Consider the following 72,089-nt stretch of genomic DNA (forward strand, 5'->3'; position numbering starts at 1 on the left):
TAAGCTGATTTTTTTTTGGAATTGAGTATGACTTGTCTTCCCAATGAGATTATGAACTCATGCAGGGCAGGGATCTTGTATTACTGATCTCTCTATCCCCTAAAGCAGCAACCACATTGTCTTGAATGAGGCAATGACTGTGTGTGGTTAATTGATTTCTCAAAACGTATATTCTCTTTCTGCTCCTAATACTGGACACCGTTGGTCTGTAACATTTAAGTGTCTGTGTTTATTTCAATAAGCCTTTGCTGAGTATGACGATATGTTTTCAGCACACAGTGCTAGGCCCTGATATGTAAATTAAAGTTATAAGTAAGATAGGGTCTCTGTACTCAGGGAGCTTAAGGTTTTGTTAGAGATTTCTAAAAGCAAGAGAAATAGTGGTTAAGGGGAAGGCCCTAGGACCCCGTCCTCTCTTTCTTACTTCAAGCATCAGGTTGGATTCATTTCTGCAAGTTACTATGATAACAGGACAAGTTTTAAATTTCTATTAAAATCATTTTATTTTTAGGAATGAACTGCTTTAAAGCTAGGCTTTGTCCTTCCTAATGGATGGAGTAGGGGTAAGATCAAGAGAAGACGTGGTCCAAACTCTGCAGTCTAGTTTCATTAGGACAACTTGGTCAAATTTACTATGGAAATAGGTTTATTCTTCTGAGGGAAAAATTCAACCCTGTTGTGGCTTTTCTATCCAAAAGAGCTACCTAGAGTGAATATTTTGTGAGCAATGGATACATTCTTCTCTAAGAGGTCCTCAATGTCCTTTACAAAGCCACTTCTCAGCAGTCTTCACTCTCTTTCTTACTCTGATCAGGGTAATTAACCAAGCCTTAACTGAACACTGAACCAGGCTTTGTTATGGGAAATACAGAGATTGAAAAATTTAGTCTCTTAAACCTCTTCAGATGTAAGTGGAGAGAAAAGACTAAAGTGAATAAAAACAGCTCCCACACAAATCAGTTGTATTCCAAGGGCAAAATGAATGGTAATTGTAGTAAATGTTACAGTTCAGAGAAGGGGATGATTTGTATGGTCAAGAGAGGTTTCAAGACTAGGATGGGTAAAATTTAAAGGGGTGAAGAAGAATGGGGTGGTGGCGGGGCAGAGAGACAAAGGCAGCCTAGGCAAAGGTAAAGATATATAGAATGAGTATAGTAGGACACTGTGGGGTTTTGGGTGAAATAGAGACAAAGTAGTGAGAAATGAAGCTGGAGCAGCCACAGACACACAGAAATGGCTTGACTTCTAGGGTAAAGAGCTTGGACCTTATCCAAGAAGCAATGGGCTGCTCTTTGGTATTTATAGCCTTAGCCAAACTTTTACTTCTATATGTTCCAGCTGTCTACTGGGTTATAAACTTTTTGAGCGCAAAAATGGTACTCTATATCTTTGTAACTCCAGAGTATCTAGCAGTGTAAATCAAAGTACAAGAAATATGAAGGAGTTGGGCAGTTAGATTATGAATTAAATTCCTGATTTTGCTTGTGGTCATATGTAAAATTCAGTGAAACAAAAATAGGCCCCAACATGTACTTGAAAATTCAGGAGAAGAAAAAAACAACTGAAAGCTTGAATTGAACTTTGACCAACAGAGACAGATGAACATTCCTTTCCTTCGTATAAGATGAAGAAAGCCTCTCCAGGAAATGACAAGTGCCCTTGAGGAATTTAAGCTCTGCTCTCAAGGCCCTAACAAAAGATAAGAGAGGTTTTATGTCTTGTTTCCCTGAGACATTTGTGAACTGTTATGTGAAGTCACTTATGGGGCAAGGAGACTTCCTACAGCCTCTGAAATAATATTTTGGACAATCTCTAACTTACAAATGCTTGATTCAAAAATGATACTTCCATAAAATTAACTGCCATCTCTTGCTTTCCTCTCTCTTACTTTCCTCTCCCTTCTCAAAGGCCCCCCAGTAACACTGGCAGTTGAGCTATTCAGGAAAAAAAAAACAAAAAAACGATTTTGTAGAAAATCTGTGGGAGAAAGGGACAAAGCTATGATGACCAGAACAGTTTAGGAGACAGGAAGAGGGTAGGTGTATGTTCCCAAATAGGTCTTGCCTGACTATATGATGGCTTTCTGCCCCAAAATATCTTTTCTCACATAGCTTGAATTATTTTCAAAACTTTTTAATTCTGCCTGAAGATATACTATATGGAAACACATTGAGATAAATAAGCACTTTATTTTAATGTATACAAACAACATCTAGGAGGACTAGGGCAGTTACCAGACCCTTGCTTATTGGTGTTGCTTTGCCAAATGAGTGCTCATTGCTTAAAGGCAATTAATCAGCTTACTTTTCCTGATGACACAGTGAATATTAGGATAGCTGAGAAACTGAGAGTTTCAGTTGTGATAGAAAGGGTACTCCACTCTGTGGGGCTTAGCAGACTTCAATGGTGTAAGTAGGCAGAATTCTAAGATGGCCCCATAAGATTATTGAGTCCCTTTTGCATACACACCTTGTTCTGTAGCAGGACGAGCCACAGACAAAACTCCTCAGACACCGAGTTAAAGAAGGAAGAGGTTTATTCGGCCGGAGGCATCGGCAAGACTCCTGTCTCAAGAGCTGAGCTCCCTGAGTGAGCAATTCCTGTCCCTTTTAAGGGCTCACAACTCTAAGGGGGTGCGCGTGAGAGGGTCGTAATCGATTGAGCAAGCAGCGGGTACGTGCCTGGGGGCTGCATGCACCGGTAATTAGATCAGAACAAAACAGGATAGGGATTTTCACAGTGCTTTTCTACACAACGTCTGTAATCTATAGATAACATAACCGATTAGGTCAGGGGTCCATCTTTAACTACCAGGCCCAGGGTGTGGCACTGGGCTGTCTACTTGTGGATTTCATTTCTGCCTTTTACTTTTTACTTTTTCTTTTTTTGGAGGCAGAAATTGGGCATAAGACAATATAAGGGGTGGTCTCCTCCCTTAGTTCCAGTTATTCAATCAAATGGTAGTATAGGTACTGCTGTGAATGGATTTTTCCAGATGAAATTAAGATGCTAAATCACTTGACTATATAATTGGAAGAGTATCCATCTGGGTGGGTCTGATCTAACCACACAAACTCTTTGAAAGTAGAAAGTTTTCTCCAACTAGTCACAGATGAAGAAGTCAGAGACTTGAAGTATTAGTGGGATTTGATGCTTGAGAAATTCTCTATTGCTGGTTTGAAAATGGAGAGGGATAGGTGGAAAGGAATATGGGTAGCCTCTTAGAGATGAAAATGGCCACTAATTGACAGCTTGCAAGAAAATGGAAACCTCAGACCTACATATGAAAGGCATTGAATTCTGCCAACAACCTGAATGAGCTTGGAAGAAGACCGTGAGACCCAGATCAGAACTGCAACCCTGGCTGACATCTTCATTTCAGCCTTGTGAGACCTCCACAGAGGATCCAGCTAAGCTATGCCAGATTCCTGATCCATAGCAGCTGTGAGCTAATAAATGGCTGTTATTTTAAGCCATTCAGTTTGTATTCTTTTGTCATGCAACAATAGAAACTAATACAAATGTGATCTCCCAGGATGAGCCTGAGGGTATTGGCATTCAAGGGTCTGGGGAGAAGGGCTCTATAAAGCAATGGGCTACAAAAAGCAAACTTACCTATTTGAATATTTTGCCGATGAACTGGCTCTACCCAAGAAGGTGGAAGGTAACTCTCTTCCTTTTTTCTTCCTATGTCTCAGCCCATAAACAACAGGACCTTCTAGCACCCAGCACTTAAATCAGGACTGTGTTTCTAAGGCTCAGTTTTACATGAGTTAAATAGATTTTCACAGTTTGGCTTGAGAATTTAATGTTGTAATGATTAATTTCATGTGTCAGCTTAACTGGATCAATAGGTCTCCAGATATTTGGTTAGACACATTACTGGATGTGTCCATGAGGGTGTTTCCAGATTAGATTAGCATTTCAATCAGTAGACAGAGTGAAGCTGATTGCCCTTCCCCATGTGAATAAGCATCATCCAATTGTTGAGGACATGAACAGAAGAAGAAGGTGGAATAAGGGTGAATTTGCAATCTATGACTGACTGCTTGAGGAGGGACATCAGTCTTCTGCACCCAAACTTAGAATTACACCATCAACCACCCTTGCCTTCTCAGGCCTTTGGACTAGGATTGAACTATACCACTGGTTTTCCCGGGTCTCCAGCTTGCAGATGGCAGATTATAGGACTTCTCAGCCTCCATAATCACATGAACCAATTTCTCTCTGTCAATCTCTCTTTCTCTCTCTCCAAGTCCCATGGTCAGCCATCTGCAAGCTGGAGACCCAGGGAAACCAGTTGTCTTGGTTCCACTACTCTAGAGAACCCTGACTACTAAACATGTATATCATTTTCTTCCATGGGAAAATGCATTCTGAGTTCCCAAAAACTTAAAAGCAAGTTTGGAGAACAAAACCTATTTGTTCTGAAAAGACTATATACCTTTTAATAGAATATAAAGCTTTAAATCAATGGAGATATATACCCTTTAAAGCTTTATACTCTATTAAAATGTGTGTATATAAGGCCAGGCACGGTGACTCACGCCTGTAATCCCAGCATAGCACTTTGGGAGGCCAAGGTGGGAGGATCACCTGAGGTTGGGAGATCGAGACCAGCCTGACCAACATGGAGAAACCCTGTCTCTACTAAAAATACAAAATTAGCTGGGCATGGTGGTGCATACCTGTAATCCCAGCTACTCGGGAGGCTGAGGCAGGAGAATCACTTGAACCCAGGAGGCTGAGGTTGCAGTGAGCCAAGATCACGCCATTGCCCTCCGGCCTGGGCAACAAGAGCGAAACTCTGTCTCAAAAAAAATAAAAATAAAAAAAGTGTGTGTGTATGTATATAATTGTAGAGTTCCAGTCACCTGAGAGCTGATATTTGGGCGAATGAAGGGGAGAGAAGGAACTGGTCTTTTGGCAAGATCATATAGCACAGTAGTTAATATCATGGCTCTAGATCCTGGTTGCCTGTGTTTAAATTCTAGTTCTGTTACTTTCCAGTTATGTGATTTTGGGTAAATTGCTTAACCTCTCAGTGCTTACTGCTTTCCCATCTGTAAAATGGATTAATAGTACAACCTCATAGGGTTGCTGCACAATTAAAAAGTAAATATATGTAAAGCTCTTAAGATAATACCTGGCACACTATGTACACAGCTTCCTTAACCCTACTAACAAATCTAAATCTGTTCATCTCTAAAGCTTGAGTTATTTTAGCATCCAGGTATTTATAATCTTGGAATATTAGAGCCATCCTTAACCTACTGTACCCAAAGATTCTCTCATCTAAGGCCAAGTTAGGATGTTTTTATCTAATATAAATCCTATCCGATTCAATAGAAGCCTGATATCTTTATTTGTGGTCACCAAAGAAGAGCAATTCTGTTTGTTTCTTTAAAGTGGAAGAGTGTGAAAATGTTAGGAGAGTGAACCTGAAGATAAGTTTTAAAATTTCAGTCTCAGGGATATGCTTATAACCTCAGTTCAGAGTGTGAAGATGATCTATCTGATTGGGAAGCTAAATACCCAAGTAAAGTTATGTGACTAAATTTAGAATTTTGTTTTTCACTCTTTGGTCAAATTTAAATCCAAACCAAATCCAAATAGCATGGCCTGTTTGTGCAGTACTCTGGCATATCAAAAATGAATGGAAAGTCAGGCATGGTGGTGCATGCCTGTAGTCCCAGCTACTCAGGAGATTGTGATTGGAGGATCACTTGAGCCCAGGAGTTTGAATCCAGCATGGGCAACATATCAAGACCCCATCTCTTAAAAGAAAAAAAAAAGTGGACATCCTTGACACAGATTGGCCTAGTTTTAAGAATAGAAAATGGGCTGGGCACAGTGGCTCACGCCTGTAATCCCACCACTTTGGGAGGCCAAGGCGGGTGGATCACTTGAGGTCAGGAGTTCGAGACCAGCTTGGCCAACATGGTGAAACCCCGTCTCTACTAAAAATACAAAAATTAGCTGGGCATGGTGGTGGGCACCTGTAGACCCAGCTACTCGGGAGGCTGAGGCAGGAGAATGGCATGAACCTGGGAGGCGGAGCTTGCAGTGAGCCAAGATTGCGCCACTGCACTACGGCTTAGGCAAAAGAGCGAGACTCTGTCTCAAAAAGAAAAAAAAAAAGAATAGAAAATGATGACTTAAAAGGCTACTGAAGAAAATATGTTAGTTTGTTTTGCATTGCTATAAAGGAATATCAGAGACTGGGTAATTTATAAAGAAAAGAGGTTTATTTGGGTCATGGTTCTGGGGGATGTATAAGAATCATGCCAGTATCTGCTTGGCTTCTGGTGAGGTCTCAGGAAGCTTATGATTATGGCAGAAGGCAAACAGGGAATCAGTGTATCACGTGGTGAGAGGGAGCAAGAAAGAAGGGAGGAAGTTCCAGACTCTTTTAAACAACCAGATCTTACCTGAAGTCATACAGGAAGAAATCACTCATTACATGGGGAGAGCACCAACCCATTTGTAAGGGATCAACCCCCATGACCAAGCCACTTCCCACTAGGCCTGCCTCCAACATCGGAGATCACATTTCAACATGAGATTTGAACATCCAAACTATATCACAAGGCACAAGAGATGTTGGAGCAACACATAGCTCTTTCTAGATGTTTTGATGAGTTAAATGCAAAAAATCAGAAATACATGTCAGGAATTTTCCTGAAATGACACAAAGTTATAAAAATTTACACAAAGGCCATGGGTAGTGGCTCACGCCTGTAATCCCAGCACTTTGGGAGGCTGAGGTGGGTGGATCATCTGAGGTCAGGAGTTCAAGACCAGCCTGGCCAACGTGGTGAAACTCCATCTCTACTAAAAATACAAAAATTAGCCGGGTGTGGTGGCTGTAATCTCAGCTACTCTGGAGGCTGAGACAGAAGAATTGCTTGAACCTGGGAGGCAGTGGTTGCAGTGAGCTGAGATCATGCCACTGCACTCCAGCCTGGGCGACACAGCGAGAGTCCGTCTCAAAAAAAGAAAAAAATTACACAGAACTGCCTGAGGCAGAATAATTTAACAAGCACCAAATGTTTGGGAAATAGTTTGAGACAAACCTTTATTCAAACCCATACATGTTTATGCTTGGTGTATGTGTTTTGTAGGGTATGAATGTCTTTCTGTGTGTATGTGTGTATGGTAGTTGGTTGGGGTAAATTCTGTAAAATAGAATCATTGAATAATTGTAGTATAATGATCCTGAAGGCATAGAGCTCTTCAGTTCACATTTGAATAGTCTGAGGTTTTTGTTTAGGAGTGAACAAGAATACCATTTATTATTCTATTTTACTGGCAAAAATCCAGAAGCTGGCAAAAAGGAAAACAACTTGTAAAGAAGAACATTAGCACATCCCAATATAATGTGTGTGAATCATTTGGCAAAGGATCTCTTTACTCATGCTCCTTCATCTTTTTCAATGTTGGCTGCATTTTAGAAATATCTAGGAAAGCAGATTTTGAGGGGTATGAGGGAGAATATAAAATGAAATTCATCCAGTCACATCTCTTATAGCTCCAGCACTACAAGCCAAATGAGCGTAGACTGGCTCCTCTGTGTGAGGAGCTGCCGGATGTAGTAAAAAGATCATAAAATCTAGGTTCTAGTCATAACTACCATTTATTTGAGCCTCAGTTTTCTCATGTGTAAAATGACAATACCAATTTCTGTGCTGCCAAACTTAGAGTTGTGACAATCCAATGAAATCGTGGGTGAAAAGATGCTTTGCAAATTGTATAGTGCTGTGCCAATCCCAATACCCTCCCTTCTTTGTGCACTCTGATTTTTAATGTATTTTTTAATTGACAAGTAAAAATTATATAAATTTATGGTATACAACATGATGTTTTGATATGTGTGTGTATGTGTGTACATACACACATACACACACATTATGGAATGACTAAATCAAGCTATTTAACATATACATTACCTCACATACATCATTATTTGAGATGCAAACACTTGAAATCGACTTTCTTGGCAATTTTCAAGTAAACAATATATTGTTATTACCCACAGTTACCATGATGTACAATAGATCTCTTAAACTATTCCTTCTGTATAACTCAGATTTTGTGTCCTCTGACTAACATCTCCCTAATACACACCACCCACCCTCTGGGTAGTTATCACCACCATGCTATACTATATCTGTTTCTATGAGTTTGACTTTTTAGATTTCACATAAACGATATCATGCACTATTTGTCTTTCTGTGCTTGGCTTATTTCACTTAACATGCCTTCCAGGGTCATCCATGTTATGACAAATGACAGCATTTCCTTCTTTTTAAGGCTGAATAGTATACTATTGGGTATATATGCCACATTTTCTTTATCCATTCATCCACTGATGGGCACTTAGGTTGATTTCATATCTTGGCTATTGTAAATAATGCTGCAATAAATATGGGAGTGCTGATGTCTCTTCAATATACTGACTTTATATCCTTTGGATATATACTCAGTAGTGGGATTGCTGGATCATATGGTAGTTAATTTAATTTTTTTTTTTTTTTTTTTGAGACAGAGTCTTGCTCAGTCGCCCAGGCTGGAGTGCAGTGGCTCGATCTCCGCTCACTGCAAGCTCCACCTCCTGGGTTCACGCCATTCTCCTGCCTCAGCCTCCCGAGTAGCTGGGACTACAGGCGCCAGCCACCACACCCAGCTAATTTTTTTGTATTTTTTTTTAGTAGAGACGGGGTTTCACCGTGTTAGCCAGGATGGTCTCAATCTCCTGACCTCGTGATCCGCCCACCTCGGCCTCCCAAAGTGCTGGGATTACAGACATGAGCCACCGCACCCGGCCGTTAATTTAATTTTTGAGGAACCTCCATACTGTTTTCCATAATGGCCGCACCAGTTTACATTTCCGCCAATAGTGTACAAGGGTCCCCTTTTCTCTGCATCCTTGACAGCACTTGTTCTCTTTCATCTGTTTGATAATAGCCATTCTAACAGCAATGAGGTAATATCTCATTGTGGTTTTAATTTGCAGTTCCATGATCATTAGTGGTTTTGAGCTTTTTTTTTTTTTTTTTTTTTTTTTGAGACGGAGTCTCACTCTTTCGCCTAGGCTGGAGTGCAGTGGTGTGATCTTGGCTTACAGCAACCTCTGCCTCCCAGGTTCAAGCAATTCTCCTGCCTCCCGAGTAGCTGAGATTACAGGAATGCACCACCATGCCAGGCTAATTTTTTTTTTTTTTTTTAGTAGAAATGGCATTTCACCATATTGACCAGGCTGGTCTCGAACTCCTGACCTCAAGTGATCTGCCTGCCTCGGCCTCCCAATGTGCTAGTATTACAGGCATTAGCCACTGCACCTGGCCTTGAGCTTTTTTTTATATATCTGCTGACTATTTGTATGTCTTCTTTTGGGAAAGGCCTATTTATGTCCTTTGCCAATTTTTTAATCAGGTTATTTGTTTTCTTATTACTGAATTGAGTTCCTTATATATTTTGAAAATAAATCCCTTATCAGATGTATGGTCAGCAAATATTTTCTCTCATTCCATAGGATGCCTCTTCATTCTGTTGGTTTGTTCCTTTGCTGTGCAAAAGCACTTGTGTAGTTTTGCTTTTGTTGCCTGTGCTTTTGGGTTCATACTCAAAAAAGAATTGCCCAGATCAATTTCATGGAACTTTTCTCCTATTTTTTCTTCTGGTAGTTTTACAGTTTCAGGTCTTATGTTTAAGTCAATCCCATTTTGAGTTTGTTTCTGTATATGATGTGAGATGAAAGTCTAATTGCACTCTTCTGCATGTGGATAACCAGTTTTCAAAAGATCATTTGTTGAAGACGCTGTCCTTTCCCATTGTGTGTTCTTGTTATATTTGCTGAAAATTAAAAACTATAGGCCGGGCATGGTGGCTCAAGCCTGTAATCCCAGCACTTTGGGAGGCCGAGGTGGGCGGATCACCTGAGGTCGGGAGTTAGAGTCCAGCCTGACCAACATGGAGAAACCTTGTCTCTACTAAAAATACAAAATTAGCTGGGCGTGGTGGGGCATGCCTGTAATCCCAGCTACTCCGGAGGCTGAGGCAGGAGAATCGCTTGAACCCCAGAGGCGGAGGTTGCTGTCAGCCAAGATTTCGCCATTGCACTCCAGCCTGAGCAACAAGAGTGAAACTCCGTCTCAGAAAAAAAAAAAAAAATTTAAAAACTGTAAGTGCATGAATTTATTCCTGAACTCTTTCTTCTATTCCATTGTTTAATGTGTCTGTTTTTATGCCAGTACTATGTTCTTTTGGTTACTATAGCTTTGCAGTCAATTTTGAGGAAAGGTAGTGTGATGTCTTCAGCTTTGTTCTCTTTTTTTTTTTAAGATGGAGTTTTGCTCTTGTTGCCCAGGCTGGAGTACAATGGCGTGATCTCGGCTCACTGCAACCTCCACCTCCTGGGTTCAAGCGATTCTCCCTGCCTCAGCCTCCCGAGTAGCTGGGATTAAAGGCATGTGCCACCACGACTGGCTAATTTTGTATTTTTAGTAGAGACGGGGTTTCTCCATGTTGGTCAGGCTGGACTCAAACTCCCGACCTCAGGTGATCCGTCCACCTCGGCCTCCCAAAGTGTTGGGATTACAGGTGTGAGCCACTGCGCCTGGCCCAGCTTTGTTCTTTTAGTTCAAGATTACTTCGTCTATCTGTGATTTTTTATAGTTCTATACACATTTGAGGATTTTTTTTCTATTTTTGTGAAAAATGTCATTGGAATTTTGATGGCAGTTGCATTGAATCTTGAGATTGTTTTAGGTAGTATGGACACATTAAGAATATTAACCCTTCCAATTCAGAAACACAAGATTTATTTCCATTTAATTGTGCCTTCAATTTATCTCATCAAGGTTTTGTTTTGTTTTTTGTTTTTTTTTTTTGAGACAGTCTTACTCTCTGTCACCCAGGCTGGAGTGCAGTGGCACGATCTCGACTCACTGCAACCTCTGCCTCTACGGTTCAAGCGATTCTCCTGCCTCGGCTTCCCGAGTAGCTGGGATTACAGGCGTGCACCACCACGCCCAGCAAATTTTTGTATTTTTAGTAAAGATGGGGTTTCACCATGTTGGCCAGGCTGGTCTTGAACTCCTGACCTCAGGTGATCCACCCGCCTAGGCCTCCCAAAGTGCTGGGATTACAGGCGTGAGCCACCGCGCCTGGCCTCATCAATGTTTTATACTTTTTAGTATAAAAAGTTTTACTTCCTTGGTTGAACTTACTATTATTTATTTTTTAACTATTGTAAATAGGATTGTTTTCTTGATTTCTTTTATGGGTAGTTCATTGTTAGTGTACAGAAATGCTACTAATGTTTGTTACTTTAATTTTGTATCCTGTAACTTTACTGAATTTGTTTATTAGCTCTAACAGGTCTTTGTTAGATCTTTACGGTTTTTCATATGTAGGATCATGTCCTCTGCTAACAGAGACAATTTAACTTTCCAATTTGGATGCCTTTTATTGCTTTCTGTTGCCTAATTGCCCTAGCACAGTTTTACTACTATGTTAAATATAAGCAACAAGAGTGGTAATCCTTGCCTGTTTCTGATCTTAGAGGAAAAGCTTTCGACTTTTCGCCATTTATTATTATGTTAGCTGTGGGCTTGTTGAATATGGCCTTTATTGTGTTGAGGTGCATTTTTCCTATACCTAATTTTTTGGGAGTTTTTTTGATAAAAGGAAGTTGAATTTTGGCAAATGCTTTTTCTGTATTAATATCTGTTGAGATGATTACATGGGTTTTGTCTTTTATTCTGGTAGCTTAGTGTGTCACATCTTACAGGTATAACAAGCTATTTAAACTTGGTAAAAATGGCTGGGCGCAGTGGCTCATGCCTGTAATCCCAGCACTTTGGGAGGCCAAGGCAGGTGGATCATCTGAGGTTGGGAGTTCAAGACCAGCCTGACCAACATGGAGAAACCCTGTCTCTACTAAAAATACAAAAAATTACCCAGGCATGGTGGCAGGTGACTGTAATCCCAGCTACTCGGGAGGCTGAGGCAGGAGAATCGCTTGAACCCGGGAGGCGGAGGTTGCAGTGACCCAAGATCGTGCCACTGCACTTCAGCCTGGGCGACAAGAGCAAAACTCCGTCTCAAAAATAAATAAATAAATAAATAAAATTGATAAAAACTTAAGTTTGATTACATTAAAAAAACAACACTTTTAGTGCTCTCCTAACATTTTATGCTTTCAATGTTATCATTTACACATTTTTCTATTGTGTATACATTAATAAATTTTTGTAGCTATTATTGTTTTTAATAGATTTGTCTTATAACCTTCATACTAAAGATATAAGTGATTTAAACACAACATTAAAGTATTGAAGTATTCTGAATTTAACTATGCAATTGCTTTTAAAAGTTAGTTTTATGCCTTCATGGGGTTTTTTTGGGTTTTTTTGTTTGTTTTTTGTTTTTTTGAGATGGAGTCTTGCTCTGTTGCCCGAGCTGGAGTGAAGTGGCATGATCTCGGCTCACTACAACATCCGCCTCGCAGGTTCCAGGGATTCTCCTGCCTCAGCCTACTGAGTACCTCTGATTACAGGTGCACCCCACCATGCCTGGCTAATTTTTGTACTTTTAGTAAAGACAGGGTTTCACCATGTCGACTAGGCTGGTCTCGAACCCCCGACCTGAGGTGATCTGCCCACCTTGGCCTCCCAAAATGCTGGGATTACAGGCGTGAGCCACCTTGCCTGGCCCAGGTGTTTTTATATTACTAATTAGCATCCTTTTCTTTCAGCTTGAAGAATTTTTTTTTTTTTTTTTTTAGACAGAGTCTAGCTCTGTCATTCATGCTAGAGTGCAGTGGCACGATCTAGGCTCACTGAAACCTCCGCCTCCCAGGTTCAAGCGATTCTCCTGCCACAGCCTCCCGAGTAGCTGGGATTACAGGCACACACCACCATGCCTGGCTAATTTTTGTATTTTTAGTACAGATGGGGTTTCACCATGCTGGCCAGGCTGGTCTCGAACTCATGAACTCAAGTGATCCACCCACCTCAGCCTCCCAAAGTGCTGGGATTACAGGTATGAGCCACCGTGCCCAGCCAAAGAACTTCTTTTAGCATTTCTTCTAAGACAGGTCTGGTGCTGATGAACTTCCTCAGCTTTTGTATGGTAAAGTCTTTACCTCTCCTAGTTTTTTAAAGGACAGCTTTACTGAGTAAAGTATTCTTGATTGGCAGTATTTCTTTTTCAGTACTTTGAATATATCATCCTACTCTCTCCTGGCCTCTAAGGTTTCTGCTGAAAAGTCTGTTGCAGCACTGGGCGCAGTGGCTCCTGCCTGTAATCCCAGCACTTTGGGAGGCCAAGGCAGGCAGATCACCTGAGGTTGGGAGTTCGAGACCAGCCTGACCAACACGGAGAAACCCTGTCTCTACTAAAAATACAAAATTAGTCAGGTGTGGTGGTGCATGCCTGTAATCCCAGCTACTTGGGAGGCTGAGGCAGGAGAATCGCCTGAACCGGGGAGGTAGAGGTTGCAGTGAGCCGTGATAGTGCCATCACACTCATCCCGGGAAACAAGAACGAAACTCCTTCTCAATAAAAAAAGAAAAAAAAAAGAAAAGTCTGTTGCTAGCTTTAATAGAACTCCCTTATGTTTTGTTTTGTTGGTCAGTTTGTTTTGAGATGGAGTTTTGCTCTTGTTGCCCAGGCTGCAGTACAATGGCACAATCTCGGCTCACCGCAATCTCCGCCTCCCAGGTTCAAGTGATTCTCCTGCCTCAGCCTCCCAGGTAGCTGGGATTACAGGCATGTGCCATGTGCCACTACTCCCGGCTAGTTTTGTATTTTTAGTAGAGACGGGGTTTCTCCATGTGGTCAGGCTGGTCTCAAACTCCCGGCTTCAGGTGATCCGCCCACCTTAGCCTCCCAAAGTGTTTGGATTATAGGCGTGAGCCACCGGGCCTGGCCATATCCCTTATGTTTTATATGCTTCTTTTCTCTTGTTGCTTTCAGGATCCTCTTTTGTCCTACATTTTTGACAATTTAATTACAATGTGTCTTGGTATAGTCTTGTTTGGATTGAATCTAACTGGGGACTTTTGACCTGCTTGTACTTGGATATTTATATCTTTCCCAAGTTTTCTGTTATTGTTTCTTTTTATTTTTTAGATGGAATCTCGCTCTGTCACCCAGGCTGGAGTGCAGTGGCGTGATCTCGGCTCGCTGCAACCTCCGCCTCCAGGGTTCAAGCGATTCTCCTGCCGCAACCTCCCGAGTAGCTGGGATTACACGTGCCCACCACCACGCCTGGTTAATTTTTGTATTTTTAGTAGAGACGGGGTTTCACCATGTTGGCCAGGCTGGTCTGGAACTCCTGACCTCAGGTGATCCATCTGCCTTGGCCTCCCAAAGTGCTGGGATTACAGGTGTGAGCCACTGAGACTGACCTATTGTTTCTTTAAATAATATTTTGGCCTCTTTGTCTTTCCTTCTCCTTCTTAATTCGTATAATTTGAATATTTGCTCTTTTGGTTGTCTCATAAATCCTGTAAGCTTTTTTTCATTCTTTTTCATGGGGATAGCTGGCTATCTTTGTTTTTTTTGTGTGTATAAGGGGATGAAAGCCACTATTTCCTGCTCTGTCATCGTGGTGATGTCATCTCACATTGTGCACTTTGCATTTACACTTGTGAAGTTTTCTGTCATCCATCTGGATCAAAATATGAGTAATCCCAGGAAAGCTCATGCTGGGTGGTACCTTGGGTATTCCATTACCCTGCATTTCAAGACTGGGTTGGTTGTTTTTGTTATGATTTGTAGAGTTTGTGGGAAAAGCAGGTTTAGTCCTGCCTGGGGCTGTTTTTCAATCTACATTGTCATAGTTCGCAGGCACCTGTAATCCCAGCAATTCGGGAGGCCGAGGCTGGCAGATCACCTGAGGTCAGGAGCTCGAGACCAGCCTGGCCAAAATGGTGAAACCCTCTCTCTACTAAAAATACAAAAATTAGCCAGGTGTGGTAGCGTGCGCCTGTAATCCCAGCTACTTGGGAGGCTGAGGCAGGAGAATCGCTTGAGCCCAGGAGGCGGAGGTTGCAGTGAGCTGAGATCGCGCCACTGCACTCCAGCCTGGGAGACAGAGAGAGACTCTGTCTCAAAAAAAGAAAAAAAAATTGTCACAGTCATCTTCTGACAGAGATACTTAATGATAGTTTTGATGGAAATTTCTAAACAGTAAAATACCTTCCCAAAATAGTGACTGTGGGCCAGGTGCAGTGGCTCACTCCTATAATCCCAGCAATTTGGGAGGCCAAGGCAGGCGGATCACCTGAGGTCAGGAGTTCAAGACCAGCCTGGCCAACATGGCAAAACCCCATCTCTACTAAAAAATAGAAAAATTAGCCAGGTATGGTAGTGGACACCTGTAATCCCAGCTACTTGGGAGGCTGAGGCGGGGAGAATTGCTTGAACCCGGGAGGCGGAGGTTGCAGTGAGCCGAGATCATGCCACTGCACTCCAGCCTGGGTAACAGAGTGAGACTCTGCCTCAAAAAAAAAAAAAAAGGTGACTGTACTTTTAAAAAATGCCTTTATCTCATGCCCTTTATCATAATACTTATACTATACAAAATCAGGTCATTACTAGTCTGTCTCGCCTGACAGACTGTGAATTCATTAGAACCAGGAAATACGCCTGTCCTTTTTATTTGTATTTTTATTTTTTTGAGATGGAGTCTCACTCTGTTGCCCAGGCTGGAGTGCAGTGGTGTAATCTCGGCCCACTGCAACCTCCACCTCCCAGGTTCAAGTGATTCTCCTGCCTCAGCCTCCCAAGTAGCTGGGATGACAGGCACATACCACCACACCTGGCTAATTTTTGTATTTTTAGTAGAGAGAGAGTTTTCCATGTTGGCCAGGCTGGTCTTGAACTCCTGACCTCAGGTGATCCACCCACCTCGGCCTCCCAAAGTGCTGGGATTACAGGCGTGAGCCACTGCGCTAGGGGCCTGTTCTTTTTATTGCTATACCCCTCTATATACCCTAGAGCCAGACACAGAGTAAGCATTCAGTAAATGTTAGATATATCGATCATAAGAAATTCAAATTTAGGCTGAGCGCGATGGTACACGCCTATAATCCCAGCACTTTGGGAGGCTGAGGCGGGCAGATTGCTTGAGCTCACGAGTTTGAGACCAGCCTGGGCAACATGGCAAAACCCTATCTCTACAAAAAATTACAAAAATTAGCTGAGTGTGGTGGTGTGTACCTGTAGTCCCAGCTACTCGGGAGGCTGAGGTGGGAGGATAGTTTGAGTGTGGGAGGTGGAGGTTGCAGTGAGCCAAGATCATGCCTGGGCAATAGAGCCAGACCTTGTCACAAAAAAAAAAAAAAAAAAGAAAAAGAAAAAGAAAAAGAGATGTAAAATCATATTTAAAAGGCAGCATTGAGGCTGGGTGCAGTGGTTCACGCCTGTAATCCCAGCACTTTGGAGGCCAAGGTGAGCAGATCACCTGAGGTCAGGAGTTCGAGACCAGCCTGGCCAATATGGTGAAACCCCGTCTCTATTAAAAATACAAAAATTGGCTAGGTGTGGTGGCACACACCTGTAATTCCAGCTAATTGGGAGGCTGAGGCACAAGAATCACTTGAACCTGGGAAACAGAGGCTGTGGTGAGCCGAGATCACACTACTGCACTCCAGCCTGGGCAATAGAGTGAGACTCTGTCTCCAAAAAAATTAAATAAATAAAATAAAATAATATTTCATTGTGTGGATATACTACATTTTGTTTATCCATTCATCAGCTGATGGACGTTAGAGTCGTTTCTACTTTTCGGCTATTATAAATAATGCTGTTATGAACAAGTTTCTGTGTGGACCTATGTTTTAATTTCTCTTGGGCATATTCCTATAACTAAAACTGCTGAGTCATATGATAACTCTATGTTTAACTTTTCGAGAAACTGCTAAACTGTTCCTTATTTATGTTCCCACCAGCAGTGTATGAGGGTCTTAAATTCCCCACATTTTGCCAACACTTATTTGTCTGCCTTTTTAATTATAGACCTTCTAATGGACATGAAGTGATAAATGCAATATTTTTAAAAATTTAAAATCAATTCAAAAAGTCCATGAACAAAATATCAAAATTTTAAATAAATACAGGATCTAGCAGTGCTGTGCTTAGCCACATTGGGGCCTGAAGCAAAAAGAAAAATGTGTGTCCCTATGTACATTTCTATTTATTCTGAATGGTAATGAAAGAGACTAACTTTGAAAGTATGTTTTTAATATAAAACTTTATCAAGACATGTTACTATTCCTCCTGAATATGAACAGAAATAAAAAAGGAAATTAAAATTAGAATTGTACAAATCACCAGATGAGAGCATTAATTATTAAGGAACAAGCAGATATCAAATAGAAAGTAAGAATAGTAGGCCGGGTATGGTGGCTCACACCTGTAATCTCAGCACTTTGGAAGGCCAAAGTGGGTGGGTCGCTTGGGCCCAGGAATTCAAAACCAGCCTGGACAACATGGCAAAACACTATCTCCACAAGAAATACAATAAATTAGCCGAGCATGGTGTCATGCACCTGTAGTCCCAGTTACTCGGGAAGTTGAGGTGGGAGGATCACCTGGGCCTGGAAGGTCGAGGCTGCAGTGAGCCAGATCATGCTATTGTACTCCACCCTGGGAGACAGAGTGAGACACTGGCTCAAAACAACAAAAATAAAAACAACAGAAAGTTAGAAGATTATACAAGTCCCAATTTCATGTTTGAAGTGGAACTATGACAAACAAAATAAAATACCATTAGAATTTTCATTTTTAGCCAGTAAAAAGTTATTTTCTCTAAATACTTCTGATTTCCAAAGAGTAGCCAATCAATAGCAAATACATGGAAACAACCTAGGTGCCCATCAACAGTGGATTAAATAAAGAAAATGTGGTACATATAGGCCGGGCTCGGTGGCTCACGCCTGTATTCCCAGCACTTTGGGAGGCTGAAGCAGGAGGATCACGAGGTCAAGAGATGGAGACCATCCTGGCCAACAAGGTGAAACCCCATCTCTACTAAAAATACAAAAATTAGCCAGGCATGGTGGCGTGCACCTGTAGTCCCAGCTACTCAGGAGGCTGAGGCAGGAGAATCGTTTGAACCCGGGAGGTGGAGGTTGCAGTGAGCCAAGATTGTGCCACTGCACTCCAGCCTGGGCTACGGAGCAAGACTCCGTCTCGGTGAAAAAAAAAAAAAAGAAAGACAAAAAAAAAAAAAAGAGAGAGAGAATGTGGTAAATATATACCATGGAATACTATGCAACCATAAAAATGAATGAAATCCTGTTCTTTGCAGCAACGTAGATGCAGCTGGAGGCCATTATCCTAAGCAAATTAATGCCAAAAGAGAAAATCAAATACCGCATGTTCTCACTTATAGGTGGGAGCTAAACCCTGGATACATACAGACATAAAGATGGGAACAATATACACTGAGGACTCCAAATGGTAGGGAAGAAAGAAGAGGCAAGAGCTGAAAAACTTTCTATTAGGTACTATGTTCACTATCTGGTGATGGGGTCAATAGAAGCCCACATCTCAGCATCATGCAATATACACACTTGTAACAAACTCGCACATGTACCCTCTGAATCTAAAATTAAAATTAAAAAAGGAACCAGTGGGGTTGTATGGCACAGCAAAGAGAGTGATGAAAAGTAGAATGATGAAAGGATAAGCATATTTGCCTGTAGACTTGCTCATTTAACTTATGTGTGTTTATCTGTACCTGGGACCTGGGGAAGGAGATATAGAAATGCACTAGAGGCTGTCTTCAGTGTTAAGGACATAGCATGATGAATGTAACACGTGTGTCATGGTCAGTTTTATGTCAACTTGGCTAGGCTACATTCTACAGTTATTCAATGAAACTCTAATCTAGGTCTGGTTGTGAAGGTGGTTTGTTGATGTGACTAAAGGTTATAATCAATCAGTTGACTTTAAGGTAGATTATTCTAGATAATCTAGGTAGGCTGATTCAATAAACTGGAGGCCTTAAGAGCAGAGCTGAGGCTTACTTGAAGAATACATTTTCGCTGAGGATAGAACTTTAGCTCATGCCCAACAGTTCCAGCCTGCCCTATGGATTTTGGACTTGCATAGCCATTTCCTTGCAATAAATCATGTAAGCCAATTCCTTGTGATAAATCTCCTAATACTTAAAAACAGCAACAAACAACAACAACAACAAAATAACGAAAAGCAGTCAACGACTTGGCTCAAAAATATTCTAATGACTAAAATCCTGTAAAAATTTCATCCAAAATAGTTTTTTCTTTTTGCCCAGGCTGGAGTGCAACGGCACGATCTCGGCTCACCGCAACCTCCACCTCCCAGATTCAAGCAATTCTCCTGCCTCAGCCTCCCAAGTAGCTGGGATTACAGGCATGCACCACCACGCCGGGCTAATTTTGTATTTTTAGTAGAGACAGGGTTTCTCCATGTTAGTCAGGCTGGTCTTGACCTCCCGACCTCAGGTGATCTGCCTGCCTTGGCCTCCCAAAGTGCTAGGATTACAGGTGTGAGCCACCGCACCTGGCCCAAAATAGGTTTTTTTTGAGATGGAGTCTTGTTCTGCCTCACCCAGGCTGGAGTGCAGTGGCACAATAATCTCAGCTCACTGCAACCTCCGCCTCCTAGGTTCAAGTGATTCTCCTGCCTCAGCCTCCCAAGTAGCTGGATTATAGGCACCTGCCAACATGCCTGGCTAATTTTTGTATTTATAGTAGAGATGGGCTTTCACCATGTTGCCCAGGCTGGTCTCAAACTCCTGAGCTCAAGTCATCCGCCCGCCTCAGCCTTTGAAAGTGTTGAGATTACAGGCATGAGCCACTGCACCTGGCCCCAGAATTTCATCCAAAATAACTTTAAGTATCCTGCAAAATCAGTAATGTGTAATATAAAATCAGCATTGAGTTTGAGTATTCTAAAGCTGGTTCATAAAGTTGCTTTAGTGTAATCTTATTCAAATTTGGAAGTAGACTTAATATATTTTTAAAACGATATCCTGTGAAAGCAGTTTCCATATGCTAAAATTAATTAAAAATTAATTTAAGATTGTTCAGTTGGTCAAGAGAAATTGCCAAACATCGATTTCTCTTACTTGAAAACAAGATAAGGAAAGACGTAACTTTTGAAATTATTATCGATGAATTTGCTTCCATTAAAAATCAGGAAAGCAGCAAGAGGGAGGTTATTTATGTCTAAGGTATCTTCTGGAAGACAAAAGTGATTTCTCATCATGAAGGCCACAAGGAGGTCATGGAGGCTAGAAAAGTGGAGGATGACACCATTCATAGTGCTCAAAAAAAAAAACAAAAAAAAACAAAAGCTGGCCAGCTGCGGTGGCTCACACTTGTAATACCAGCACTTTGGGAGGCCGAGGCGGGCAGATCACCTGAGGTCAGGAGTTCAAGACCAGCCTGACCAACATGGTGAAACCCCATCTCTACTAAAAATACAAACAATTAGCCGGGCGTGGTGGTGGGTGCCTGTAACCCCAGCTACTCGGGAGGTTGAAGCAGGAGAATCACTGGAACCCGGGAGGCAGAAGTTGCAGTGAGCCAAGATCGTGCCATTGCACTCCAGCCTGGGCAACAAGAGTGAAACTCCGTCTCAAAAAAAAAAAAAAAAAAAGAAAGGCAAGAATGTTTTGCTCTGATCATTTCTATTCACGTTTGTGCTAGGGGTTCTGTCCAGGGCAATTAGGCAAGAAAAAGAAATAAAAGACATTCAGAATTTTAAGGAAGAAGTAAAACTATATCTACTTTTGTTAAGGAAGAAGTAAAACTATATTTACTTTTACAAGATATAACCTTGCATATAGAAAATCCTAAGGAATCCACAAAAAACTACAGTAGACCCCCCATATCTATGGGTTTCACATCCACAAATTCAACAAATTGCGGATCAAAAATAAAGCAATATTAAAAAAACAACAATAAAAATAATATAAATAAAACAAATACCGTATAACAACTATTTACATAGCATTTACATTGTATCAAGTATTGTAAGTAATTCAGAGATGGTTTGAAGCATTCAGAAGGATGTACATAGATTATATAACCCCATTTTACGTAAGAAAATTAAGCATCTGAGAATTTTGATATCTGTGAGGGGTCCTGGAATCAATTCCCCTTGGGTATTGAGGGACAACTATACTAGAACTAGAACTAGAACTAACAAGACACTTTACCAACATTGTACAATACAAAACTAATATACAACAAAGAGTTGTATTTTATAGACTTGCAATAAACAAATCTGAATAAAATTAAGCAAAAAATTCCATTTAAAATAGCATAAAAAATACTTGTACTTAGGAATAAATTAACAAAAGAAGTTCAAAACTTGTACACAGAACATTATTGAAAGTTGTACACAAAACATTATTGAAAAAAGTTTAAGAAGATCAACGTATATTGGAAGACCTCCATCGCATGTTCATGAATTTAAAGACTTAATATTGTTATAATGTCAAAGGTCTCCAAATTTATTTATAGACTCAACACAATCCCTATCAAAATCCCAGCTTGATTACTACAGACATCGACAAGCTGATGCTAAAACACATATGAGACTGCAAGGGTCCAGAATAGTGAAAATCATCCAGAATAAAGTTGGAGGTTGAAGCATTCATGTTTCTTTTTTTTTTTTTTTTTTTTAGTTTCCAGTGGGGTCAGATACTCATGGTTTTTTATCTTAAAATTTACTTCAAAGCTACAGTAATCAAGACTGTGGGATTGGTATAAAGTTACATTTATAAATATATATAAATCAAAGGAATAGAGTTGGGAGTTTAGAAATAAACCCTTACATTTATGGTCAATTATAAACAAAGAAGCAACACTCTTTTAAACACATGGTGCTGGGAAAACTGGGTATCTATATGCAAAAGAAAGAAGTTAGATTACTATTGCTCATCACATACAAAAATTAACTCCCAGGCGCGGTGGCCCATGCCTATAATCCCAGCACTTTGGGAGGCTGAGGTGGGCAGATCGCTTGAGTCCAGGAGTTGAGACCAGCCTGGGTAACATGGTGAAACCCCATCTCTACAAAAAAATACAAAAAAAAATTAGCCAGACGTAGTGGCGCTGCGCCTGTAGTTCCAGATACTTGGGAGGCGAAGGTCGGAGAATTGCGTAACCCTGGGAGGCAGAGATTGCAGTGAGTCAAGATTGCGCCATTGCACCCTAGCAGTGATGAGAGTAAAACCCTGTCTCAAAAAAAAAAAAAAAAAGAAAGAAAGAAAGAAAAAAGGCCGGGCGCGGTGGCTCATGCCTGTAATCCCAGCATTTTGGGAGGCCGAGGCGGGCAGATCACCTGAGGTCAGGAGTTTGAGATCAGCCTGGCGAATGTGGTGAAACCCCGCCTCTACTAAAAATACAAAAATTAGACGGGCGTGGTGGCACGCACCTGTAGTCCCAGGTACTCGGGAGGCTGAGGCAGGAGAATCACTTGAACCCGGGAGGCGGAGGCTGCAGTGAGCCGAGATCTTGCCACTGCACTTCAGCCTGGGTGACACAGTGAGACCCTGTCTCAAAATAAATAAATAAATAAAAATACAAATAAAACAAATAAATAATAAAAACCAAACAAAAACAACCAAAAAAAAAAAAAAAACTCAAAATGTATCAAAGACCTAAATGTAAATGCTTAAACTATAAAACTCATATAAGAAAATCATCATGCCCTTAGGTTAGACAATGTGGCTTTTTTTTTTTTAGTTATGACATTAAAAACACAAGGTACAAAAGAAAAAGTAAGTTGTACTTAGTGAAAATAAAAAACTTTTGTGCTTTAAGAATGCATCAAGAAACTGAAAAAAACTTACGAAATAGGAGAAAATATTTGCAAATCATATATCTGATAATGTAAAACTCCTACAACTCAATAAATGACCAATAACCTGATTGAAAAATAGGCCAAGTATTTGAGTAGACATTTATCCAAAGAGGATATATAAAAGGCCAATATGCACATAAAAAGATGCTCTACATCATTAGCTACTGGGAAAATGCTCATCAAAAGCATTTGAGATACTACTTCACACCCATTAGGCTGGCTATAGTTAAAATGACAAGTATGGCAACAATGTGGAGAAATTGTAACACTCATATATTGCTGGTAGAAATGTAAAATGATGCAGTGCCTTGGAAGACCCTTTGACAATTCCTCAAAGAGTTCATCATAGAGTTACCGTGTTGCCCAGCAGTTGCCCGCCTAGGTATATACCCAAGATATCTGCAAACGTGGGTTGACACAAAAACTTGTGCATAAATGTTCATAGTAGCATTATTCATTATAGCCAAAAGATGGAAACAACCCAAACATATATCATTTGATGAATGGATAAGCAATATGTTGTATATTTATACAATGGAATATTATTTAGTCGTAAAAAGAAATGCACTGATATATGCTACGACATGCATGAACCTTGAAAATATTGTGCTAAGAAGTCAGGCACAAAAGGTCACCTGTTGATTTCATTTAAATGAAACGTTCAGAAGAAGCGAATCCATAGAGACAAAAAAATGGTGTTTGCTAGGGGCTGATTGGGTGAAGAGGTAATGAGTAGTAACTGCTAATGGGTATGGGGTTTTTTTTTTTTTTTGAAATGCAGTCTTGCTCTGTTGCTCAGGCTGGAGTGCAGTGGCAAGATCTCGGCTCACTACAACCTCTGCCTCCCGGGTTCAAGCGATTCTCCTGCCTCAACCTCCCAAGTAGCTGGGATTACAGGCACCCACCACCACGCCCAGCTAATTTTTGTATTTTTACTAGAGACGGGGTTTCACCATATTGGTCAGGCTGGTCTCGAACTCCTGACCTCAGGTGATCCACCCGCCTAGGCCTCCCAAAGTGCTGGGATTACAGGTGTGAGCCAACACACTCGGCCGGGTATGGGGTTTCTTATTGTAATGGAAATGTTCTGAAATTAGATAGTAGTGACAGTTACACAAGTCTGTGAATATATCAACAACCACTGACTTGTACTCTTAGAAAGGGTGAATTTTATGGTATGTGAATTATAGCTCAGCTTAAAAAGGAGCTTTAGGATTGGTCAACTTTATATATAGTTTAAGTGGCGTGATTTTACATCTCATGATACATCCTTCTTTCTAATATATTGCCTTCATTGGCTCACATTACATTTATAAATTCCCTTCTTGTTGTTTTTCCCATTCCCTACATCACTTGGTACAGTGCTTTGCAAAATGTATAACTTTATAAATTATTTTGGGTGTTGAAATGTATGTATGAAATACTTTTTCATCCCCTTGAGCCCCTAATAAAAAAAAAATTACCCAACCTTCACATTTTATTTCTCCCTACTAGAAAATAAATTCCCTAATGCTAAGATTCATGGTAGATTCATCTCCATACCCAACTCTACCTTATTATTTATTTATTTATTTATTATTTATTTATTTATTTATTTTGGCACAGAGTCTCGCTTTGTCACCCAGACTGGAGTGCAATGGCACAATCTTGGCTCACTACAACCTCTGTCTCCTGGGTTCGAGCAATTCTCTTGCCTCAGCCTTCTGAGTAGCTGGAATTACAGGCGCAGGCCACCACACCTGGCTAATTTTCGTATTTTTAGTAGAGACGGGGTTTCACCACGTTGGCCAGGCTGATCTCGAACTCCTAACCTCAAGTGATCTGCCCCCCTCAGCCTCCCAAAGTGCTGGGATTATGGGCGCGAGCCAGCGTGCCCGGCCCCAACTCTCACTTCTATTTCTACCTTGTACCTAGCACAGTGCCTTGGATAAAGACACTTCTTACGATTCTTTTTCTTTTTCCCCTCTCCGATTTGAATGTAATCTCCTTGAAGATTAATACTGGATTGCATTCATCACCCACTTGTGTAGTCTTATTCTTTACATGTAAGTTCTTAATGAATGAATAAATTCTGTTATATCTGTTCTCCCACATGCCACCGCAAATTGTACTTTTTTATTTTATTTTATTTTATTTTTGAGATGGTTTCGCTCTTGTTCCAACTCATGTTTCAAATGAATTTGTTCTAGTGTAACTCAGCATCTATCATTTTAGCTGTTAAGACTGTTACTCATTTATTTGTCTTAAATTGTGAATGCAAAGATAACATGAACTATTGTCCCAGGGGTCATTGCCTTTGTAAATTTGTTTGTAAAATTTCCAAATAAGAGCCCTTTCTAAGCAAGTGCCTGCCAAATATGGCTGGATGATGGTAAAATCCCAACTCTTCTTTCACCTATTTGGATTTTATATTCTTTCAGGAGGCAGCTTTCTTACCTTTGGAACAATTACTTATGTAAGAGGAAAAGTGGGTTTCCACAGAGAATGAAATAGGTACTAGCTAGTTCAGTAGTCGAGGAAGCTACAAAGATCAGTCTTCAAGAGGAAATATTGTAACCTGGCAACCAAACTCTGTCTCTGGTGTTTTCTGGAGGCATTTTTCTTAAGTTGGAATTGAGGCAGGTAGACTAGGGGAAATGTGAGTGAGTGGAGGCAGGGACATGAAGCTTGCACCGTGGCTGTGAATTAATATAGCTTTTCTGTCCCTGGGTCTCTGGGTCTAGCACTTTTCAATTCGAAACATTACCAAATAAAACCAGTGCATCAATTTGTTAAAAAAAAAAATTGACTGGCAGCTTTACAAGCCTATTTCTCGAATAATGCTTCCTGCTGATTATTTCTTTATATGTGTATTTAAAAAATTCAGCCAGGCACGGTGGCTCATGCCTGTAATCCCAGCACTTTGGGAGGCCAAGGCGGGTGGATCACCTGAGGTCAGGAGTTCGAGACCATCCTGACCAATACGGTGAAACCTCGTCTCTACTAAAAGTACAAAAATTAGCCAGGTGTGGGGGCCTGCGGCTGTAGTCCCAGCTACATGGGAGGCTGAGACAGGAGAATCGCTTGAACCCGAGAGAGGAGAGGCAGAGGTTGCAGTGTGCCGAGTTTGCACCACTGCACTCCAGCCTGGGTAACAGAGTGAGACTCTGTCTCAAAAAAAAAAAAAAAATAAATAAATAAATAAAAAGTCATTTTCCTCCCAAACAGACAAAGTCCCAAGAGTCATCAGAACAAAACTGCAATAGATTTCATTTTTTTTTTTTTTTTTGAGACGGAGTCTTGCTCTGTCGCCCAGGCTGGAGTGCAGTGGCGCTATCTCGGCTCACCGCAACCTCCGCCTCCTGGATTCAAGTGATTATCTCGCCTCAGCCTCTGGAGTAGCTGGGATTGCAGGTGCCCACCGCCACATCCAGCTAATTTTTGTATTGCTGTAATTGTTGGCCAGTCTGGTCTCAAACTCCTGATCTCAGGTGATCCGCCCACCTCGGCCTCCCAAAGTGCTGGGATTACAGGCATGAGCCACCGTGCCCGGCAGGTTTCACTCATTTTTATCCCCCTTTCTACTTACCATTAAATTACTGCAGAGGGATGTTTTGTACCTGCCCCAAAATAAATGCATGGTGTGCTACTGCCAAAAGAAAATATGACAGAATTTACAGTCATATTTGCCTCCTCTGCAACATTCAGACTTGATCCCTCTTTTACCCTACATTGTCCATCTGATTCCCTACTCTTTTAGTACTAGTTCTTTCTTAGGAGCTCAACAGTTCCTTTTGCAATTGGTTTTTGGTGCCTGTCCTACAAATTTCCAAGATGTGCTCAAATATGCCTAAACCCTAGGAGATGACACAGTTTAAGCTTAGAGACCTCTCCACCTCTATTACTGACCTTTGAACACGTAACTGGTTTTATGTGGTGTTTTACTCCAAAATGTCCATATGTCAATGCCCAGATGTTTTATACAACTGTGTATCATTACCTTCCTTTTGAGGGTGACGATATCAAAATACAGAAAAGTAATGATGCAAATGAATAGAATAAGAGGTGTCTATGTGGGGGTCTCGTAGAAAACCAGAGACAACGTTAGTGCATAGAGAGAAACTATAGCTTTGGAAAGGGATAAGGACCTCTGAAGTGTCTTTTCCTTACCGGTGAAGCACAAGCCTTCCCCCAGAAACCTACACCACTCACACATAATGCTTCACAAACAAGTTTTGGCCTCGGTTTTTTCATACTTTTGGGGCTGGTATCCAGCTAATGTATTTTCCCTCATGGAGCGGGAACAACAGAGATAAAGGTTTTGATAAATATAGAGGCCTCTTAGAAGTGTCAGGACTGAATCTAAAAGAGCTGAATCTAAAAGAAGAGGGAGGCTGGGTGCGGTGGCTCACGCCTATAATACCAGCACTTTGGGAGGCTGAGGCGGGTGGATCATTTGAGGTCAGGAGTGCAAGACCAGCCTGGCCATGATGGTGAGACCCCCGCCTCTAGTAAAAATTAGCTGGACATGGTGGCAGATGCCTGTAATCCCAGCTACTTATGAGGCTGAGGCTGGAGAATCGCTTGAGCCCAGGAGGCGGAGGTTGCACCGAGCCGAGATCGCGCCACTGCACTCCAGCCTGGGCGACAGAGCAAGACTCCGTCTCAAAAAAATAAAATAAAAATAAATAAAAGAAGAGGGAAGATGGAAGGACTTTCAGGCTCAAGAGCAGCATCTCAACTCTTTTTTTTTTTTTTTTTTTTTGAGACGGAGTCTGGCACGGTCGCCCAGGCTGGAATGCAGCGGCACGATCTCGGCTCACTGCAACCTCCGCCTCCAGGATTCAAGCGATTCTCCCACCTCAGCCTCCCAAGTAGCTGGGATTACACTGAGATTACAGGCAAGCGCCACCACACCTGGCTACCAACTCTTTTATGAAGACTCTTTTGTTTACAGAATTAAAGGAAGCACCTTGTTCTGAATCCAGTTTTGCCATTGACGGACTCACTGTATGACTAGGCCAAAACCCTCTGGCTTCAGTTTTCCCATTAGTTGGTTGAAGTACATACACCCTCATCTATCGGAACACGGGGCTTAGTAAAGTGAAAAGAAGTAGGTTCTAGCTCATTCTAGCACTTTTGGAAAATTGGGTCACCTCTTTGGGCCTTAATTTCGTCATCTATAAAACAGGAAAAAATCAGTCCTCAGCTTACCTGATGTTGCAATGACTTAGTGAGATAACAGAAGTGAATGGCAGCTTTGTCTATCATACTTGTGAGGTAAAGTTAATGAGAGTGAGAGATCTGGAAATAGGGAAGAAAGAAAGGAGTCGAGGCAAAGCTAAAAGAAATTTGGGTTGGGAAAGGAAAAAAGAAATGAAGAGAAAGAAAAAGGAAAAGGGAATTTCAAAAGAGATAAAGGCTGTGAGAGGAAGTGCAACAGGTCAGGAAACTGGGGGAGGGTCCACGGCAACGGCTGAGGCACGGCAACGGCTGGGGCACGGCAACGGCTGGTGCATGTTGCCGGCGGAGGCATTTAGGTAGTGCACGGCGGCTGGGCTCCGGGCCTGTTTGGCTGTGACGCCCACCCCCGGCTTTCATCCGCCTATGCCCTAGGGCTAGTGGAAGACCTAAGATGGCGGCGTTTGCACGGGGTGCAATCACTGCGTCCTTACGGGGGTTGCAAGGCGTCCGAAGTATGAGTCCACTAACAAAAGTCCAGAAACTCGCCAGTTAATAGTATTGTGGTGAGTGATGAGCCTCACGTTGGCTAGAGAAGTGGCCGTTAGCGAGGCTACACACTTTGGGATCGCGTGGCCTGAGTCGGGGGAGTAACCGGCCTGTATTCCATTTTTCTCTCTCCAGTCTCTTCAAAATATCGGAGAATAATTTCTTTCTCGCTGATCGCCTAACTTCTACTGACGAGGCTAGGAAGTTGCAGAAGCTAGCTCCTAGGAGGGATATATGGGTCGTTCTTTCCTTTTTCCTTATTTAAATGGGTTTTTATTGACACCATGTCGCGCCAAAATGGATTCCATCTCCTCAGAGCTTTCCTAGGAACAGCCTAACCTCTTGGGCCTAACTTTATTTTTTTTTTGTTCTGCCTTTCATGTCCAAACTTAGTTTTAATTAATTTGTTTGTAACGTATTCATTATGCACTAGATTAAACAATTTTTTTCTGTGCCCACTATACCCCAAATGTGGAGTTTTGGGCAAAAACTTAACATTTGTTCTTGAAGCATCTCAGAGGTGTGTGTGTGTGTGTGTGTAATCTTTGGGGGACTTACATTGCCAGGTTGATTACTCACTAAGAAAAGAGCTAGATTTCCTGTTTTCAAATCTGTTGGCGAAATTAAATTTATGTTAAGCATAGCATGTTTACTATATATATGGGGAAGACAGTTAAGAGTGACATCTAATATGTTGTTAAATGCTTATGTGGTTAAAGTAAATTTCATGCATTACTGCGGAGTATGAATTGCTGCAACCTTTTAGAAAAGAATCTGGCAATATTTAGGGAAATAAAAAATACAGATATCACTTGAACAAAAACTGGAATTCAAAAGTCTGACTTTTAAGAATCTATCCTACAGAAATAAAAGTACCAGTATATAATGACGCATGAACAAGGATACTTTTGTACTATTTTGTTCTTGTGACAACTGGAAACAACCTGTGTATCCATCAATAGGAGAATGTTTGAGTAAATTTTGGTACATAAATATTATGAAATATTTTGACTTTTGACCTAGAGAATCTTATGATGGATGGTTATGTGAGAAAAGTAAGTTGCAGAATAGTCTAGTATGAGTACTTTTTTTTTTTTTTTTTTTTGATGGGGTGATGAAGGAATGCAAGATTAACTTCTTTATCTTTTGGAGGAGACGTTAAATATATTATGAAATACTTAAGACATATACAAATATACAAGGAATAATACAATGAACCTCTCTTCTCACCACCCAACGTAAAAAAAAATCAAACATTAACGTGACAGTTGAAGTTCTCTGTGTACCCATCCCTGATTGCATCTCTCTCTTCTCTCATCCCCAGAGGTAACCATTATTTTAAACTTAGTGATTTTTACCATGCATTTCTTAAACTTCTGTGACATAGCAACTTCTAGCATGGATTATTTTTTGTAAATATTGAAGATGAATTTTTTTAAAAAGTCAATGAAAGAAGAAAGCAAGTGTCTATCTGACTTTTTTTTTTTTTTTTTTTTTGAGATGAAGTCTTGCTTGTTGCCCCGGCTAGAGTGTAGTGGCGCAATCTTGGCTCACTGCAATCTTCACCACCCCAGTTCAAGCGATTCTCCTGCCTCAGCCTCCCGAGTAGCTGGGATTGCAGGCGCCTGCCACTGTGCCCCGCTAATTTTAATTTAATTTTAATTTATTTTATATATATATATAGAGAGAGAGAGAGGGAGAGAGACAGACAGACATGGAGTCTCGCTCTGTCACCCAGGCAGGAGTGTAGTGGCTCGGTCTCGGTTCACCGTAACTTCCGCCTCCTGGGTTCAAGCGATTCTCATGCCTCAGCATCCAGAGTAGCCGAGATTACAGGCACACCTTGCCACGCCCGGCTAATTTTTGTATTTTTAGTAGAGACGGGTTTCCCTATATTGGCCAGGCTGGTCTCCAACCCCTGACCTCAGGTAATCTGCCTGCCTCGGCCTCCCAAAGTATTGGGATTACAGGCGTGAGCCACTGTGCCCAGCCTTATCTGACTATTACTGTAACAGTGGCCAATAAAAATTCCTTCTTTTCTTTTTTTTTTTCCTTGAGCCTAGAAATTTCTTAATTGAGGGGAGAATCTAGCAAGCAGTTGAGTCAAAGGGTGTAGATTATACTATAGTGGTAAAGAAAGCAAGCAGCTGGCGGTGAAAGCAATCTCAAGCAAATAATGAATGTTCCATGAACAAGATGCCTGAATTGAAAAACAGAACAAAACCAACTAACCAAACAAAAAACAATCCGTGGATCCTAACTCAAATCCAAGGTGATTTGAGCCTGCACTTGTAATTAGACAAAATCTATGAACTTCAGTTGCCTTGGAGGCATCTGAGGGAAATGAGGTTGCATGTAGATGAATCAGTTGTTTCTGGCATCATGTTAGTGTGATTACATTTAGCTGCTGTGTGCAAAACATTTTAGCAATCATTTAGGTCCAGGACGTGGAATTTATTAGTGCAACAACCCTGTAAACAGTGGTTAGAACATTAATAATTTTATTTTATTTATGTATTATTTATTTTTTGAGACGGATTTTCGCTCTTGTTGCCCAGGTTGGAGTGCAATGGCGCGATCTCGGCTGACTGCAACCTCCGCCTCCTGGATTCAAGCTATTCTCCTGCCTCAGCCTGCCGAGTAGCTGGGATTACAGGCATGTGCCACCGCACCCAGCTTATTTTGTATTTTTTAGTAGAGATGGGGTTTCTCCATGTTGGTCAGGCTGGTCTTGAACTCCTGACCTCAGGTGATCCGCCCACCTCGGCCTCCCAAAGTGCTGGGATTACAGGCGTGAGCCACCGCGCCCGGCCAGAACATTAGTTTTAAACTTCCTAACCCTTGGGAGAAGGCAAAACACTTGATGAAATCTACATAAAGACTAAAACATTTTACCAATTTTGCATTGTTTGTTTGAAATTGCATTGACGACTGGTATGTTAATTTCGTATATATTTTTATGAGAACAATGTTGGACATCATTTAATTTTTTTAGGTTTTTTTAATTGATTATTGATTGGTTCATTTGCAGGAACTGACTATTAGTAATCAAGGATACAGATTGTTAAGAGAATGTGTTACAGAGAAAAACTTGACAAGCTAGACTTAGATTTTTGTTGTTAAAGATAATTTGTGGGATGTGATTTTTATAAGGAGTTACATTAAATAGAATGTCTTACACAGATTTAAGAGGTTAATAATTATAAAATTAAGAGGACGAGTTCTTATAAAATATTCTTGAGGTATAATAAAATTATACTTGTGGAGTATATCTTTGAATAACATTTAAAAGCAAACTGATACTTTCCAGGTAAAATAATTATCAACATAACTTTTTAAAAATAATTCATAGTACTTCAGGTTATTTCTATGTTTGACACATTAACTTAAAAGAAAAAAGGAAAATGGTGATTAGTTAATGCCATACACACTGGACAGAAAAGAAACTTAGCTCTTATGGATTCCTCTCCTTATTTTGCAGCAGGGTAAATGTAACTTTTCTTACGTAGCTAGATACTGTGTTCCAGTGCTGTTGATGTTGTACTGTTTTAGCAATGAAGAGATTGATATGGGCTGATTGGGGGTTAGGGAAAGTGAAGCAGCAGAACCAGAACAGAGTGGACATTTAAAGGGTACTAATAAGTAAATAATTATGTGAAGTAGCGTACTAGTCGAAATGCATAACTCAAAGATAATCGGGAAGTGTATTTTCTTTTATTTTTTTTTCTTTTTTTTTTTTTTTTGAGATGGAGTCTCGCTCTGTCGCCCAGGCTGGAGTGCAGTGGCGCGATCTTGGTTCACTGCAAGCTCCGCCTCCCAGGTTCACGCCATTCTCCTGCCTCAGTCTCCCAAGTAGCTGGGACTACAGGCACCTGCCACCATGCCCAGCTAATTTTTTTGTATTTTTAGTAGAGACAGGGTTTTACCGTGTTAGCCCAGGATGGTCTCGATCTCCTGACCTCGTGATCTGCCTGCCTCGGCCTCCCAAAGTGCTGGGATTATAGGCTTGAGCCACTGTGCCCGGCCGGGAAGCATGTTTTCTGAAACATAACCTAAGAAAGTATAAATGCTGCCTTGTGCCTACAATCCTGGTGACAAGAGCAAGACTTCGTCTCAAAAAAAAAAAAAAAAGTATAAAAGCTCCTTAAAGGATGTTTCAAAATAATGAATAATATTAATTTCTATATTGTATATTCACAAGTGTTCTTTCTAGAATAATTATTTGCTTAATGGGGTGCATGTTTAGTTGGTGAGAAATGAATTAATAGGTTAGTGATTTATCTGTTATGAAAAATTTTAGACATTCACATGAAAGTAGAGAGAATAACATAAATGAATTTCCGTATATGGATCACTTAGATTTAGCAACCGTTATGATTTTGCCTTACTTGCCTTTTCCCCCAAAATACTGTAAAGTAAATTACAGTCATCATGACATTTTCTTCTAAATAAGTCAATATAAACATATAATAAACAAGGACCTTTTTCTATATAGTCACAATGCCATCACTATACATAGTAGGATTAACAGTAATTCCGTAATTTTTTTTTTTTTTTTTTTTGAGACGAAGTCTTGCTCTTGTCACCCAGGCTGGAGTGCAATGGTGCGATCTCGGCTCACTGCAACCTCGACCTCCCGGGTTCAAGTGATTCTCCTGCCTCAGCCTCCCGAGTAGCTGGGATTACAGGGGCCTGCCACCATGCCCGGCTAATTTTTGTATTTTTGGTAGAGATGGGGTTTCACCATGTTAGCCAGGCTGGTCTGGAACTCCTAATCTCAGGTGATCCGTCTGCCTCGGCCTCCCAAAGTGCTGGGATTACAGGCGTGAGCCACCGCGCCCGGCCATTCCTTAATGTTTAACACCCAGTGCATATTCAGATTTTCCCAGTTGTTCGCAGGATGTCTTTTATAGCTGCTTTCTTCAAACCAGGATCTATTCAGAGACCACACATTGCATTTGATTTTTATGTCTTTTGAGCCTTTTAAAATGTAGAGCAGTTCCCTATAACCCCTTCTTTTGTTTGTTTTATGAAATTGGCTTGTTGAACTTCACAAAACACGAGTTGGGGTCATGCCAACTGTACTGTTAGTGATTAGTTTACATATAGGGAAAATAATTTGTGAATGTTGGTCCATTCACTCTGCCAGCTATACCATGGCAGCATTTCCAGTACCAGGAAAGCAAACCAGGGGATCTAAAACTGAGCATTAAGAACTCTCCCCTATCCAGTGAAAGAGATAAGAATGCCAGTTGTGAGAAAATTGAAGGGGAAACGGAGAATGTCAGTGTTAAAGATATTTGAACTTTTTTTTTTATCCATTTGAAAGGTATTTTTTTTTGGGTGAACTATTTGTTAATATTCTTGGTCCTGTAAAAAAAAAATTGGTGTTTGGACTTTTTCTTATTGTAGACACTCTTCATAAATTAAGGAAATTCGCCTTTTTTTGTTATAATGTTGCAGACTTTTTTTTTTTTTGAGATGGAGTCTTGCTCTGTCGCCAGGCTGGAGTGCAGTGGCACGATCTTGGCTCACTGCAACCTCCGCCTCCCAGGTTCAAGCGATTCTCCTGCCTCAGCCTCCCGCGTAGCTGGGACTACAGGCGTGTGGCACCGTGCCCAGCTAATTTTTGTATTTTTAGTAGAGATGGGGTTTTACCATGTTGGCCAGGATGGTCTCGATCTCTTGACCTTTTGATCCGTCCGCCTTGGCCTCCGAAAGTGGTGGGATTACAGGCATGAGCCACTGCACCCGGCCTGCAGATATTTTTTTCAGTTAGCTACTTTTCTTTTCACTTTATAGTATTTTTTTACTTAATTGTGGCACAATACACATTAGTGTTTTAGCCATTTTAAAGTATACAATTTAGTGGCATTTCATACATTCACAGTGTTGTGCATCCATCACTGCTGTCTAGTTCCAACAGATTTTAATCACTTCTAAAAGAAACCCTGTACTCATTCCCTTTGCCCACTATCCCACGGCTACCAATTTGCTTTCTGTTTATGGATTTGCCTGTTCTGAATATTGTATACAAGTGGGATCATATATAGTAGACCCTTGAGGAATGGGGGGATTAGGGTCACCAACCCCTCATACAGTCAAATCTGCATAAAATTTTTAATTCCACCAAAACTTAACTAATAGCCTACTGTTGACTGGAAGCCTTACCAATAACATAGTCAATTAACACATACTTTCTATGGTAATTTATTATCTACTATATTCTTGCAATTAGCTAGAGAAGAAAATGTTATTAAAAATCAGAAGGAAGAGAGAGTATATTTACGATTCATTAAGTGTAAGTGGATCATCATGAAGGTCTTCATCCTTTTTGTCTTCATGTTGAGTAGGCTGAGGAAGAGGAGGGGTTGGTCTTGCTGTCTAGGGAGTGGTAGAGGTGGAAAAGATGGAGGAGGCAGGAGAGGCAGACATACCTGGTGTAACTTTTACTGAAAAAAAAAATACATAAAAGTGGACCCACGCAGTTCAAACCCATGTTCAGGGGTCAACTGTAATATGTGATCTCTTGTGTCTGACTTCTTTCATTTAGCATAACATCTTCAACATTCATCCATACTGTAGCATATAATTTGTACTTAATTCCTTTTTATGATTGAATAATCTATATATGAATGTACCACCTTTTGTTCATCAGTTGATGAATGTATTTACATGCATTTAAATAAAAATTTTTTTTTGGGTTTTTTTTTTTTTTTTTTGAGACGGATTCTCGCCCAGGCTGGAGTGCAGTGGCGCGATCTCGGCTCACTGCGACCTCCGCCTCCCAGGTTCAAGCGATTCTTCTGCCTCAGCCTCCCGAGTAGCTGGGATTACAGGCACACGCCACCATGCCCGGCTAATTTTTTTTGTATTTTTAGTAGAGACGGGGTTTTACCATGTTGGTCAGGCTGGTCTGGAACTCCTGACCTTGTGATCCGCCCTCCTCGGTCTCGCAAAGTGCTGGGATTATAGTCGTTAGCCACCGCACCCAGCCAAGAAAATGTACTTAAAGAAAATATGGGGCTGGGCATGGTGGCTCACACCTATACTTCCAGCAGTGTAGGAGGCCGAGGCCGGCAGAACGGTTAAGCCCAGGAGTTCGAGACTAACCTGGGCAGCATGATGAAACCCCATCTCTCCAAAAAATACAAAAATTAGCTGGGTATAATGGCCTGCACCTGTAGTCCCAGCTACTTGGGAGGCTGAAGTGGGAGGATCGCTTGAGCCTGGGAGGTAGAGGTTGCAGTGAACTGAAATCACGCCACTGCACTCCAGCCTGGGCAACTGGGTGAGGGTCTGTCTCAAAAAAAAAAAAAAAAAGTAAGACAATATGGTATAAATTGGGGATGGTGAAGGGACATAAAGAAAAGTTAGTTTCTACACTGGACTTGAATTAATGTTGACAGCCGTAGAATGTAATAAGTAATGTATATATATAATGTGAAGCAACCACTAAAAATGCCATGCATATATGCAAAAACTCTAGAGAGGAATCAGAATTTTATAAAATGTTCAGCTAACTCACAGAAAGGCAGATAAAAACAGACAAATAGAAAACTAAGAACAAAGGAAAAATAAATCGCAGACTTAAACCCTAACATATGAACAATTACATTAGATTTAAATCGTTTAAATGTACCATTTAAAAGATAAGAGATTGTCAGAGTGGCAATGACGTAACTGTATGTGTTAATATGAGACTTACTTCAAATATGACTATATAGGCTGGGTGTGGTAGCTCACGCCTGTAATCCTGGCACTTTGGGAGGCCGAGGTGGGTGGATCACCTGAGGTCAGGAGTTCAAGACCAGCATGGCCAACATGGCAAAACCCCATTTCTACTAAAAATACAAAAAATTAGCCAGGCGTGGTGGCACACACCTGTAGTCCCAGATACTCGAGAGGCTGAGGTAGGAGAATCACTTGAACCCGGGAGGCGGAGGTTGCAGGGAGCCGAGATCGTGCCACTGCACTCCAGCCTGGGAGAGAGAGTGAGACTCCATCTCAAAAAGCAAACAAAAAAACCCCCCAAATATGACTGTATAGGCAGATTGAAAGTAAAAGGATGGGCAAAGATATACCATGCAAACTTTAATCAAATGAAAGCAGTACTGGCTATGTTAGATAAAGTAGGCTTCAGACAAATTACTATAGACAAAAGAGGGATGTTTTATAATGAAATTCACCAGGAAGACATGGCAGTTCTAAAGCACCTGTATCAAACAATAGAGCTACAAAATATGTGAAGCAAAAACTGCTAGAACTGAAAATAGAAATAGACAGGTCCATAATTATAGTTGGAGAGTTCAGCAGCCTTCTCACAACAACTGGCAGAACAATTAGAAAATCAGCAAGTACACAGTTCAACAATGTAATAAACCAACAAGATCTAATTGCCATTTATAGAATGCTCAACAACTGTAGAATTATTACATTTTGAATATATTATGTTATATATTTTATATATGTATATTTTATATATATATATATATTTTGAGACAGAGTCTCGCTCTTGTCACCCAGGCTAGAGTGCAGTGGTGCGATCTCGGCTCACTGCAACCTCCGCCTCCTGGGTTCAAGCGATTCTCCTGCCTCAGCCTCCCAAGGAGCTGGGATTACAGGCGCCCGCTACCACGCCTGGCTAATTTTTGTATTTTTAGTAGAGACGGGGTTTCACCATGTTGTCCAGGCTGGTCTCGAACTCCTGACCTTGGGTGATCCTCCCGCCTCAGCATCCCAAAGTGCTGGGATTACAGGTGTGAGCCAACGTGCCTGGCTGACCCCAAATACTTTTAACAAAGTATTAACACATTGATTCCAGCAATATATGAAAAGAAATTGATAGACCATGACCAAGTTGGAATTTTTATAGTTATATAAGATTGGTTCAGCAATTGAAAATCAATCTTATGGATATGTAAGATTGGTTCAGCATTTGAAAATCAGTCAATATAATGTACTATATCAACAGTCTGAAAAACAATCATAATTGATTATATTGATGCAGAAAAAAACATATGACAGAGTCAAATACCTATTCTTGATAATGATTTTCAGAAAATGAGGAATAAATATCTATAAAAAGCCTGTAGCTGATATTATACATAATAGTGAAAAACTGACTCTTACCCCTAAGATCAGGAAAAAGCAAAGGATGTCCATTCTTATCTTCCTTATTCAACATAGTAATAGAAATTCAAGCCACTGTAGTGAGGTAAGAACAAGAAATAAAAGACATCCCAATTGGAAAGAAACACATTTGTCCCTATATGCAGATGGCATGATTGTCTATGTAGAAAATCTCAAAGAGTCTAAAAAACAACCCCCAAATTTCTAGAACTAATGAGTTAGTAACACCACAGGCTAAAAGATCTACACACAAAAATGAATGAATCACGTTTCTTTTTTTTTTTTTTTTTTTTTTTTTTTTTTTTTGAGATGGAGTCTCGTTCTGTTGCCAGGCTGGAGTGCAGTGGCCTGATCTCAGCTCACTGCAATTTCTGCCTCCCGGGTTCAAGTGATTCCCCTGCCTCAGCCTCCTGAGTAGCTGGGAATACAGGCATGCACCACCATGCCCAGCTAATTTTTTGTGTTTTAGTAAAGATGGGGTTTCACCATGTTGGCCAGGCTGGTCTCGATCTCCTGACCTCATGATCTGCCCGCCTTAGCCTCCCAAAGTGCTGGGATTACAGGTATGAGCCACTGCGCCCGGAATGAATCACATTTCTATATACTAGCAATTTAATATGTGGAAACGGAAATTATATACAAAGTACCATTTACAAGCACTGCAAAGAAACACAACATTTAGACATAAGTAAACATGTACAGGACTTGTATTTTGTAAATTACAAAATGCTGGTGAAAGAAACTCAGGAAGTCCTATATAATTGAAAAGACTTATCATGTTCATGACTTGGGAAACTCAACATAGTAATGATGTCAATTCTCCACAAATTGATAGGTTTAATGGAATTTCCATTTAAATCCTAGTATGTTTTTGTAGATATAGAAAAGCTTATTTTAAAATGTATGTGGAAAGGCACAGGCCTTAAAATAGCTAAAACCATCTTGAAAAATAGTACATTGGTAGAATCATTAACTTGACATTAATGCCTACTATATTCCTATATTAAGACAGTGTTGTATTGGTGGAGGATAGACACATAAATCAGTGTAACATAATTGAGAACTGAGAAATAGACATACACAATTAGGCCCGACTGAATTTTGTCAAACGTGGAATAGCAGTTCAGTAATGAAAGAAAGCCTTTTTAACAATGGTGCTTGACCAATTGTCCATCTGTAGGCAAAAAGATGAACCTGAGTCTCATATCTAATACAAAAATGTACTCAAAATGAATTAGAGACTTAAATGTAAAACTTAAAACTATAAAACTTTTAGAAGAAAATATAGGAGGAAATCTTCAGTTTGTGCTAGGCAAGGAGTTCTTACACTTAATATGCTTAAAAGGATGATCTGTAAAAGGAAAAATTGATGAATTAAATTTTATTGAAGTTAGAAACTCTTGTTCTGCTAAAGACTGTTAAGAGAATGAAGAGAAGCTACAGAGTAGGATAATTTATTTGTAAACCACATATCTTGCAAATTAATTGTATTTAGAATACATAAACTCTGGAAACTCAGTAAAAAAGCAACCAGTCCAATTAGAACATGAGCAAAAGACATGAAGAGATTATTTCATGGAAGAAGATACACAGATGGCAAATAAAATAAAAGGATGTTTAACATTATTAACCATTTTGGAAATGCACATTAAAATCACAACAGAAATCACTGTACACTTATCAAATAGTCATAACACCAAGTATTGGTTAGAATGAAGAGAATATGGATTACTTATCCACTGCTGATTGGAATGTAAAATGGCGTAGCCCTCTGGGAAACTGTTTGGTAGTTTCTTATTAAAATAAACCTGCAGGCCAGGTGGGGTGGCTCACTCCTGTAATCCCAGCACTTCGGGAGGCAGAGGTGGGCTGATCACCTGGAGGTCAGGAGTTTGAGACCAGCCTGACCAACATGAAGAAACCCTGTCTCTACTGAGAATACAAAAATTGGCTGGGCGTGGTGGCTCACGCCTGTAATCCCAGCACTTTGGGAGGCCGAGGTGGGCGGATCATGAGGTCAGGAGATCAAGACCATCCTAGCTAAGATGATGAAACCCCGTCTCTACTAAAAATACAAAAAATAAGCCGGGCGTGGTGGTGGGCGCCTGTAGTCCCAGCTACTCGGGAGGGAGGCTGAGGCAGGAGAATGGCGTGAACCAGGGAGGCAGAATTTGTGGTGAGCAGAGATCGCGCCACTGCACTCCAGCCTGGGTGACAGAGCAAGACTCCATCTCAAAACAAAACAAAACAAAGCAAAAATTAACTGGGTGTGGTGGTGCATGCCTGTAATCTCAGCTACTCGGGAGGCTGAGGCAGGAGAATTGCTTGAACCTGGGAAGCGGATGTTGCGGTGAGCTGAGATTGTGCCATTGCACTCCAGCCTGGGCAACGAGCGAAACTCCGTCTCAACAAAAACCAAAACAAAAAACCACAAACCTGCAACTACCATATGACCCAGCATTTTCATTCTTGAGTGTTTATCCCAGAGAAATGAAAACTTAACGTTCTTGCAAAAATTTGTGTATGAATGTTCATGGCATCTTTGTTCATGATAGTAACAACACAGAAGTGCCCAGATGTCCTTTAATGGGTGAATGGCTAAACAAATGGTGGTGCATTCATAACATAATACCACACAGGAATGAAAAACAAAGCTGATGCACAAAACAACCTGGATGAATTCCCACAGAATTATGCTGAATGAAAAAAGCCAATCTCTGACATATAGTTACATACTATATTATACTATTTACATAATATTCTTTTTTTTTCTTTTTTTTTTGAGATGGAGTCTCACTCTGTCGCCAAGGCTGGAGTGCAGTGGCACGATCTCCGCTCACTGCATCCTCCACCTCCTGGGTACAAACGATTCTCTGCCTCAGCCTCCGGAGTAGCTGGGTTTACAGGCGCCGGCCACCATGCCCAGCTAATTTTTGTTTTAGTGATTCTCCTGCCTCAGCCTCCCGAGTAGTTGGGACTACAGGCGTGCGCCACCATCCCCGTTTAATTTTTGTATTTTTAGTAGAGATGGGGTTTTACTATGTTGGCCAGGCTGGTCTTGAACTCCTGACTTCCTGATCTGCCCACCTTGGGCTCCCAAAGTGCTAGGATTACAGGCGTGAGCCACCGTGCCCGGCCTGATACCTTGTTTTCTACAAGAATGTTAGGTTAACTGATAGGGAAGTTGTCACTGAGTAGACATCAGATAATGTTTTTGGGATAGGGCAATAAGCCATAAGGTGGGGGCAGATCTAGGGGAACATCTAGCTGAGGTGGTGGCCAATAGTTTTCTTTTTTTTCTTTTTTTTGAGAAGAAGTCTCACTCACTCAGCCCAAGCTGGAGTGCAGTGGCATGATCTCGGCTCTCTGCAACCTCCACCTCCCGGGTTCAAGCGATTCTCCTGCCTCAGCTTCCCGGGTAGCTGGGATTACAGGTGCCCGCCACCATGCCCGGCTAATTTGTGTATTTTTAGTAGAGATGAGGTTTCACTATGTTGGCGAGGCTGGTCTTGAACTCCTGACCTCGTGATCCACCCGCCTTGGCCTCCCAAAGTGCTGGGACAAGCGTGAGCCACCACCCCCAGCCAACAGTTCTCAATATGTGGACCTTTCAAGGGATCTGTAAAGTGAAAGCTGTTTTTCTTAATAATACTAAGTTGTTTTTACCATATTGACATCTTTCCTGATGGTGTTGAAGCAGTGGAAAATAAACATTTTACCTGAATACAAATCAAGTTAGTGGCACCAAATTGTATCAGTAGTCATTGTATTCTTCACCCCACACCTGTAGTTTTTTTTTTAAAAAGTCAGTTTCTTTTAAGAATGTCTTTGATGAGGGTGGGGCACCGTGGCTTATGCCTGTAGTCCTCACTGCTTCGTAGGCTGAGGTGGGAGTCTGAAGCGGGAGGATTCCTTGAGCCCAGGAGTTCGAGGCTAAGAGTGACCTGTGGTCGTGCCACTGCACTCCAGCCTAGGTGACAGAGTAAGACTGTCTCAAAAAATGTCTTTGATGAGCAGTAAAGTTACTAGTTTTATTAAATATGGACCCTTGAGTACGTGTCTTCTTAATATGGTGTGATGAAAAGGGAAGTATGCGTGAAGCAGTTCTGCAAACTGAATTTTAAATTATCTTGAGGAAAATCACCTGTAACATTGTCAGCAAGCTGTACTGCTCACTTTTTAAAATTTACAACATTATACTTAGAAGAATAACTAATAGACAAGCTACAGTTTTTTACACTTGGGTATTGACCAGATATGTTTTTCTAAATAAAATGGGCTTATCCTTTCAAGGAAAACAACTGATAGTACTTGTTGCCTATTTTAAATTAGCTTTCAAACAAAATTTAGAATTTTTGTATACTTGTATCTACTTCTGTGAACTTGATAGCTTCCCAGTACTTAAAGACTTTTCTGTTAACATGAGATTTTAAAGAAAGTGGTTTTTAAATATTGCTTAATGAAATATGTCAACATTTGAAACATCTGCATTGCTCAGTGAAACAATATTTTGTAAATGATCCATTTAGGATGTTAAAAATCATGCATGGCTTGGCATGGTGGCTCATGCCTGTAATCCCAGCACTTTGGGAGGCTGAGGCAGGTGAATCACCTGAGGTCAGGAGTTTGAGACCAGCCTGGCCAACATGGTGAAACCCTGGCTCTACTAAAAATACAAACAATTAGCCAGGCATGGTGGCAGGCACCTATAATCCCAGCTACTCGGGAGGCTGAAGCAGGAGAATTGCTTGAACCCGGGAGGTGGAGGTTGCAGTGAGCCGAGATCACGCCACTGCACTCCAGCCTGGGTGACAGGGTGAGACTCCATCTCAAAAAGAAAAAAAACACAAAACAAAACAAAAAACCAAGGAGTATGACTGCCGGTTCATATGGTAAGAGTATATTTAGTTTTGTGAGAAACCACAAAACTGTCTTCCAAAATTGCTGTACTGTTGATGCATTCCCACCAGCCATGAATGAGAGTTCCTGTTGCTCCACAATCTCAACAGCATTTGGTGTTACCAGTGTTTTGGATTTTCACCATTCTAATTGGTGTGCAATGGGACTGTTTAATTTGCAACTCCCTAATGACATACAAAGTTGAGCATGTTTTCATGTTCTTATTTACCATCTGTATATGTTCTCTGGCGAGATTTCTGTTGAGATCTTTTGTCCATTTTAAAAACTGGGTTATTTATTGAGTTTTAAGTGCTGTCTGTATGTTTTAGGTAACAGTCCTTTATCAGTTATGTGTTTTGCAGATGTTTTTTGACTTATCGTTTCATATTTTAACGGTGTCTTTTGTGGAGTAATTTTTTTTTAATTTTAATAACATTTAGCTTGTCAATGATTTCTTTTATGGATTATGCTTTTGGTATTGTATCTAGAAAGTAATTGCCATACCCAGTGATGTCTAGATTTTCTCAAATGTTGGAGTTCTATTTACAGTTTTGCATTTTACATTTAGGCCTGGCATCCATTTTGAATTAATATTTGTGAAGGGTGTAAAGTTTGTATTAGATTCATTTTTTGGCATTTGGATATTCAGCTATTCCAACACTATTTGTTGCTCCGTTGTATTGCCTTTGCTTCTTTCTCAACGATTAGTTGACTATATTTATGTCTCTATCTGGGCTCTTTATTCTGTTCCATTGATCCATTTATCCATTCCTTCACCAATTTCACACTGTCTGGATTACCATAGCTTTTTATTAAGTCTTGAAGTCAAGCAGTGACTATTCTTTTTTTTTTTTTTTTGAGACTGAGTCTTGCTCTGTTGCCCAGGCTGAAGTGCAGTGGCACAATCCTGGCTCACCGCAACTCCTGCCTCCTGGATTCAGGCGATTCTCCTGCCTCAGCCTCCCAAGTGGCTGGGATTACAGGCACACACCACCACGCCCAACTAATTTTTGTATTTTTAGTAGAGACGGGCTTTTACCATGTTGGCCAGGCTGGCCTCGAACTCCTGACCTCAAGTGATCTGCCCGTCTTGGCCTCCCAAAGTGCTGGGATTACAGGCGTGAGCCACTGTGCCTGGCGCAGTGACTTTATTATTTCCCCTTCAATATTGTGATGGGTATTTTGAGTCTTTTGGCTCTCTATATAAAATTCACAATCAGTTTGCTGATATCCACAAATATGCTGGGAGTTTGGAATTGCATGCAATCTGTAGATGAAGTTGGGAAGAAGTGACATCTTGACAGTATTGTCTTTGTATCCACAAACACAGAATATCTCTCCATTTATGTAATTTTTTTTTCTTTCATTAGACTTTTGTAGTTTTTTTTTCATATAGATCTTGTATGTATTTTGGTAGATTTATACCTAAATATTTCATTTTTGGGGCTGCTAGTGTATATGCTATTTTGTTTTTAATTCCACCTGTTCATTGCTGGTATATTGGGAAGCAATTTGCTACTGTGTGTGTGTGTGTGTGTGTGTGTGTGTGTGTGTATTTTGAGACGGAGTTTCACTCTTATTGCCCAGGCTGGAGTGCAATGGCGCGATCTCGGCTCCCCACAACCTCCGCCTCCCAGGTTCAAGTGATTCTCCTGCCTCAGCCTCCCTAGTAGCTGGGATTACAGGCATGTGCCACCACGCCTGGCTAATTTTGTATTTTTAGTAGAGACAGGGTTTCTCCATGTTGGTCAGGCTGGTCTCGAACTCCCGACCTCAGGTGATCCCCCCGCCTCGGCCTCCCAAAGTGCTGGGATTACAGGCATGAGCCACCGCGCCCGGCCTTGCTACTGAATATGAACCTTGGTTTTTTTTGGTTGTTTTGGAATGTCTACATAGATGATCATGTTATCTGTGAACAAAGACAGTGTGAGTTCTTCCCTCCCAATGTGTGTACCTTTTATTTCCTTTTTTTTTTTTGTCCTATTTCATTAGGTAGGACTTCCAGTACAATATTGGAAAGGAGCGGTGAGAGGAGACATGCTTGCCTTGTTCTTGATCTTAATGGAAAGGTGTTCAGTTTCTTACCTTTTTTTTTTTTTTCTTTTTTTTGAGATGGAGTCTCACTCTTGTTATCCAGGCTGGAGTGCAATGGCACGATCTTGGCTCACTGCAACCTCTGCCTCCCGGGTTCAAGCGATTCTCTTGCCTCAGCCTCCCTAGTAGCTGGGATTACAGGTGCCTGCCACCACACCCAGCTCATTTTTAAATTTTTAATAGAGACAGGGTTTCACTATGTTGGCCAGACTTGTCTCGAACTCCTGACCTCAGGTGATCCGCCTGCCTCTGCGTCCCAAAGTGCTGGGATTACAGGCGTGAGCCACTGCGCCCAGCCAGTTTCTTACCTTTAAGTATGTTGTTAGTTGTTAAGTTCTTTATAAAGTTGAGGAAGTTCCCCTCTATTCCAAGTTTGCTGAGTTGTTTTTACTATGAATGGGAGTTGGGTTTTGTGAAATGCTTTTTCTCCATCCATTTAAATGATCATGTGATTTTTCTTCTTTAGCCTGCTGATATTATGGATTGCATTAGTAGATTTTCAAATGTTGAACCAGTCTTGTATACCTGATATAAACCCCACTTGTTCATAGTGTATATTATTTTCTCCTTCTCTGTGAGTTTTGGCACCTTGTTACTTTCAAGGTGTTGGTCTATTTGGTCTATTTTACCTTTTTTAGTGGTTGCCCTAGAGCTTGCAATATATATTTACAAGTCCATTTTGAAGTAACACTGCATTACTTCATTGATAGTGCAAGTACTTTTTAATAACAAAATAGTTCTAATTCCTCTTTTTTCTCCCTTGTGTCTTTGCTATCATTCATTTCATATATACATAAACTATAATCATTGAATATATTGTTAGTATTCTTATTTTGAACAAACTTAACTGATTAAGAATAAAATAATAAAAGTTTTTATAATATCTTCACTTATTCCTTTTCTGATCAAGAAGAAATTCTTCTTCCTTTCTTTACGTAGATCTGAGTTTCTGAGCTATATAGTTTTCCTTTTCCCTGAAGAACTTTTTTTGAAAAATGTTTCTGACAAGCTAGATCTACTTACAACAAATTCCTTCAATTTTTTTTTGTCTGAGAAAGAGTATTTCTCCTTTAGTTTTGAAGGATGATTTTGCAGGTACAGAATTCTAGGTTTTTTTTTTTTCCTCTCTCTCTAAAAACTCTTAAGTATTTCAGTCTTCTTGCTTGCATGTTTTCTGAGATGTCAGATGTAATTATCTTTACTCCTCTATGGTAAGGTGTTTTTTTCTCCACTGGGCGGTTTCTTTGAAGATTTTTTCCTATATCTTTGATTTTCTGCAGGCTGAGTAGGATATGCCTAGGTGTAGTTTTGTTTGTTTGTTTTGGCATTTATATTGTTTGGTGTTCTCTTAGCTTCCTGAATTTGTAGTTTGGTGTCTGACATTAATTTGGGGAAAATTCTCCATCATTATTGCTTCAAATACTACTTCTTTTCCATTTTTTCTCCTCTGTTATTCCAGTTACATGCATGTTACACCTTTTATGGTTGTTGCACGGTTCTTCAATATTCTGTTCTTTTTTTTTTTTTTTTTTTTGAGACGGGGTCTCACTCTGTTGCCCAGGCTGGAGTACAGTGGCACGATCTCAGTTCACTGCAACCTCTGCCTCCCAGGTTCAAGCAATTCTCTGCCTCAGCCTCCTGAGTAGCTGGGATTACAGGCGCCTGCCACCACACCCAGCTGATTTGTGTATTTTTAGTAGAGACGGGGTTTTACCATCTTGGCCAGGCTGGTCTTGAACTCCTGACCTCGTGATCCACCTGCCACAACCTCCCAAAGTGGTGGGATTACAGGCGTGAGCCACCGCGCCTGGACAGTTGTTGTTGTTGTTGTTGTTGTTCTTTTTTTTTTTTTAGTCATTTCTCTTTGATTTTTAGTTTTGAGAGTTTTTATTGACATATCCTCAAGTTCAGAGATTCTTTTCCTCAGCTGTGTCCAGTGTACAGAGTCTATCAAAGTCATTCTTCATTGCTGTTGTAGTGTTTTAGATCTTTAGCATTTGTTTTTGATTCTTTCTGCATCTCTGCTTACATTACACATGTATTTTTGCATATTGTCTACTTTTTTCCTTAGAGCCCTTAGTATGTTAATCAAATCGGAGTTATTTTAAATTTCCAGTGTGATAATTTCAATACGCATGACATATCTGTCTGGTACTGATGCTTGCTATTTCTCTTCAAGCAATGTTTTTTACTTTTTAAAATGCCTTGTAATTTTTTTTTTTTTTTGAAAGCCAGACATGATGTATTGAGTAAAAGGAACTTCGGTACACAGGCCTTTAGTGATGTGGTGGTAAGATGTATGGTAAGTGGAAATGTTCTGTATACCTATGATTAATTCTTAGCCTGTGCTCCTGGGCTGCGAACTTTGCAACTGCTTCTCAGTCTTCTCTATCCTCCACTTATATGGGATATGATGGCTAGAGGGGGCTGAGTTGGGTAGTTCCTTTACCCCAAGAGAAAGGCTAGAGGGGCAGGTAATGGGTATTTCCCTTTCTCCAGGTCAGTTAGGCTCTAATTAAGTAGTTTGTCTTGAGTGGAGGCCTTGATATGAACAGAATGCTGTTATGTATTTCAAAATGGTTGTATGTTCTTCCCCTGCTGGAAGTGAGACAGGAAAAGTTCCCTTGTTCCCCTCGCAGGGCACGCGATGAGGGTGTGGATTGCTTCTTCAGTGCCTGCTGGCTCAAACCTCTAGGTGGAGCATGCAGTCAGGCAGGCTGCGGGGCTCTGACCCCACGGCAGTGTCTAGGGTTGAATTTTGTTTTTGTTTTTTGAGATGGAGACTCACTCTGTTGCCCAGGCTGGAGTGTAGTGGTGCGATCTCGGATCATTGCAACCCCCGCCTCCCAGGTTCAGGCGATTCTCCTGCTCAGCCTCCCAAGTAGCTGGGACTACAGGCATGTGCCACTACGCCTGGCTAATTTTTGTATTTTTAGTAGAGACAGGATTTCACCATGTTGGTCAGGCTGGCCTTGAACTCCTGACCTCGTGATCCACCTGCCCCAGCCTCCCAAAGTGCTGGGATTACAGGCAGGAGCCACTGCACCTGGACCTCTAGGAGTGAATGTTTACAGCTGAAGCCCCAGTGGGCATTTGTTACAGGGTGCTCTTTTAGTTTAGCCGTCCATAGGTGGCTTGTGTTAGTCAGCTCAATTAAACCCCCTGCCTTATGGCAAGGACAGAGAACTTTCTGTATCCTGGGGTTGTTGCCTTGTTGTACTGGAAGAATTGGATCACACGTGGGCTTGAGTGCAAGGTTTTATTGAGTGGAAGTAGCTCCAACAGATGGGGTTGCCAGAAGAGATAGGGTTTTCCCCTGGCGTTAGGCTGCTTGGTTGCCCAGGCTCTCCTCTGACTGCCCAGGCCAAACTCCACGTCATTCGATGGCCTGCCAGCATCTGTTGGTGTGCTCTTCCACTGGCATCCTCCCCTCGACGTCCTCTTGACGTCCAGCCGCTTGTGTCTTCTGCTGCTGCTGTGTTCCTTTCAACGTCCAGCTGCTTGTGTCTCTGCCTGCTAGGGTCTTGGGGTTTTTTTGTTTGTTTGATTGAGATGGAGCCTTGCTCTGTCATCCAGGCTGGAGTGCAGTGGTGCGATCTCGGCTCACCACAACCTCCACCTCCCCAGTTCAAGCGATTCTCCTGTCTCAGCCTCTTGAGTAGCTGGAATTACAGGCACCTGCCACTAGGCCTGGCTAATATTTTTTCTTTTTTTTGTGTATTTTTAGTAGAGTCAGGGTTTCACCATGTTGGCCAGGCTGGTCTTGAACTCCTGACCTCAGGTGTTCCACCCGCCTCGGCCTCCCAAAGTGCTGGGATTACAGGTGTGAGCCATTGCGCCTGGCACATTACTTTAAGTGTGGTTTTCTTTAGTTCTCTGAACAGGTTTGTATTAGCTTCCTTGATGTCTTTGTCTGCTGTGTTTGAGATCTGTGCTTTTGCGTTGGCGAGCCCCAGCACAAGGGTAGTTTCAGTGATTTGCAAGGACCCACAGGACTGGCATATAATTGTACTCATGGATATGAGTTATTCCTGTGAAAGGATACAAAGCAAAATCAGCGAAGGGAAAAGATGTCTGGGGCTAAAGTTTGTTAGAGCCAGGTGCAAGCCTCCAAGTGTTCTCTTCCAAGTATGGTCACACAGGACATACCTCATTTCTCCAGGAATGCATTCTGAGAACACATACGAAGTGTTGTCTACTAGGGAAGCTCATTAGAGGCTCAGTGACCATAGCATTTATTGGGGGCTGGTCATGCAGGCACCCTTTGCCTAGCACATAGCAAAATTCCAGGCTTGCGGAAGGAAAGCAGGTGTTCAGCACAAACCCCATTGTTTATACAGTTTAGCCACAGCGAGCCATTCTTATCAGGGAATAGTGGCAACTCTCTTGAAATCTAGGTTCTCAGATGCCAGCTAAGGGCCATCCTTGAAGGCAGGCCTTTTTAAGTATAACAGTCTTGGGCCTCAAATGTAAACTCTATACCACCTTCTCAAGGCATTTTTCTGTTACTTGCTTTTTGGTTTCTTATATGAATCTCACTTTTTAAAAAAAATACCTCATACTTTTTGCTGAAACCTACACATTTTAGATAATATATTGCAGTGATTTCTGGATACTGCTACCCCCTCCTCTACTGTGGGGCTCGTTGGTATTGTTTACTTCTTTGTTTAGTTATTTGCCAGAACTTATAGTGTTTTTTTTGTTGTTGTTGTTTGTTTTTTTGTTTTTTTTTTTTTGAGACGGAGTTTTTGCTCTGTTGCCCAGGCTGGAGTGCAGTGGCACGATCTCGGCTCACAGCAACCTCCGCCTCCTGGGTTCAAGCGATTCTCCTGCCTCATCCTCCAGAGTAGCTGGGATTAGAGGTGCCCGCCACCATGCCTGGCTAATTTTTGTATTTTTAGTAGAGAGGAGGTTTCACCGTGTTGGCCAGGTTGGACTCGAACTCTTGACCTCAGGTGATCCACCTGCCTCAGTCTCCCAACGTGCTAGGATTACAGGTGTGAGCCACCGCGCCCGGCTGTGATGTGTTTTTTAACCTACAGTGTACATCCTTTGGTGTCCCTCTTTAGTGGGACAGCTTTGGGAATAAGCATAGTCACTATGGAATGAGTGGTTTTAGTAGGGCTGTCTTTCACAGTGTCTTTTTCTAATTTCTCTGTTAATCTGTCAGCCTCTGTTATCTCACCTAATCATTAGTTTGCACTAATTTCAGACTGATTACTCTATTGGTTTTGACCATGTCCAGGGGCATAAATTGCCTTACTATGTGATCCAAATTTGGGCCCTTTTATAGAGATAGTATTTGAGACCAACCTTTGAGGTTGGCTCAGATCCCAGGTAGGCTCTTATTTGTCTTTTTCTCTGGTTCTCTCTGGCTGTCTTCTAGCTGGTGTTTCTATAGCTTGTTGCTCTCAAGTAGTTACTAATCTTCTCTTAATAGCTTACCACCCAAATCTCTATTGTTATTGGGAACATCCTTAGGCTTTTTTTTCTCACCATTGTGTTCCAAATTAAGTCATTTATTTTGGGGATACCTTCAGAACTCTGTTATTGCAGCCTGCCTTTCCCCTCGGGCAAAACCTCTGCATTGCTGCTCTGGAGCTGAGGGCAAGGAAACTGTCTCAGTTTTCCCTGTGACGCAGGCAAGGTGTTTGGCAGGGGAAGATGGCCTCTGGTTTTCCTAAATGTCACCCTAAGGTTAAGTCTTCCCTTTGTGCTATGTCTCAGACAATGTTTCCACATTATTGTTTCTTTCTCAGTAGTGGTCCTCTTGGTGTTGCTATACGACATTTTTAGCCTGGTCACTGGTTGGCAGGAGTGTGCCCTATCTGTTGTTTTATTAATTAAGGCTTAGTTTTAGGCACCAGTGTCCTGGGGTCTCGTGGTTGTGTTATACTCAGTACTCCTGCCTCTTCCTCCTGCTGTAATTTTGGACCCATTGTGTATTTCTGCTCTTTCTTCATAGCTAATTTTTTTTTTCTCTCTGTTTCATTCTCCCAGGGTCAGAGTTTTTACAACTATCCTAATGGCCACAGTGTTTGTTGCCCTTCCTCCCACTGAGTAAGGACTTTGTTTTGTAGATGGAGTAGGATCTGAACAGATTTCTTTGACCTTCCCAAAACAGATTTTGTTCCCCTCCCCCAGGTGTGTACCTTGAGGGTAATTTCTCAAGACTGTCATCAATCTTTTGTGTGATCTCTTGAATGGGTTAGTGGAGAAAATATCTGAATAGTCTGCAGACCTCTCAATTCTGTGCTGCCCCGTCCTGGGCTTCATACTCACTTTCCAGTTAACACTTCCCTTTTGCCAATTGACCAACCATTTTAGTTGATCTCTTACTGATGTCTGATTGCATCTACTTTCACAGGTAAGCCAGGGGGTGTGTCTCATCATTCCTTTGCGGCACCTCAACTTAGATTTTGGTTGGCCCCAGTAAGACTCCTGTCTCTGGGGGATTCAAGGAAAGTTGTGAACTTCTTTCCTATTCTCCTACCCTCTTTATTTGTAAGGGTGAAAGTGATGCTCTCTCTAGCTCTCTACCTACCAGAACCAGATGATGTTTTCTAGTCTAGTCTGGTACTGTCTTTCACTTACTGTGAAGCCCCATTATATTTACTGTGATTTTCTTCATATTGTTGGATTTATATCTCTAATTTAAAAAAATGATTTGGTTTGAAGTGGTTTTTTCATAATGCAATCCAAAGTATCATAGTCCCCATGGTTTCTTAGTCTTTCCCTGTTTCTCATGACCTTGACAGATTTAAAAAGTGTACTGGTTAGGTATTTGGTAGAATATTTCTCAATTTGGATTTGTCTGATATAGTCTTATGATTAAATGATATTATGAATTTTGGGGAAGAATACCACACAGATATACCATTCTCATAGCTTCATATCAGGATATATATGTATACATACACACACACATGTACACACATATATACATACATGCATACATATGCACACATATATGCATACACGCATACATACACACATGTATACATATATACATATACACACATGTGTACATATATGTATACATATACACACATGTATACATATATGTATACATAATATATACATATATACACACATATATATGTATACATACATAGATATATATACACACGATTTTAGCATTACTTATTACTGAGGATGTTACTCTTAATCACTTAGTTCAGGTTGCCTGGTTTCTCCACTGTAAAGTTACTGTTTTTCTGTTTCCATCCTCTATGCCTTGGAAGTGAGTTACTAAATTTAGTCCACATTTAAGGGAAGCAGAATTAACCTCCATATCTGGAGGGGTATCTACCTGTATATATGTATTTATTTTTGGGAAATTTTCTCTAAGGAAGATTTTTTTTCTCTCCCTTATTTATTTGGTCATCTGTTTCTATCATTCTGGATTCGTGAATAATTATTAATTTGTTAATTATACATAATCCCACATCTTTTTTTTGGAGCTATTGCTTACTTTCTGGTACAAGGTAGTATAGGCTTATCTTGTATTCTCCCTGCACCAGCCTTACTTTTAGCCATTTTAATAAGGAGCCCGGGTACTTTTTATTGAAAAATACATTTAGAAACCATGGTCTGAGCACTGAGTGCCCTTTTAGTTACTGAGGTAGCACTGATTCTGTACCTCCTAAACAGAAAGCTAGAAAATGTATGTATGCATAGTAATGTTTGGATCTATTTAATTATTTTTACATACACATGTATGTAGCTATGTGTCCATTAAAGTAAACATGAATGTACAGTGATATCTGACTCTTATCTGAGATTAGCTCTCATACTTGCTTATTTTATTTATATATTTATTTTTTGAGACCAAGTCTTGCTCTGTTGCCCAGGCTGGAGTGCAGTGGCATGATCTCGGCTCACTGCAACCTCCGCCTCCCGGGTTCAAGTGACTCTTCTGCCTCAGCCTCCCAAGTAGCTGGGATTACAGGTGCCCATCACCACACCCAGCTAATTTTTTTTGGTTTTTTTTTGAGACAGAATCTTGCTCCGTTGCCCAGGCTGGAGTGCAGTGGTGCAATCTCGGCTCACTGCAACCTCTGCCTCCTGGGTTCAAGCGATTCTCCTGCTTCAGTGTCCCGAGTAGCTGGGATTACAGGCATGCGCCACGACGCAAGAAAATCACTTGAACATAGGAGGTGGAAGTTGCAGTGAGCCAAGATTGCACCACTGCACTCCAGCCTGGGCAACTGAGCAAGACTCTGTCTCCAAAAAAAAAAAAAACAAAGCAGTCTGGGTGCTGTGGCTCACATCTGTAATCCCAGCACTTTGGGAGGCCGAGGTGGGCAGATCATGAGGTCAGGAGATCGAGACCAGCCTAGCCAACATGGTGAAACCTCGTCTCTACTAAAAATACAAAAAATTAGCCAGGCATAGTGGTGCGTACTTGTAATCCCAGCTACTTGAGAGGCTGAGGCAGGAGAATCGCTTGTACCCAGGAGGCGGAGGTTGCAGTGAGCAGAGATCGCACCATTGCACTCCAGCCTGGGTGACAGAGCAAGACTTAGTCTCAAAACAACAACAACAACAACAACAACAAAACTTCTTTCTCTAATAGTAAGAAAACTGAGTCCTGTTATCTATATTTACTTGTTTGTTCTACTTTACTATACATTTAAAGTGGTTTTATAACTGCCTAAGTTCCTGTAAAAAGTTTATCAATTAGCATTAATATTGTACCTTTATTACAGTTTCTAAAAATGCTCAAGTGTTTTCTTACATTATTCCTTGTAGATGTCATATAGTTTATCTTTTTACCTTTAGGTCCATGATCCATTTTAATTAATATTTGAATGAGCGAGGTAATATGTTGTCACTTTTTTTGGTATGTGGTCCTCTAGTTGTTTCAGCACCTTTTGTTAAAGAGATTGCAGGCCATGCACGGTAGCTCACGCCTGCAATCCCAGCACTTTGGGAGGCCGAGGCCGGCGGATCACAAAGTCAGGAGTTCGAGACCAGCTTGGCCAATATGGTGAAACCCCGTCTCTACTAAAAATACAAAAATCAGCCGAGTGTGGTGGCAGGCGCCTGTAGTCCCAGCTACTCGGGAGTCTGAGGCAGGAGAATCGCTTGAACTCGGGAAGCGGAGGTTGAAGTACGTCGAGATGGTGCCACTGCACTCCAGCCTGGGCGACAGAGCGAGACTTGGTCTCAAAAAGAGCTTATCTTTCCTATATTGTATGGTTTTTGCATTTGTGTTGAAAATAACTAGATTTGCATGGTATTTTTCTGGACTGCTTATTCTTTTCCATTGATATTTGTATTTATTGTTTCTCCAATACCACATGGTATTACTAAGTATTTATTTTAAGTCTATAAATGAGGTAGTATGAGCTTTCAACCTTTTTTATTTTTCATGATTGTTTTCGCTAATTTCTTTGCTTTTTAACTTAAATTTTTGAATAAATTTGGCAATAGCTACAAGAAGACGTTGCTGAAATTTTGGTTGGTATGTTATTGAATCTATTAGATGAAATTGGAGAGCATTTGTACCTCACTGAGTCTCCTGATTCATGAACCTAGTATTTCCTATTTATCCAGATCTTTTTTCATTTATTTCATCAATGTTTTGTAGTTTTCAGCATATAAATCCTGACATATTTTGTTAGATTTAACAAATGATGTAAGAACTTCATTTTGGGGGTGCTGTGATTAAAATTGTATTGTTTGTATTTTTTCATTTCAAATTCCAGTTATTTATAGCTGCTGTTATGTGAACATGATTGATTTTTGTTTATTGGCCTTGTGTTCTGCAACCTTGTTCAACTCACCATTTTTGTTCTAAAAGGTTTTTTGTTTTTTTTGTTTTTGTTTTTTGAGATGGAGTCTCGCGCTGTCGCCCAGGCTGGAGTGCAGTGGCACGATCTCTGCTCACTGCATCCTCCGCCTCCCGAGTTCAAGCGATTCTCCGGCCTCAGCCTCCCAAGTAGCTGGGAGCACAGGCACCCGCCACCACGCCCAGCTATTTTTTTGTATTTTTAGTAGAGACGGAGTCTCACTATGTTGGCCAGGCTGGTCTTGAACTCCTGACCTTGTGATCCGCCCCCTCTTGGCCTCCCAAAGTGCTGGATTACAGGCGTGAACCACCGTGCCCAGCCTAAAAGGTTTTTTTAAATATAGATTATTTGATATTTTCCAGACACACAATTGTTTTCTGCAAGTAAGAGTCTTTTTTTATTTCTTCCTTTGCAATGTATGTGCCCTGTAATTGTTTTTCTGGCTTTACAGGCCTTCTAATACAATGTTGAATAGGGCAGAGTGGGAGGACATACTTTACTAGTAGTTTTCCACTCTGCATGTTACCTGTAGGTCTTTCATAGATGCCCTTTATTAGGCTAAGCACCTCCATTCTATTTTTAGTTTTCTGAGAGTTTTTATTTTGAAAATATGTTGAATTTGCCAAATGCGTTTTCCTGTATTGACATGATTGCGGTCTTCATTAAATTATTGATACTGAATTTTATTTATTGATTTTTTTTTAATGTTGAACCAACTTTGCATTCCTTGTATGAAACCCAGCTGATTGTGATGTATTATCTTTTTTTTTTTTTTTTTTTTTTGAGACGGAGTCTTGCTCTGTCACCCAGGCTGGAGTGCAGTGGCACTATCTCGCTCACTGCAAGCTCCGCCTCCTGGGTTCACGCCATTCTCCTGCCTCAGCCTCCCGAGTAGCTGGGACTATAGGTGCCCGCCACCATGCCCGGCTAATTATTTTTTGTATTTTTAGTGAGATGGGGTTTCGCCGTGTCAGCCAGGATGGTCTCGATCTCCTGACCTCGTGATCCGCCCGCCTTGGCCTCCCAAAGTGCTGGGATTACAGGCATGAGCCACCATGCCCGGCCTATCATTTTTTTATATTGCTGGATTTGATTTGTAAATATTTTGTTGACAAGTTTCTATTTATGCCCATTAGATTGACTTGTAGTTTCCTATTTAAATTTTTTTTAAACACTGTGTATATTATATATTTGGGGCACAGTGTGATATTTTGATATATGTTTATATTATGGAATGATTGAATCAGCCTAATTAAATCCATTACCTCACATACTTACCAGTTTTTTAATGGTGAAAACAATTAAAATCTAATCTATTAGCAATTATGAAAAATGCAGTACATTATTATTTATTACACTCACCATTGTGTGCAGTAGATCAACATCTCCCCTTTCCCCATCCACCTCACTTTTCCAGTCACTGGTAACCACTATTCTACTCTTATGTGTATGAGTTTGACTTTTTAAGATTCTACATATAAGTGAGATCTTGTGGTATTTGTCTTTTGGTGCCTGGCTTTTTTCACTCACATGATGTCCTCCAGGTTTATCCATGTTGTCACAAATAACAGGATTTCCTTCTTTTTTAAGGCTGAATAGTATTCTGTTATGTACGTATATCATATTTTCTTTATTCATTTATCTGATGATGGACATGTAAGTTGCTCCTATATCTTAGCTATTGCAAATAATGATGTAATGAACACAAGAGTGCAGATATCTCTTTGACATACTGATTTCAATTCCTTTGGATATGTACCCAAAAGGGAGATTGCTGAATTATCTGTAAATTTATTTTTAGTTTTTTGAGGAACCTGTACTGTTTTCCATAATGGCTATATTAATTGACATTCTTCACCAGCTGCACAAGGATTCCCTTTTGCACACAACCTCACCAACACTTAACATCTTTTTTGTTTTTGGTAATAGCCATGCTAACAGGTATGAGGTGATACTTCATTGTGGTTTTAATTTGCAAGTGATAATAAACAGTTTTTCATATGTCCATTGACCATTTGTATGTTTTCTTTTGAGAAATGTTTGTTTAGGTCCCTTGCCCATTTTTAAATTGGGTTCTTGGTTTTCTTGCTATTGAATTGTTGGAGTTCCATATACTTTGAATATTAGCTCATTATTTCATATGTGATTTGCAAATATTTTATCCCAGTTTGTGGGTTGTTGCTTTACTCAATTAATTGTTTCCTTTGCTGTGTAGTTAACTTTTTAGTTTGATGCAATCCCATTTTAAATTAAAATTTTTGTTTTAGTTGTCTGTGCTTTTGGAGGTCATATTTATGAAATCTTTGCACAGACCAATGTTGTGGAGCATTTTCCCTATGTTTTATTCTAGTAGTTTTACAGTTTCTGGTCTAATGTCTTTAATTCATTTTGAGTTCTTTTCTGTATATGGTATGAGACAAAGGTCTGATTTGATTCTTCTATATGTGGATATACAACTTTCCCAACACCATTTACTGAAGAGGCTGTCCTTTCTCCATTGTACGTTCTTGGTACCTTTGTCAAAAGCCACTTTAACGTAAATGTCTGGGTTTATTTGTAATTCTCATTTGTTGTAATGTTTTTCTCTGCTTTTGTGATCAGGGTAATGCTAGCCTCGTAATTGGAATATGTTTTCTCCCCTTCTATTTAATGAACTAATTGTGTAGAATTGATATTGTTTCTTCCTTGATTGTTTGGTAGAATCCACCATTGAAACCATGTAGGCCTACAGTTTTCATCTTTAGGAGGTTTGTAACTTTCAGTTTAACTTATTTACTAGAAATAGAGCTATTCAGGTTTTCTTGGCAAATTTTGGTAGTCTGTGTCTTTCACATAATCATTCCATTTCATGTAACTTAGCAAATTCATAGGCATAGAATTGTATTCCTTCATTATCCTCTTAATGTCTTTGGCATCATTTTATGGTACTGATGATTTATATCTTCTCTATTTCTGTGAGCCTGGCTAGAGGTTGTTCAGTTTTGTCAGTGTTGTCAAATAATCAGCTTTTTTTTTTTTTTTTTTTTTGAGACAGAGTCTTGCTCTTGTCGCCCAGGCTGGAGTGCAATGGCACGATCTCGGCTCACTGCAACCTCCACCTCCTGGATTCTAGCGATTCTTCTGCCTCAGCCTCCGGAGTAGCTGGGATTACAGGCGCCCGCCACCACACCCGGCTAATTTTTGTATTTTTGGTAGAGATGGGGTTTCGCCATGTTGGCCAGGCTGGTCTCGAACTCCTGACCTCAGGTGATCCACCTGCCTTGGCCTCCCAAAGTGCTGGGATTACAGGCATGAGCCACCATGCCCAGCCTCAGCTTTTGGTTTTATTGATTTCTTTCTTTTGTACGTTTCTGTTTTTTCGTTTTTTGTTTTGGATTCCTGCTCTCAATGTTTATTATTCCCTTTCTTCATCTTGCTTTATATTTACTTTGGTCTTCTTTCTCTGGTTCCTTTGACACAAACCTTGGTTACTGACTTTAGATATTTATTATTTTTTAATGTATATATTGAATGCTATAAACTCCCCTGTTAACACTGCTTTGTCTGCATCCTATACGTTTTGATATATTGTATTGTTCTTTAGTTCAATCCATGTTTTAATTTCTCATGAGACTTTGTTTGTTACCTATGTGTTATTTGAAAGTTTCTTGTTTCATATCCAATTGTTTGAGGGAATTTTCCAGATTTTTTTTTTCATTTCTAATTTGTATGATCTCAGGATACACCTTGTATTTTTTTCTATGTTTAAATAATAAATTGAGGTTTATTTAATAGGCCAAAACATGATCTGTCTTTGTGAATGCTACATATAATTGAGAAGAATATGTATTCTGTTGTTGCTTAAAGTGTTCTATCATTATATGAAGAAATTTGATAGTAATGTTCAGGCCTTCCATATCATTTCTGATTTTTTACTTGTTTTATTAATTTCTTAGAGAGCAGTGTTCAAATCTCAAACTAATTTTGGATATGCCTACTTGTTTTTTCATATCTCATTTATTGTCTTATTCATTTTGAAAACCTTTGATTAGGTACGTATACCTATAAGATTATTATGTGTTCTTGGGGAAATAACTGTCTTTTCATGAGGTTTCTCTTTATCCTTTGATAATCTTTCCTGTTCTGATGTCTATTTTGTTTCATATTAATAAATATTTTCAACCTATTTCTTTGGTTAGTGTTTTATGCTGTATCTTTCTCCACCCTTGTACTTTTAATCATTGTATGCCTTTATAGTTTGTGTATGTATGTATTTCACAGTAAGTAGGTGGGTGGTTGGGTTTTTAGGTAGGTAAGTAGGCTAAATAGATAGGTGGGTTGGCTTGTGTTTTATTCCATGTGACAGTGTTCATCCTTTTACTGGTGGTGTTTAGACCATTACAATGTAAAAAAAAAACTTTATTTGGGCAAAACTTATATAATTTACTCATTTTAAGGGTACAATTAAACTATTTTTAGTAAATTTAGTGAGTTCTGCAACTAACACCATTATTCCAGTTTTGTAATGTTTTTACCACCCCAGTAACATTTTTCATACCACTTTACAGTTAACCTTTGTTCCCGTCCTCACCCCCAGGCAAACACTAATCTACTTTCATCTATGTTGATTTGCCCTTTCTGGAGCTTCCATACAATTAGAATCATATAACATATGGTATTTTATGTCTCAGTTCTTTTACATGGGTTAATTATTTTGAGGTTTGTCTATATTATTATATGTATCAGCCTTTCATTTAGTTTATTTGTAAATAATATTCAATTGTGTCAATATGTCTCATTTTCTTTCTCCATTAAACACTTGATGGGAATTTAAGTAGTTTCTGTGTTTTGGCAATTATCAATTATGCGTCTGTTGACATTTATGTGGAAATATTTAAGTGGACATGCTTTCATTTCTCTTATGTAGGATTTTTTGGATAATATGGTAATTTGACTTTTTAAGAATCTGGCAAACTCTTTACCAAAGTGACTGTACTACATTACATTCCTATCAGCAATATATGAGAGTTAGTGATTTTCTACATATTTGTCTACATTTATTACTGTCTTTCTTTTATTAAAACCATTTTTGTGAAAGTAAAATTATCTCATTGTGGTTTTATTGCATTTCCTTAATGACTAATGGAGTAGGAAATATTTCATGTTCTTATTAGCCATTCTTCTTTGGTGAAATGTGTATTTAAATCTTTTGCATAATTTTTAAATCTGGCAATAGAAGTTGTCCAAATTTGTACTTTTGTCTGTTCAGGGTCTTTTGCATTTTTATGTGAATTTTAGAATAAACTTGTTAATTTCTGAAAAAAGCCTGCTGTTATTTTGATAGGGAATGTAATGAATCTATATAGATTAGTTTTGGGAGAATTACCATCTTAGCTATAATAACGCATCTTTTTTTTTTTTTTTTTCCTTCTGAGATGGATTCTTGCTCTGTTACCCAGGCTGGAGTACAGTGGCACGATCTTGACTCACTGCAAATCCCACGTCCTGGGTTCAAGCAATTCTCCTGCTTCAGCCTCCCGAGTAGCTGGGATTACTGGCGCCCATCACTGCACCCAGGTCATTTTTTTGTACTTTTAGTAGAGACAGAGTTTTACCATGTTGGCCAGGCTGGTCTTGAACTCCTGACCTCATGATCCGCCCACCTCGGCCTCCCAAAGTGCTGGGATTACAGACGTGAGCCACTGCGCCCAGCCAATAACGCATCTTAAACATGAATTATCTCCCCATTTATTTTGGTGTTTTAAAATTTTCTTCAACAACATTGTGTAGCTTTCTTTATATACAAATCTTGCAGGTGTTTTGTTGAATTATTCCTAAAGATTTAGTCTTTTTGGTGCTATTTTGTATGGAATTGATTTCTTAATTTCATTTTTGGATCATTCATTGCTAGTATGAAAACAGAACAATTTATTATATAGGTTTTTTTTTTTTTTTTTTTAGATGGAGTTTTTGCTCTTGTTGCCCAGGCTGGAGTGCAGTGGTGGATATCGGCTCACTGCAACCTCTGTCTTCTGGGTTCAAGCAATTCTCCTGCCTTCTGAGTAGCTAAGTATTTACAGGCGCCCACCACCACGCCTGGCTAATTTTTTTGTATTTTTAGTAGAGATGGGGTTTCATCATGTTGGCCAGGCTGATCTTGAACTGCTGACCTCAGGTGATCCACCCACCTCAGCCTTCCAAAGTGCTGGGATTACAGGTGTGAGCCACCGCGCCCAGCCTATAGGTTTGTATTCTACAGCCAACTCTTCTCAGAGGAAGTATAGATAGATATGTATACTAACCCATGTATAGCTACATATTTATACACATTTTTATATGTAACTATCGATTTTTTTAAGTTAAATGTGAGTTCATACTGGTATTTCTAACTAATCCATTACCACATGGTTAATTCTAGTCATATCTCCTTGTTTGTCTGTCCTCACTCTCTCACTCCAACAGGAAAGAGCCTGGCTCCTAACATTTACCATTCATTTACATAATTGTACTATCCCATTATACAGGTATAACTGTTTCAGAATTGCTGATTTTTTACCCTTACTGGAAACAACTCTATCAACTGGAATATAATGCTTATGTATAGCTTCTTTTGCATTTAGTCTTACAGACTCCACTTATTAATGGTGAGAGACTGGACATACTGCTCAGATCAGGAACAATGCAAAGATGTCCTCTCTCACCACTCCTAATACAAGAAAAGGAAATACAGACTGGAAGGGAAAAAATAAATCTTTATTTGTAGATTATAAGATTGTCTACAAAGACGTTTTTAGAGCATCTCCAGAAACCTAGAACTAACAAATGGGAGTAAGAAGGACACAAGGTATTACAGTTACTTTTCATTTTCTGTTAGTTTTGGCATCTCATATTTGAGTCTGATTTTCAAGATTGCATTCTTTTCAGATGGTATTTTTTTCTTTGTTTTTGTATACATTATAATGTTGAGAGTCAAACATATAAAGTAGTAGATACTGAGGTATATATATGTATTTTCTTTGCGATAAGCACACCTTTCCTTCATCTAGGCTATTAGCGTGGAGGTTTTTGTGAAATTAGGAGTTGGTCTGGGATTGAAGTTTGTTGTTACCATGGTTACTCTCTGTGTATCAGAAACTTCAAACCCTATAATGATACCTTGTTTTTGTGTCCTTGTTTGGCGTGGGTTTTCACCTTTTCACTCTTCTCTAGAGAAGGCCTGTGGTTTTCAGCTTTCCCCTGTGCATTACTTTAATTTTATTTGATGTTTAGTCTGTGGTTGGGGCGAAAAAGAGGCATGCTCTCTAATGTTCTAATTTAAACTCAGTCTTAAGTAGGCACTGTGAATCTGGGTCTTGTGGGTGTGGCTGTCATAAGTCTTTCTTTTCCAGAGTCAATGCCTAGTATTTATTCCCATTCCTACCCTATGGCTAAAGCTTTATGTGTTCCTTACTTCCTTACCCAGCCCCTGTTGCTTCCACTCCAGGGTGTCCCTGCAAATTGCTCTAAGGTTTTTGCTTCTTAGGCGAGATAGGAGACGGGCCTCTGGGGAATTTTGGTCTGCTTTATATTCCCTTCCAATGCTTCATGATCTTTTCTGTAAATGAAGAACTTTTTTTGGTGGGGCGTGGTGGTTCACGCCTGTAATCCCATCACTTTGGGAACGGATCACCTGAGGTCAGGAGTTTGAGACCAGCCTGACCAACATGGAGAAACCCTGTCTCTACTTAAAATACAAAATTAGCTGGGTGTGGTAGTGCATGCCTGTAATCCCAGCTACTCAGAAGGCTGAGGCAGGAGAATCACTTGAACCCGGGAGGTGGAGGTTGCGGTGAGCCGAAATCGCGCCATTGCACTCCAGCCTGGGCAACAAGAGCGAAACTTTTTTTTTTTTTTTTTTTTAAGAAAGGTAGATTGGGGCAGATTTTCAGCCATAGCTGCTACTCCTTTCCCCCAGATAGTACCAAAGGGGTCTTTCTCTGTGATCTCTGATCTTTCCTGTGGCTACCTATTGATAACAGCTGCAGGTGGCTGCAACCCCACCCCCATATTTGAAACCTGAGGGGATTCCTATTCTCAGGCCAGCCCACACTTGGCCTTTAGCAATTTATTGTAATTTCTAGTTAAATCTTTCTACCTGCTTTTATATTGATTTTCATGGCATTTGTCCCAGTAATCAAATGCTCAGATTCTGTTTTCCCCTGCAGGCACCTACCATTTTTTTAGATTTCTGTATCTTTTTTTTCCTGTAACTTCAGTTCTCTGATAGGGTCAAGAAAATCATAACTTTGCTTTTGTCAAGCCTTTTCTAAGTGAGGTAGTGATGTTGTTTCTAGTGCCCTATATATTTGAGATTTGTTGTCTTTGTTATTTTTGTTTATTTCTGTTTCTTATTTTTTCTTCTGTATCATTTGAACATTTTTTAGTATTTTATTTTATTTATTATTTTTTTTTTGAGATGGAGTTTCACTCTTGTCGCCCAGGCTGGAATGCAGTGGTGTGATCCCAGCTCACTGCAACCTCCACCTCCCGGGTTCAAGCGATTCTCCTGCCTCAGACTCCCAAGTAGCTGGGGTTACAGGTGCCCGCCACTATGCCTGGCTCATTATTTTTATTTTCAGTAGAGACGGGGTTTCACCATGTTGGTCAGGCTTGTCTTGAACTCCTGACCTCAGGTCATCCGCCTGCCTTGGCCTCCCAAAGTGCTGGGATTACAGGCGTGAGCCACCGCGCCCAGGCTTTAATATTCCATTTTAATTATCTTTATTTATTTATTTATTTTGAGACAGAGTCTCGCTCTGTTGCTCAGGCTGGAGTGCAAATGGCACGATCTCAGCTCGCTGCAACCCCCGCCTCCTGGGTTCAAGCACTTCTTCTGCCTCAGGCTCATGAGTAGCTGAGACTAACTACAGGTGCATGCCACCACGCCCAGCTAATTTTTGTATTTTCAGTAGAGGCAGGGTTTTGCTATGTTGGCCAGGGTAGTCTCGAACTCCTGACCTCAGGTAATCTGCCTGCCTCGGCCTCCCAAAGTGCTGGGATTATAGGCATGAGCCACCGTGCCCGGTCTTAATTATCTTTTATACATTCGAATTGTCTCATAAATACATATCTAACAATCATCTAACAGTTTATGTAGATTCAGTGTTTTACCACTTCAGGTAAAACATAGAAGCCTTACATCCATATAAAGCTCTTTATACTCCCTCACTGATTCTTTAAGTAGTTGCCATGTGTTTTACATTTGCATTGTGTTTCTACTTTCAGGAGTCATACATATTTTAAAGAACTTAAGAGGAGAAAAATAGTCTTTTATATTTACTCAGTAATTTACCACTTCTTTTTTTTTTTTTTTAAAACCAGTTCTTTGTTCTCTCATTTTTAAAGATCTAAGCTTTCCCTGGGTATCATTTCCCTTCAGACTAAAGAACTCCCTTTATCATTTAATCAGCACTCTGCTTGAGGTGAATTGTCTTAATTTCCCTTCATCTAGGAATGTGTTCATTTCACCTTCATTCCTGAAAGACATTTTCAATCACTGGATATAGAATTGTTAATTGATGGGATTTTTTTCTTGTTGCTCTTTAAAGTTATTTTTCTACTACTGTCCTTCATGGTTTCTGATAAAAAATTTGCCGTCGTTTGAATCATTGCTTCCTCATATGTGCTGTTTTTTTAATAGCTGCTTTCAAATTTTTTCCTTTGTCTTTGATTTTCAACGGTTTATAGTATTTCTGGGCGTGTCTTTTCAGTTTATATTGTTTGGTTTTGCTGAAGTTGTTAAATATGTAGATTTATCTTTTATCAGATTGGGAAGTTTTTGGCTGTTATTTCTACAAACTTTTTTCTGCATGATTTTTTTTTCTCATTCTGAGACTATGATGACATGTATAGTAGATATTGTGATATTGTTCCATAGGTCCTGAGGTGCTGTTTGTTCTGTTTCAATCTATTTTTTATTTATTTATTTATTTATTTATTTATTTATTTATTTATTTATTTGAGACGGAATCTTGCTCTGTCGCCCAGGCTGGAGTGCAGTGGCGTGATCTCGGCTTACTGCAAGCTCCGCCTCTCGGGTTCACGCCATTCTCCTGCCTCAGCCTCCCAAGTAGCTGGGAGTACAGGCGCCTGCCACCACGCCCAGCTAATTTTTTTGTATTTTTAGTAGAGACGGGGTTTCACCATGTTAGCCAGGATGGTCTTGATCTCCTGACCTCGTGATCCGCCCGCCTCAGCCTCCCAAAGTGCTGGGATTACAGACATGAGCCACCACGCCCGGCTCAATCTATTTTTTAATTCTGTTTTTCAGATTGGGTAATTTCTGTTGATCTGTCTTCAAATTCTGTTTCATGTTCCTGGCTGGATTCTGTTATTGAGATCTTCAGTGGATATTTTTTATTGTGAATGTTGTATGTTTTCATTAAAAAAACTCAATTTGGTTCTTCATTTAAGTATTATTAAGGTATAATATCATACCATAAAATTATCTATTGTAAGTATACAATTCACCTAGTTTTAGTAAACTTATAGCTTGAAGTTGTCATCATAATCCAGTTTTAGAACATTTCACTATTTCCAAAAGTTTCCTCAAGTCACTTATGCTCCCATCCCAGGCTACCGTGATATCCTCTGTCTGTAAGTTTACCCTTTCTAGACATTTCATGTAAATGAAATCGTACGATATTTATTCCGTTGAATCTGACCTCCTTCATTTATTAAAATGTTTCTGAGATTTATTCGTGTGGTAGCATTAATAAGTATTTCATTCCTTTTTAGAGCTGAATGTTGTTCAGTTTTACTAATGTCACATTTTGTTTCTCCATGCAGCACTTGACTGAAAGTTGGATTGTTTCCTTTTTTTGGGGGGGCGGGGGCTATTATGATGAATAAACATTGCTGTGAACATTAATGTAAATGTCCTAGTATATTTTCTTTTCTATTCTGTAGATTCTTTGGAATAGAATAGCTGGGTTGTACAGCAAGTATTTATTCAGCTTTTAAAGAAACTACCAAACTGATTTCCAATGTGGATATACTATTTTACATTTTCACCAGCAATGTATGAGTTAACATTTCTCCACATCATCACTTGTTATTACCTGATTATAGCCATTCTAATTGGTGTGAAGTGGTATCTCATTATGATTTTGTTTTGCATTTTCTTAAACTGTATGAGATTGAGCATCTTTTCATTTGCTTATTGGTCATTTGTATGTCTTTGATGAAATATCTATTTAAATCTTTTCTCCATTTAAAGTTATTTTCTTATTGCATTGTAAGAGTTCTTTATATGTATTTTGTACTGAAGTGTTTTATCAGAAATATGATTTACATATTTTTTCTCAGTCTGTAGCTTGTCTTTTTATTTTCTTAATGGTGTCATTTGAAGTGCTAAAATTTTTAATTTTCGTGAAGTCCATTACATCAGTTATTTTCTGTGTCTCATTTTTCATAAGTTTTATACTCTGTTGATTAGTTTTAAAGTAAGTTTTAAAGTTGGGTAGTGAAAGATCTCCTACTTTGTTGTTTTTCAAAATTATTTCAGGTGATCCACATTCTTTGCATTTAAAATGAGCTTGCAATTTTCTACAAAAAAGCCTTCTGGGATTTTGATAGGGATTGTATTGAATTTATATATCAACATGATGAGACGTGCCTTCATAATTATATATTGCATTGTCAAATCCATGAACAAGGATTTTCACATATTTTCTTCCATTTATATATCTACTTCAATTTCTCCATGCAATATTTTGCAGTTTTTAATGTATAAATCTTTCTCTTCTTTTGTTAAATTTATTAAGTATTTTACTCTTTTTGATGCTATTCAGAATAGTTCTCTTAATTTCAGTTTATTGCTAGTATATAGATATATAGTTGATTTTAATCTTGTATCCGATTACTTCCTTAAACTTTGTTATAGTAGTTTTACTGTGGAATTCTTAGGTTAAGAATAAGGATTCCATAATAGAACTACAAATAGGATCATTTCATATGCAAATAAGGACAATTTTATTTCTTCTCCAATCTCATTGTCTTTAATTTTTTTCCCTTATTTACTGCCTAGAACTCCTAGTACAGCGTTGACTAGAAGTGGTGAGAAAGCTGGCACAGTGGCTCATGCAAGTAATCCCAGCGCTTTGGGAGGCCAGGGCGGGTGGATCGCTTGAGTCCAGGAGTTCAAGACTACCCTGGGCAACATGGCGAAACCCTGTCTCTACAAAAAAAAAATATGTAGTAGCCAGGCATGGTGGCATGTGCCTGTAGTCCCAGCTGCCAGGGAGGCTGAGGTGGGAGTATTACTTGAGTCTGGGAAGTCAAGGCTGCATGCAGTGAGCCATGATTGTGCCACTGCACTCCAGCCTGGGCAACAGAGACCCCGTCTCAAAGAAAAACAAACAACTCCCCCCCCCACACACACACACAAAAGGAGTGGTGAGAATGGGAATCTATGTCTTATTCCCATCTTCTGGAGAAAGTAAAGCATTAAGTCTTTCTCCATTAAGAATGACGTTAGTTATAGGTTTTTGTTATTGTTGTCTTATAGGTTTCTTTTGTTAGATTAAGTAAGTTCTTTTTCATTCTTACTTTTAGGAGAGTTTTAAAGCCTTGAATGGGTTTTCAGTTTAGTCAAATGCTATTTTTATGTCCATCGAGGTGATAATATATATATTTTAAATGTAATATATTGAACTGCATTGATTGAATTTTGAGTTATGAAACAGGCCTACGTTTTATGATAAACCCTACTTTCTCATGATGTAATTTACCCAATTTGCATATTGTTGGATTAGATTTCCTAATATTTTGTTAAGAATTGTTGCATTTGAGTCAACTTAGGTACCCAAATGGTTGGCTAGATAAAATGTGGTATATTTATATCATGGAATGCTATACAGCCATAAAAAATGAAACCATGTCCTTTGCAGCAACATGGATATAGCTGGAGACCTTTATCCTAAGCATATTAATGCAGGAATGGAAAAGCAAATACCCCGTGTTCTCCCTTATTCATGAGAACTAAACATGAGTACACATGTTCACATAAATGTCTAATGTGAACAATAGACACCAGGGCCTACTCGAGAGGGTGGTGGAAGGAGGGTGAGGATCAAAAAACTACCTATTGGGTACTATGCTCACTACCTGGGTGATTAAATAATTTGTACACCAAACCCCAGTGACACAGAATTTACCCATGTAACAAAACTGCACATGTATACCTTGAAGCCAAAATAAAAGTTGAAAAAAAAAAAAAAACACCCATGGATTGTTGCATTTATCTTCATGAGGAAGATTGGAATGTGATTTCCTTTTCTTATAATGTCTTTATGAGGTTTTAGTATCACGGTGTTTATGGCCACATTAAAATGAGTAGGACAGTAAGTAATACCTCTTCAGTTTTCTGTAATGATTTTTTTAGAATCCATATTTTATTTTATTTTATTTTTTTGAGACAGAGTCTTGCTTTGTTGCCCAAGCTGGAGTGCAGTGGTGTGATCTCGGCTCACTGCAACCTCTGCCGCCTCGTTTCAAGCGATTCTTCCTGCCTCAGTCTCCCAAGTAGCTGGGATTGCTGGTGTGCGCCACCACATCCAGCTAATTTTTTTTGTATTTTTAGTAGAGATGGGGTTTCACCATGTTGGCCAGGCTGGTCTGGAACTCCTGACCTCAGATCATCTGCCCACCTCGACCTCCCAAAGTGCTGGGATTACAGGTGTGAGCCACTGCATCTGGCCTAGAATCCATATTTTTTAATCCTTGAATGTTTTGGTAGAATTCACTTGTGAATTTATCAGTGAAACAGCTTGGTCTGTTGTTTTCCTTATGGAAGTTTTTAAATTACTAATTCTATGTCATTAATGGATATATGAATATTCAGGTTATATATAGATATATTTGTTGTTGTTGTTGTGTTGTTTTGTTTTGTTTTTTGAGATGAAGTCTTGTTCTTGTCCCCCAGGCTGGAGTGCAATGGCGCCATCTTGGCTCACTGCAACTTCATCCTCCCGGGTTCAAGCGATTCTCCTGCCTCAGCCTCCCAAGTAGCTGGGATTACAGGTGCCTGCCACCACGCCCGATTTTTTTTTTTTTTTTTTTTTTTTTGAGACAGTCTCACTCTGTTGCCCAGGCTGGAGTGCACTGTGCAATGCTGTGATCGTGGCTCACTGCAACCTCCACCTCCGGGGTTCAAGTGATTCTAGAGTCTCAGCCTCCCAAAGTACCTGGGACTATAGGTGCGCACCACCACGCCCGGCTAATTTTTGTATTTTTAGTAGCCACAGTGTTTCACCATGTTGGCCAGGCTGGTCTCAAACTCCTAACTTCAGGTGATCAGCCCGCCTCAGCTTCCCAAAGTGTTGGGATTATAGGCCTGAGCCACTGCGCCCAGCCAGGTTATATATTTTTTGAATGAGCTTTGGTAGTTTGTATCGTTTTTTTTTTTTTTTTTTTGGAGACAGGGTCTCACTCTCTCGCTCAGACTGGAGTGCAGTGGCACGATCTTGGCTTATTGGCACCCTCCACCTCCCAGGCTCAAATGATTCTCCTACCTCAGCCTCCCGAGTACCTGGGATTGCAAGTGCACGCCATTACCATCCAGCTAATTTTTGTATTTTTAGTAGAGACAGAGTTTTGCTATGTTGACCAGGCTGGTCTTGAACTCCTGACCTCAAATGATCTACCTGCCTCGGCTTCCCAAAGTGCTGGGATTACAGGTGTGAGCCACCGCACCTGGCCTCTATATTCTTTGGTAGTTTGTATCTTAAGGAATTAAAAGATAAAAGGTGGATAAGAAAAGATACTAAGGAAGTTATTTCATCGATTTTTGGTTTGGTGTTTATTATTTTCTTATTTTCTGCTTGCTTCTTGTTTAATTTGTTCTTTTTCTAGTTTCTTAACTCCAAGTCACTGAATTGAGGTTTTTCTTTTTCAAATTGGCATTTTGTGCTGTTTTTTTCTACATACGTTTTTTGGTGTCACCCCACATATTCTGACATTTTCATTTTGATTCTGTTCAATATACTTTCTGATTTCCCTCTTGATTTCTTTTTGGTCCTGGAATGTGCTATTTAGTTTACGTATATATAGGGATATTTCAGAGATGTTTCTGTGACTGTTACCTATTTTAATTCTCATATGGTCAAAGAATATACTTTGTATGAATTGCATTTTTTAAAAATTGGTTCAAGATTGTTTTATGACCCAGAATGTGGTATGTCTTGGTAAATGTTCAGTGTGTTCTTTAAAAAATGTGTGTTCTGCCATTGTTGACTGAAGAGTTATAAAATATCAGCTAGGTCAAGTAAGTCATTTGAGTTTTCAAGTCTTTTATATCCTTAGTGATTTTTCTATCCACTTCTATCATTTATGGAGAAAGATGTATTGAAGTCTTTCAATCTAATTGTGAATTAGTCTGTTTTTCCTTGAAATTCTATTAATTCTTGCTTAATTTATTTTGAAGCTCTGCATAGACTTTTAACACTGTTAAGTCTATCTTAACTTCTTTGTCATTATGAAATGGTCTTCATCCATGGTAGTATTCTTTGTTCAGAAATCTGCTTTGTCTGCCCAAGGGGTCTTTGGTCTGTAGGAAATTAACCCATGAAGGAAAGAAAACTTGGAAAAATAATTAAAAAATGATTGTTTTTTAAACATAAATCACTTTTAAATTATTGATTCCAAGTGATTGCTGATAATAAATTTGTTCGGGCTGTGTTAAGACTTGCATCTTTTTTTTTTTTTTTTTTTTTTTGAGACAGAGTTTCGCTCTTACTGCCCAGGCTGGAGTGCGATGGCGCATCTTGGCTCACTGCAACCTCCGCCTCCCGGGCTCAAGTGATTCTCCTGCCTCAGCCTCCTGAGTAGCAGGGATTACAGGCATGTGCCACCACACCTGGCTAATTTTGTATTTTTAGTAGAGATGGGGTTTCTCCATGTTGGTCAGGCTGGTCTCAAACTTCCGACCTCAGGTGATCCACCCACCTCGGCCTCCCAAAGTGCTGGGATTACAGGTGGGAGCCACCGTGCCTGGCCATTGCATCAGTTTTTTAGTAATAGATGATGTAGGCGAGTGCTAAAACTGTGAAGACTTAGAACATTTTAATATTTCTGAAAATTAACTTTTTTCAGTTTTGAAAATTACAGCTTCTAAATAAAATACTGAATTTTTAAAAACAAAATTAGACTTAAATATATAAAGTTTAAAGATAAAAAGTTTTATGATAAAATATGCCACAAACAATTCGAAAGATACCTAACTTGCTTTGTTTATAAAAGGTAAATAAAGGCTTGGCTGGGCATGGTGGCTCACAGGAGGCTGAGACAATCACTTGAGCTTAAGAGTTTGAGACTAGCCTGGGTAACATGGCGAAACCCAATCTCGACCAAAAATACAAAAATTAGCTGGGCATGGTAGTGTGCGTCTGTAGTCCCAGCTACTCAGGAGGCTGAGGCAGGAGGATCCCTTGAGCCCAGGAGGTGGAGGTTGCTGTGAGCTGAGATCGCGCCATTTCCAGCCTGGGTGACAGAGTAAAACCCTGTTCCAAAAAAAGATAAAGGCTTGCTATTTATGCCATTTCGAGGAATTAGTAAGAAAAATCATAGATTAATGGGTAAAATAAATGAATAGTTAATTCAATGGCAGTGCTTATCCAATCAATAAAAGACATAAAAATGATACTGAAGTAAATGCAAATTTGTAGTGTTAGTACAAGATCCTTTCTCATCTACTTTATTGGGATAAAATTAACTGGATACAACTACTGTTGGCAGTGATGGGGAAAGGTTACTTTTATATATTGCTTGTGGAACTGTGAATTCTCACTTTCTTTTTTGGATAGGTAGTGCTTTGGCCTCATCAGGGAGCTCCTGCTTTAAGCACCTCTTCATGCTTTGAGGCCACATTTGTTACTCATCGACTTTACAACAGTGGCTTTGAGTTCTGCCCTGTTTCTGGTACCTGAGGAATTTCTTCTCATCCTTTTTGTATTTCTTATGTATTTTTATTGTTTTGTTTTGTTTTATTCAGCATTTCTACTTTCTGTTGCTTTGGGTGAGGTTTTCTATAGCACTTAAGTTCACCATGACGACTGGAGCACATCACAATTTTTTTTATAACCAGATAAGTTGTCCTGCAAATATTAAGGAGACTGGCAGATGTTATCAAATATAAAATAACTATTGGGATTAACATCTATACGCCCTTCTTGATCAAGGTATTTAACAGTCAATTATAGTTAACCAAGAAGTAAACAAAAATAACACTGGAATAGAAGAAATGTGACAGTGGGCTGGTGCTATTCATTGAATCCATGTAAGTATTGAACTAGAAGAGCAACTGAGGGAGTTAAGATTGCATAATAAAATGTTTTTCTGAAAGGTGTAGGAATAATTATTGAGCACTAATCTTATTCTTCAGGGTATGGTGCCAATACTTACTCTGAAGTTACTATGTGGTAAAACATTTTATATATATATTATATGTGTATAATATATATAATTTATGCATATAAATATATTTATATTTTCAATTATTTTTATTTTATTTTATATGTAAATATATATTCATTTATATACATAAATAAATACAAAATGTTTTAC

The 72,089-nt window shown here is 40.0% G+C and overlaps 1 protein-coding gene across 2 annotated transcripts; it reads left to right on the forward strand.

Moving 5' to 3' along the window:
• Nucleotides 1-28,462: 28,462 nt before the first annotated feature.
• On the forward strand, nt 28,463-58,674 carry LOC129530108 (uncharacterized). Of its 2 annotated transcripts, none has more exons than XR_010132581.1 (3): nt 28,463-28,604; nt 31,146-31,521; nt 57,544-58,674. XR_010132581.1 is itself a non-coding variant. In XM_055376757.2 (3 exons), exon 3 carries the CDS (start codon nt 47,998-48,000, stop codon nt 48,925-48,927), a length of 930 nt encoding a protein of 309 aa, XP_055232732.1. In that variant the 5' UTR covers nt 28,463-28,604; nt 31,146-31,521; nt 46,944-47,997; the 3' UTR covers nt 48,928-52,752. The 2 variants fall into 2 exon arrangements, 1 of the variants encoding a protein (XP_055232732.1); XM_055376757.2 differs by lacking the exon at nt 57,544-58,674 and adding an exon at nt 46,944-52,752.
• Nucleotides 58,675-72,089: the final 13,415 nt, after the last annotated feature.

This window comes from Gorilla gorilla, chromosome X, assembly GCF_029281585.2.
Source record: "Gorilla gorilla gorilla isolate KB3781 chromosome X, NHGRI_mGorGor1-v2.1_pri, whole genome shotgun sequence".
In the NCBI taxonomy this organism is placed as follows: domain Eukaryota; kingdom Metazoa; phylum Chordata; class Mammalia; order Primates; family Hominidae; genus Gorilla; species Gorilla gorilla.

What these genes read in the sequence shown, in the direction of transcription:
- LOC129530108 (XM_055376757.2), top strand. Translation starts at nt 47,998, where the DNA reads ATGGGGTTGCCAGAAGAGATAGGGTTTTCCCCTGGCGTTAGGCTGCTT.